This window comes from Wolffia australiana, chromosome 18 (assembly GCF_029677425.1).
Source record: "Wolffia australiana isolate 7733 chromosome 18, ASM2967742v1".
NCBI lineage: Eukaryota > Viridiplantae > Streptophyta > Magnoliopsida > Alismatales > Araceae > Wolffia > Wolffia australiana.
In genome coordinates this window covers 10655248-10716195 of record NC_135852.1, presented here as the reverse complement: position 1 = coordinate 10716195, position 60948 = coordinate 10655248, and the positions used below count along the sequence as shown (strand labels likewise).

The window sequence follows — 60948 nt, the reverse complement described above, 5'->3', positions numbered from 1 at the left end:
GATTGAATAACACTATCTAGCCTCACTCATATGATGAGTATGGCCGTTCCCGTAGCCATTAGTGTGGAGACACTAAGGATAGATAGTGGGTGCTCTTTAGTGGAAAGAGTTCAATGAATTGATCCGTACGAGTCCCTGAATGGTATTATACCAAACTGTCAATCAAGTTGATTCACGTCACGATTGTGTAAGTGGTTCTTAGACCTGAGACACCAAAGACGTCTTGTGGACGGACGGTTGTACTTTGGCTATGGCCAATGAGTCTCTAATCATGGGATTCTAAACAGTCTTAGTTCGGGTACATCAACAAGTTCACGAAGACAATTGAGTGGTCAAGATGGGATTGTCCACCATTGGTATAAGAGGTGACAGCTCAAGGAAGATGATGTGATGAAGTCCTTGGCCAAGGCAGTGAAATATTGGAGAAGAGTTCTCCGATGATTTCCAAATGTATTAGTACTAACTCGGATGACCGATTAGGGTTTGACAGTTGACCATACCCTAAGTCATCCAAGTAGAGTCAAGTGGATGAGGGATTATACATATAAAGTAACCGATGGCGAACAAGTTCCATGAGTGAGTCGATACACACTCCTTTGTATCTTCTAGAACACGAGGTGTAGCTTGGCACCCCACGTGTTGGAGTCTCGACCTATCAATTGGATTAAATCGATCCGACGTTAATTAATCTATACGATGATATAGTTAATTAATTTGCATGGCCAATAATGGTTTTTGGGACGCTGGAGTCATTAACTAGGCTGATACATGAGCCTAAGGTCACACGCAAATGGTCTTTTGGACGTCGGAAGATATACTTAAGTTTCGAGGGTTTTTATGAAAAATACCCACTTAGTGTAAATAGGGGAAGGCCCTGAAAGAAATTCACCCAGGCCAGAATTGTTCAGGGCCGTTCCCCTTCTTCTCCACTCTCCCCACACCCCCTCGCCATACCCGATGCGATCGGAACGGCGTAACGACGACGGTGGAGGTAGAATGGGGCTCGTCAAGGAGAAGGAGGAGATTCAATGTGCTGAGGATCACTTGGATAGATCTAGAGGCTGCACATGTGAGCAGCTCGACTCATCTCACTCTGGGATCCAAGAAATCACGGATGCGATCCGTGGAAAGGTACTTCGTTTAATGTTGTCGTTGATGCCGTTCGATTCATTCAAGTCTTCCGCTGCGAATCATTTTTATTTATTCATCCATGCCAAGGCCTCTAGAACCCACCACAACAAGAAAAATGAATCAAAATGGAAAACTTAAAAAGGGAACAAAATTGTATGACGAGATCTTCTTGCATGGATCAAGACTCTTTTAATTAGGCTCCTTGATCGAGATGTGTCAAGCATGAAAGATATGAAATAAAGATATCATTTCATAGAGAAATGATATGAAGTGCAAATTATCATATCATTTCATTAGCTTACAAATTACTTTTATGCGTTAAATGAGTATGGAGTGCGAAAAGGTCAGTTTCATGTGTAGGATTATAAACTGATAAATTTATGGTAAATGAGTGCACATTTGTCTGCAGTCATCTAAAACACAAAAGATAAAATGGTACTCTGTTACATAGAATGAATCATAAAATGAAATAGAGAGAGAGTAACGAAGAAGCACAACTTACATTAAATGTTAGAGTGTATCAGGAAATGAAAACCGTCCACTGCGATCATGTTGTTCCCCCTTAATCTATTACATGGAATAGAGAGAGTCAGCAAAAAGAAACATGCTTATGCACAGGTTGGAAAGCGATAGAGCATAATGCACCAGCACCCGAGCTGTCATCATCGTCAGAGTCATCATCGTAGTCGGAGGAGTCCCGGTTTCCACGTTATCAGAGACAACACACGAGCTAGATTCCCTTTTATGATAAATAAACTCATAACCATTACTATTCCTAAAGTAGAATAATACATGAAACTCAAAATTTCAAAATACCCCAATCATTAACAAAACTAATAGTATCAAAATTAAAATTAGTTGAACAATTACATTTATGTGCAAACAACCCGCTACCTTACACATATTCTTCTTGCACCAAAGGGAAAACATAAGTAAATCCAAAACTTAACTTCATTAAAAACATATACGTACATTATTCAAGTACCGAAATCATCAGATTTTAATACTTGAATAATAACCCATCAGTAGTAAAACAGAACTGGCCACTGATTTTAATACGAAAAGTAAATAATCATCCAACATTTTTGCATTAAAATTATTTGAAAACTTTCATTTTTATGTCGTAAGAACCGGCTCCCTAACAAGTATTCGTCTCTCAATAAAGAACTTATTTAAAAAAAAAACACAAATGTGAAGAACATACAAACCATCAAACAGCTTATGCATTAAAATTAGTTGAAAAATTACATTAATGTGGAAACAACCCGCTACCTAACAAGTATTCTTCTTGCACCAAAGAACTAATTAGTAAAAAAATACAAATCCGAAGGAAAAAAACAATCCATCAGTAGAAAAATATAGAAAATTAGTCCGAGATTTTAATTAAAGAAAACTACTCCCATCACCAGCAACCACCCAAAAAATGAACCCATTATAACAGCAGCCGAATGAGAATGCGAAGAAGAATGCACATACCTGATTACAAAACAATTTCCATCCCAAAGAGGCCACAAGAATGGAGAGCGAAGGCCAGTTAGCTAGGTGAAGAGCGTGACCATGACCCGGTGGTACCCGCAGAAGGGGAAGACTTCATAAGTCAGAATGAATTAATAAGTTGAATTAGCACAACATCATTACATTAAATTACATGGAAGAAGTTCATTTTTAAATCGTTGATTTTAAAAATGAAAGATTGGAGTCCTTAAGATCAGTTCATCCACAACGAAAATTAAACTAAGAGAAAGAAAAAAAGATTGGAGTCCCCGGAGTTGAAATGATCGGACCAACAAGCATAATTCCCAAACCAAATGCAGAAGCAGAATGGGAGCGAATTAGGATAGAGAGGTATATGGGAGAGATATAGAGATAAATGAGGTTTTGGTCACAGAGGCCTAGGTCGCAGAGTAATAATCAGGGGGCTGAGGGTATTACTCGTGTTCAATTTCTTCATCTCTTCTCATGTTTACGCGCCACAAATTATCTGCCATGGAAGACTAGCCGATCATACATTGGCCCCTCGAATCTAGACAAACTCAGGAAATCGGGTAAAAAGCATCAGATGACATAGAGGGCTACCAAATTTCGAATTCTGGCTAGATAAATCGAAGGGATTAAAACTACGACTCGTGATCATTGGGAGTGGGTTCAATTTTGATGCGACAACTTCATCGTCAATCCATTTCTTGAACAACAAACTCACAAATTGCCTGATCGCGCAGAGGGACAGAATCAATCGCATTATGGAACATCGGGATCCAATCCATAGACAGAATAATTGAGCCGTTGAAAGAGATAGAGACGAAGGAAAATATTCAGAGATCGACTAAAGCTGCAAACATACCTCGACGTCAGGGAAATGAACTCCAACGATGTGAACAGACGCAGAGGGCATCAGGAAAAAGAATGCCACCCGCCATTGAGCTCATTGCTCCGAGGAGGCGGTGGATGATTTCCCTGCGCCGAAGGGGGTGGTCTTCTTCTTCCTTCAGAGTTCCAGAACTAGACCTAATTATTTCAGGCGTGGGAGACTATATGTTTCAAAGAAGGAACTATTGAAATATAATTATTAATAAATTAGATTTTGTTGTCTTGGACGAAGGATGGGATAGGGAAAGCCTGGACGGGATGAAAAACTGTCCCGAGATTATTGGACGGGACAGTTTTTTTGTAGGTGGATGAAAAACCGTTTTGCCTTCGTCCCTGAGCTAATGTCGGATGTAGGATGGGAAGAAATTCGTCTTGTCCTTCATCCACGTCCGGGATGATACGGAACTATACATGGATCGCACATGAAGGGGTCAGTCAGCTTTGCATTCTCTAAATACATGAATGTAGTTAAAATCCCTGGTGAGAAACCAAGGGAGATTGAGAAGTTGAGGGAAATCCTACATATGGTGTGAGAGTTCACACACTAGGTGTTGATATGCGACATAAATGACTAGGATCAGGTAATAATGTCTAGAATCTAGCACATAGAATATGATGTATCGGGTTCATTAATGAATAGTTATTATCTTAGAGGATCATAATTTCAAAAAGTCCATTTATTCCTAGTTTGTGCTTATTGATGAGGGATTTGAAGTGTGACTAAGTACGACATTTTCCAATCTCTCCATAGTTCTAAACAACACTTGTAATCATGGAAATCACCAGCTTGATGAACACAGCTGTGGTTAGTGTTGCAGATATGACAGATCGGTGGGGTGTCTTAGTGGTACCTTACAGGAGGAGCTATGCTAGTGTTTTAATCCTCAGACAGGGATTCAGAATCATTATCCTATCTCATGGATGCCAATCCACCAGTATCCAAGGAAATATCCTCATTGATGGAGGAAGAAAGAGTACTTCTCTACATGTTGACACGTCGACATGTTGTCTATTTTGGTCTATTGTCTCTTACTTTCTCTTTCCTCCAAGGTTGCTAGAACACTTGGTGAATTTTATCTTAAGAATTGAAATTTCGTCTTCTTGAGAGATTTTTCCTAACTTCATTCCCTTCTGAGTCGCCGCCGCTGCTGCTTGCTGTTGCCGCCACCATCAAGGGAAGATCTCCTTCATGTCCACCTGCTTGCTGCACATGGGACCCTCCATTTGCCCTTCAGTGGCCAGTGCCCTCGCATGGCCGCCGCACAAGGTCGCCCCCCCACCTGCACCGCAAGGTCGCCCTCCCTTGCGTCGTTGCGCACATTACCGTCTGCCCACACCACGCGCGCACACGGTCACCCGCCGCGCCACCGCACGCTCGAGCGCCCTCCTGTCGTGCGGCCGCGCACACGGTCACTCGCCAGCACCGCCGCGTGCGCACAGAAGCCTTCTCGTGCGGCCGGGCACACGAATGCCACGCACGCGCACGACCTCACGATGCGCCACCGCGCGCACAGACACCATCATGTGCGGTCGCGCGCACGGGATCCCTCCCGTGCGGCCGCGCACGCGGATGCCGCGCGTGCGCATGACCGTACACTATGCCACCGTGTGCACAGACACTATCCCGTGCGGCAACGTGCATGGTCGCCCTCCCCTGCGGCCGCATGCACAGTTGCCCACTACGCTGCCACGCACGCGCACGAAAGCCTTCCCGTGTGGTCGTGCACACGGTCGCCTGCCCACACCACCGCGTGCACGACCGTCTGTCCATCCAACCGTCTATGCAGTCACTCGCCGCCATTTGCCACTGTGCACTCCAGTCGAAGAGCATGATCCAGCCCGTTCTCGACACATCAAGAATTCGCCGCAACACCGTCACACACTAATCTAGTGCTGAGGTACTTCTCTACTCTTTGTGTCCAGTGTTCTTCATCCAGTATTCTTCGAGTGTTTATCCAGCTGTTGGATTAATTTTGGATTTTGAATCTTCAAGTGATTAGACTGAATAGGCCTTTGAATCTTCTAGCAATCGTCCGTTCGGATTTATTGACAATAGTGCTTTGTTTCACTGCAGTGGTTGTAAGACAGTACTCCCGCCCTTGACGAGAAAAGGGGCTGCACCATTATTATTTTCACCAGATTTAAATCATCGAATTCGATCGTGTGATTCGTGGTCTGTCTCATCCTATCCCAACATTAGATCGTCCTTATACCCTAGTCATCCTGCATTCGTCTCCCCTAGTCATCCTGCATCAAAGAGAATGCTTGACAATTTGTTAAAATTCAGATTTTAATTTGTCTTTGTTATTTTGAGTTTGATCAGTAGAAATATAAACCTGAAATCACTTAAGTAAAGCTAGCTAGTGATGGTTATGGAGCATGCCCACAATGAAGGGTGATTAAGGTCTTAATATTCTATAAATACTGATTAATTAGATGGGATGAGATAGACATAATATATGAGGTCGAGAGATGAGAACAATATGAGGTGAGAGGGTGACATTGTTGGTAAAATTAAGATGATTATAGTGTATAGTGTTAATGATGATATTGGAAGAAAGAGTGAGAGTGAGAATGGAGGGACAAAAAATGAGATAAGAGACTAAATAGATAGTTAAAAATTTGATGAAAAATAAATTACATAAGTGGAATGATGGTTAAATGATGAAGATACTGTGATGTGAAAGGGTTAAGACATACTCCAAATGTATAAAGACCTAATGTGATAGTAAATAGGGATGATGAAATGGATCTTAGCTAACGTTGATACCTAATGAAAAAATGTAAGGCAAGGATGCTTACCATAGATCCTTACGTTTAGCCAAGATCATGGTGTTTAAGATCAAGCCTTTTCTTAAACACCTAGGGCACCATGAACCAACATAATGGATTTTAGAAACTCACTCTTCAGTCAGCCCACAAATGTTTCAGGTATGGAACGACATGCCCGAGACGTGACAGTTAGACATAACAGGACAGATGACTACTAGTGACAGGCGTAAGCATAATGGGAAGTTTGTGATATATCCCATTCCATCACGCATCCTGAATTTTACAAAAATATGCCACATCTTCATCACTGGTCTCCAGATCCATTGTCTCATCACCAGACCATCACTAGATGGCATCTCTGTAACTGGAAAGAAAGGTCATCTCCTCTCTCAATCTTCCTCTCTCTCTCACACACTCATTCTCCAATTCTCCCTCCCTCACTTGATCTTCTTCTCTCTCTCTCTCTTGTTCGCCCATTCTCCCTCCCTCTCTTGATCTTCCCCTCTTTTTCTCTTTTTCTCTCTCTATCTCTCTTGTTCTCCCATTCTCCCTCCCTCTCTTGATCTTCCTCTCTCTCTCTCTCTCTCTCTCTCTTGTTCTCCCATTCTCCCTCCCTCTCCTGATCTCCCTCTCTCTCTCTCTCTCTCTCTCTCTCTCTTGTTCTCCCATTCTCCCTCCCTCTCTTGATCTTCCTCTCTCTTTCTCTCTCTCTCTCTCTCTCTCTCTTGTTCTCCCATTCTCCCTCCCTCTCTTGATCTTCCTCTCTCTTTCTATTTCTCTCTCTCTCTCTCTCTTGCTCTCCCATTCTCCCTCCCTCTCTTGATCTTCCTCTCTCTTTCTATTTCTCTCTCTCTCTCTCTCTCTCTCTCTTGTTCTCCCATTCTCCCTCCCTCTCTTGATTTTCCTCTCTTTCTCTCTCTCTCTCTCTCCCTCTCTCTCTTTCTCCAACTTTACCTCCCTCTCCCAATTTGTTCTCTCTTTCCTCATTCTCCTAGTCTCCCTCCCTCTCTTGATCTTCCTCTCTCTTCTCTCATTCTCCCATTTTCCCTCCCTCGCTTGATCTTCCTCTATATTATCTCATTCTCCCACTCTCCCTCCCTCTCTCGTTTTTGCTCTCTCTTCCTCTCGTTCTCCTGCTCTCCTTCCCTCTCTCGATCTTTCTCTCTCTTCTCTGGTTCATCCATTCTCCCACTCTCCCTCTCCCTGATGACACACGCCATCCGTACCCATCAAAGCCATCATCCGAGCCGCCATCACCGTCGTCGATGGCCTGCCATCGCGTCGAGCCGACCGGCACACCAAGGCACCAACGAAAACACCCGGTGCCGACAGCCCAGGTGAATTATGCTCATTTATCGTGTTTTGATTTCTTTCACCCCTTCGTCTAGTCGCCGTCATCAAATTTGTGTCCGTCGTTGTCCGTGTTTTGCGTCTTCCTCATCATGTGGGAGGGGTCCTTAGTCATTTTGGATTCCCCTCCCTTTTCCCCCCTTGTTTTATGTTTTATTTTTCCCTTTATTTTTGTAATGGGGGCCCATTATATAAGGGCTCCCTCAATGGACCAAATCCCCCCCTTTGTGGGTCCTCCTATGGCCCATTAACCTCCCCTTATAAAGGAAGAGGGGGTGCCCTAGGAGGGACTTAGACCAGGATTTCATCGAAGTTGTTGTTTAATCATGTTCTTGGTCTCACCCCTTGAGAGAATGAAGAAAGTGGAGAAGGAGAAGAGGAAGAACGAGAGGGATAGGGGGAAGGATCCTACCTGCTCATAGGTCATCCTGCCTCCTAGTTTCAGGGTGTGTGTGTTGATCTCTCTCTGGCTGAGCACGAGCTCTGAGTAAATGACGGGCCTGTCAACGAGTGCAAGAGGAGTTCATCCGATGTGCCGCTCGATTCCCCGTTGCACCCGTACGATATGACACCGATCGGATCTGGTTGAACCAGCTCCTCGACCATCATCGCGGCGGACGCCCATGATAACTTGCAAATTAACAGGATTAATTGATGAATTTTACATTATGTTTATGTGCTTTAATGACCATATTTGCATGCTATCATATAAAAATGAAGATAGATGACTTACACTTTGATTTTACTATTATTTCTAATTTTTATCATTTTTTACATGGTATTTAACCTCATTTCATTGAGAAATATTTTTTCAGGGCTTTAAATACTTGGCTAAAGGTGGGTAAGGGCTTTCTTAATTTTTCTGGAATTTTCTATATTATTTTTATAATTTTATGACCATATTTAGTCAAGAAATGAATTTAGAATTAAAAGAATTGATATTTATTAATTTATTTAATATTTAAATACGATTTTTATATTAAACAGGTGGCGTCCACATCATTTGCCCGAAAATTTGGGCAAATGAGTGGAAGCACCGTGATTAGTTAATGATAGACTCATTATGGCATCGCGCATCGCGAATGCCATATGAGCGACTCATGTACACATAGTAATGATTGATTTGCATGTTTAGTTAAAAAAAAAGAATCCTCGTACAGTCAAGTATCTGCGTGCAATGATTGCACGCGACTACCGACGCAGGGGATTTAATAAAGTGCGGTATTAAATATTCGCCCGCAATCGATTTCCGCATGCATTCAATGCAAGCAGAAATCGACAGCGTATTATTAGTTATAACAAAAAATAAAAAGTTTTCTTTTGTCTTTTTGTGTTTTTTTTATTTAAACAGAATGACATGGCATTTTCTTGCCCATTCAAACGAGAGTATCATTTCACGATGATTGCAACTCGTTCAAGCGCAAAAAATGTGACAGCGCACGATCCGAGGACGGGGAAAACGAGAAAAAGAAAATGCCAGCCAATAGAAAAATCCTATTTTTAAATAAAGATAAAAGAGATCCAACGGTGGAGATTAAGCGCCAGTAAAATGACGATATCTTGAGATCTAGACGTCCGATTGAGCTGAAATTTTGAGGGCATGTTTGTCTTTTCCCCCTCTATATTCCCTATGGTTGGATCTTTAAGTAGAGGTCTGGAAAAGAGAGAAATTCACTTTTTGAAGCTCTCCCCAAGGATTTGGCCACGAAGGACACAGGAGTTGCTTTGGAAGTCAACAGTTCTTGATTCTGCACTCAAATTCGTAAGTTTCTGATTTGTATTTTAGACCTCTTCTTGAGATATTTTAAAACGCCTTGGCATGGACAAAATGTACATGCCCTAGAAGTTGTTTTTAATGAAATTAGCATTGCATTTTGAGTCTGATTCAAGATCTGATTCTTAACCTTTAGTTTTAAATAGATTTGGAACAATTCTGGATTTTTAGAATTTTAATTTAGGGTCGAATTTCACATTTTCCCCAAATTCTTCACTTTCTCTCTCTAGGTTGATTCGTCTAGTTTGTGTCTCTAGATTTCAAAATTTATTGTTTAGAAATTTAATTCAATATAGAAAAACCCTAAAAATAAAATTTCAGCGATAAATTGTCCATGTTGAAATCCAATTTCAAAATTCTTTTCTTGATTAGTAAATTCCCAATTTTAATTCATAAAAATTGTCTTCAAATTTTATAATAATTGGGAAATTAATAATCCAAATTAATCTGATCTTATAATTGAAATAATTATAGCTTGAGCTTTTTGACCAAAATATTTAAAATCAAAATTAAATTTTTACTTGTTTTTGATTAATTAAAAATATTATTAAGTATAATTAAGGTTTATTAATTACAAAATTAATTCATCCTTGAATTAATTCATTAAAATTTGGATAAAATTCTTGCTTGTTGCCTCCCTGTGGTTCGACCCCTTGCTTGCTCTATATTCTATATTTAGCGATTAAGGGTAGTTATAAATTTTATTGTATAAGTCTAAACGTCAAATCAACGACATATTTACATGCATTTTTAGGCTTATCAGCCCGCCCGATCCTGAATCCGCTGGTCGTTCGAGTGGTGCATCATTTCATGATCGTTTCAATCTTTGTCCCATGTCATGGCGTGATCACCCCAATCCGTCGGTCAACGAATCGCCGTGATTCGAATGTTTGCTCTACACTAGGCGGCCATACAAGTTGACCATGACCGCCGGTGGTGGAGAATCGCTCAAAGGAATTCAGACACATGGTTACGGCAGCTGCTGCCATCCTCCTGGCATGGCGTGAGTGCACTTCTCTGATGGTGATCGGCCGCCAACCTACTCGCGCTAAGTTGAGACACACCCCAGCCTACTCGCACTACGCCCGTTTAGCCACTACTAACGTGGCTGTTGTCCCTAAGCGCTATGTGAGATCGATCGGCCGTCCCCCTAGACAACCATCATGCTATTGGCCTCGTATTCTACCACGAGGGTGAATTATCCCGTTGCCGCCCTGCTCGCCATCGCTGCCAGTCATTGTCTGCGTTGCGCTACCACCAGAGCCGCGCCTACTAAGACCGGCTGTTGGCTTGCGCCGCGATCGCTTCCGCTCTTGTCTCCTCGACTCCGCTCCCTCTACCACTCCTGCGTCTAGTTGCCAGTCGAGCATGCCGAGCTTCTCCGGCCCCTCTCCACCGCAACCCGCACCGGCTGTCACCAGTAATGATGAATCTGCACATCAGCCGCATGCCAATGAGGTATGCCGTCCTCTGCCCCCCTCATTAAATTATCCTTTGCAATATTATTTTATATTGGCTCCTCCGCGTTCGGGCTAGATAGGTGAGAGAGGAAAAGTTGAGCGTAACTATGATAAGTGAGCGTCTTTACCAGTACAGACGAGCCCATCTGTTACGTGTAGGCCCCAACGAATTGATTCCGTTCGGCAGTGTAGTCGCCTTCGTTCCCTCCGACGAGGCTCAAGAGGCCAGTGTCGTCGTCACCTGGCGACCCCTTCGGAGCTCGGAGTTCGGCATCTCCCTCAAGTCAGGGCCTGCAAGTACGCCACGTAGGACGCATTCATTTGCATCATAGTTACATATACCCGTTAGGGTTTATCTATCTGTCGGACGACGACACCGTTGACGTCCGACATCATTGTCTAGGTACCGAGCCATCGTCCTTGGTACCGACCAGACAACGTCCGGCATCACTCTCTCTCTCTCTCTCCTCTCGTTCTCCCTCCCTCTCTCGATCTTTCTATCTCTTCTTTAGTTCTCTTACTCTCCCTCCCTCTCTGATCTTTCTCTCTCTTCTCTTATTTTCCCACTCTCCCTCCCTCTCTCAATCTTCCTCTTGTTAAGGATAAATAAGAGGAAGATGAAGACGAGAGTGAACAACTAGGCAAGCCACATTAGCAAAGGGCTCCATGTCAAGAGCAGATCCTCAAATAAGACTTTTAATAAGAGTAGACTAGTAAAATTCAAACACATACCCTATACTCATTATGAGAAATAGATGGATAGGATTAAATGTAAGTTCAAATATAGATGTGTAGGATTCAATCTAGAATATGATTACACGTAGACGGCTAGGATTTCATCCAGATAAGAGAACTAACTGACGGCTACAATATAAATCATTCAAGCCATTATAACAATTAGAACGACCATGATTTAAATGTTCGTAACAAACAAATACTTATAACTACTATATGGTAATACTTATAACCAAATACTTCGCGGATTTTCAATGATCTAATCATAACTTCATCTCTCTTTTGTTTCTCTCTCTCATCCCTCTCTTCTATCTCTATTCTTGTTCTTGCTCTAGTTCTTGAGACGCCTCTTGAGAGTTCAAGGAAGATTTACACCTCTCTCTTCTCTAGTTCTCCTACTCTCCCTCCCTCTCTTGATCTTCCCCTCTCTTCTCTCGTTCTTCCACTATCCCTCCCTCCCTCCATCCCTTGATCTTCCTCTCTATTCTCTTGTTCACCCACTCTCCCATCCTGTCTCGATCTTCCTCTCTCTTCTATCGTTCTCTCACTCTCCCTCCCTCTCTCGTTCTTCCTCTCTCTTCTCTAGTTCTCCCACTCTCCCTCCATCTCTTGATCTTCCTCTCTCTTCTCTCGTTCTCCCATCCTGTCTCGATCTTCCTCTCACTTCTATCGTTCTCCCATTCTACCTACCTCACTGGATCTTCCTCTCTCTTCTCTCGTTCTTCCACTCTTCCTCTCTATCTTCCTCTCCCTCTCTAGTTCAGCCACTCTTCCTTCCTCTCTCGATCTTCCTCTGCCTCTTTAATTCACTCACTCTTCCTCCCTCTCTCAATCTTCCTATCTCTCTCAAGACTCCCTATCTCAGTCTTTCTATGATCTTATCTCTCTCTCATTCTTGCACTATCTTTTCCTTGGTATTCATATACATTATAATGTATTCACTAATATTTTTAATAATGTTGAAAGTTTTATTTTCTACTATTATATCACTCCATTCGTTGTAAATGTAGATATAAATTATTTTTTCTTTAATTTTGTTTTTCCATAATTTCAAATTTTAATTTCTCGTAGGCTCTTGTATGAAAATAGTTTGTATATATATTTATCATCATCTTATACCTAATATGACAAATAGTATTATTTTTAAATATGGAATAAAATAGTTGTGCATTAATTTTATTTTTTCCTCTATTCATAATATTATGTATTTTAAAACATTTTTTAAAATTAAAATTAAAATTTTAATATTTTAATTTTATTATAAACATAAAAACATTATCGCCCCTTTTCCCTTTTTTCATGCTTTAAAATATATGTCACCATTGGCATCCGTGATGGTTGTCCCATCACATCACATGTCGGAGACCCTCCTTCACCGCCACATCACTCGCCATGGGTTTTTTGTCTTATTGTCCGTCATCATCAATGGCGAAAAATTATCATATGTCACATTGGCATCATCTGTCACCGTGGCGAATGATGTGACATATGTAATTTTTTGTTCCCTAGTAGCAAGAGAGTTTAAGGATATCTTTTTAAAAATTTAGAACAGAGCGGATGGATGGAAATAGGGCATCTGATATTAAACTATGAAGCTGGATAAATCCTAACCATTCATCTTTTCTCTCATTTTACCATTAGCGTTGCCTCCTTCCAACTAACAATTGCCCATCTGATATCAGACAACTGATATCAGATATCCGGTACAAATCTGGGTAGTTTCTGATATTAGATATCTGATATCAGACCGATATTGAATATCCATCCAACATCCTATATCGGTACAAATATTGCGAGGCTCCAAATGCACTGGATGCCAGTACCAGATACCAAATATTAAAATCCGTACAAAAAATGGTAACCATATGACAATATCTAATATCAAGATAACATTTAAAAATAGAGGAATAGTGTCCCATATGAAAAAATATAAAGTTTACTGTATTATAAAAACCTGTGGTCAATAAATTGTTAAAATGATTCATGTGCTATACCAAATACCAAACCTATTATTTAGATGGGCTAATAATGTACTCCACGGTGACATCAGTCTGGCCCATTTTGTACTGTTCCATACTAAGTGCAAACTTAAAAGTGAAATACAAATTCAAACAAGCAAGAAAATCATAAAATACTCAAAGAAATAGTATGTATAAATTACAATAGCTTAGTTACCTATAAACAATTAATCAAATATATTTCTTCTATAAAAATTACCTATAAAAATAGCTTAGTTACCTATAAAAATTAAAATATATTTCAAATTTATAAATCAAATTTATAAATAAAATATCTGAAGTCGATGTCTGATATAGTCATCCAACCTTTGTGACGAGGACAAATGCTGATATCCATGTGAGGGTGGACTTGTTCAACTGTTATGTTCTTGAAGCTTTTGTAATGACTTGTTATGCTTCTAGAACCTTCAAGATTCTTCTAGAGCCTTCTAGATTCTTTTGGAATCTTATCGAGTCCTCTGGACTATTCCAAAAGCGAATGGATCCTTCTAGAAGCTTGTGGGCCTTTCTAGGTTTTCCAGAAAGTATGAATCGACCCTGAATTTATTGCAGTGGTCAACTTTTTGTTGGCCACTGCAATAAATTTCAAGATGCGTATGCATCTCTTACAAACATATTTAGAACGTATGAATCAACCCTGAATTTATTGCAGTGGTCAACTTTTTATTGACTTGGCTGGTCTCTAGGTTAAAATTGTAAACATTTCTAAAATATAAAGCCCTACATTTTATACATAGAATTAACAAATTAATTTTTGTCCTTTTAAAATTTATATTTTATGAAACAAAGTTTCTGATAGTTTTCTAATTCAGCCCATATTAAGAGTTGAATCCACAGAGAGCATATATTAAAAAAGTAAATTTACTATTTTTTAAAAGTGAATTTTCCCTTTTTAGAAGTTCTAGAAACTTTAAGAACTAAAGTGAATCAAATTAAATAAATATATTAAAAATAATATATATTAGGGAAAATCCGTTATTTTAATTTTAGAGAATTTATATGAATTGGAAAAAATTGATATTTTTTCTAGAGTAAAAATACTAAAAACTCGATAAAAATGTATTTGATATAGCTAATTTCAATTTGATTTGATTTGGAGTAATTTTTTTATTTTATAAAGTTTGGGTCATAAAGGGGGGAAATTTTAGCATGATCTGAAGCATTGGACAATCCAAAACTTTGGCCATCTTTGAGCATGAAAATTGGGCTAATGTTGTTGTTACTCGCAATAAAGGCTTATTTGGTCTGCCTTCTCCAACTTTTGGATTGTACCTTACAATAATATATCTTACACAATAATTCTTGTTCACTTGGGAAACCACAGCTGGGGCACTTGGCCAATCAAGATGAGATAAAAGAGGAATTTGCATTCAGCCTTGATCCACATTTTTCATTCATCCTGTTTTAAGAAAGCAGCTCCCAACTTCTAATTTTGGAGCTAGTTCCAAAAATCATGCATCTTTAGATGGCCTCTGTAGATACAAATTTGCGCTATTTTTCTTCCATATTTAATATTTTTCCATCTAAACTGATCCAGGCCATGGCTTGGACTCTCCCTCTTATCCAATTTTCAAACAAAAACTCAAAATGAATTTGTCTAATTCTTGTATGTAAATTAAATTCAGGAAAGTATAAGAACTTATTGTCTTCACTCTAAGCAATCAAGTGGGGTTTAGTCTTAAAATTCATCAATAAGTTCATAAACGAAACTAAATAAGGTAGATAAAAATGATTTATCTAATCCATGGATAGATGAAGAGGATAACCATTATAATGAAGAGAATAAAATCGAATAAATATGGTAGAGAGGCATTAAGGAGATGATAGTACCGTTAGTTTTGTATGATATTGCCGTGAGTGGTAAATGTAGATCTAACAAGGGATTCCAATAGATGTAGTAATATATGTGAGAAATAGTTGAGAGACATAGAGAGTGTGTTTCAGTATATTATAAAAATCTTCAAGTGTCCCGACTTTAAATCATATGAACGTGGAAAAAGTACATAATACCTAAAACATAGATCGTTTTATCTATGGATAATGTACAACTAACATTACTGTCTTTGGTAAATTACCACAAATATCGTATCTGGATACAAGTTGGCCACCAGATGTTTTAGACTCCTAAAGTCAAGATAATATTTCTCCTTCGATATGCCTCTAGTGAACGTAATATTTTTGTCAATTAGAAAATTTATATATTAGCTTTCCCAAAAACCAAATATCACACTTCAACGTGATGTAATTTTTTCAAAAGAGCCAGGTTAGAGAGTGTATCACTGGCAAATAAAAAATAACTAGACATAGCTTTAGTTACTGATGATTGGACAATCACGGTTATCTCAGTTTTTGAACAACTGAAATCATATTTTTATGGCTGTTGTGTGCCATCTACCCCTGTGGATTTATAAACCTTAAACATGGCCCAATATGACCCTTCATTTGGCAGACACATTAACCTTTTACAATGCCCAAATTGGACGAAGAAAGAAATTTTCCAGTGTCCAAATTCATAAATATTATTTTAGGTGACTTCTTGTTAATATTTTCTTGACATTAAAAGCGTGTTCTTCCTGGAGGAAACATTTTGGTCTTGCTACAATATACAGAATAATTTTAGAACATCTGGATTTCAAAGTTCCTTGATTTTAATATATGATATTGAAAAAGTATAAAAAGTAATTTCACTCTCATTTTATTTATCCTTTTATATAAATCAAAACTCCAATCTAGAATACCCTTTGAGATCTTGTAGTGATTCATTTAATCAATTAAAGAAAGACACCATTCATTAATACAGCTTTCAAAACATATATTATTATCAGATCATTTGACTAAAGTCTAATTTTGAAATTTCAGAAAAATGAAAGAAATACATATTTCATGAACCATCTACGCTGCATTCTAACAGTAACATTATTTCATTCCACTCACCCCATTTGTCACATTTCCTAACACCCAGCATTACCAAAGCTCCTATGAAGGAATTTTAATTAGAATAAATTATTATTTAGTAATATTTAATTACATTAAATTTCCCACCATTATTCTATAAATTTTGGATACATTAGATTAAAGAGGGCAATTATTTTTACATCCTCTTAGAATTATTTTTAATTAACTTTGACTAGTTTGATTTTATTTAGTTGTATTTGAAACCTAACTATATAGCCTTAAAATAAAAATTAATTTGAAACTCACTTTTTCAATACTTTCACCTTTTGGATTTGAACAGTAATTTCTTTGTGCCCATAAGGAAATTATAAAGATTGTTGCATAATTCCAAAGGCGTAGATCACGTAAAAGAACCCTAATTTCTAGTATATTACACACTCCTTTTTAGACCTATCTATGTGTGGATTTGGAGAACGGTTCTAAGTTCTTTGGAAAGCTATGAACTATTTCTTTATTATAAATGTAGTTTTACATTAATTGATGCTTTAAGCAGAGAGAAGTTTGACCTTAAATCAATTACTCTATTTCTAGGATGAATCATGGGAGGTTTAGATCTACTTTTGATGCATTGGTTATTCACAGGAATCAATGTGTGCATATAATTTCTAAGTCACATGCCATTAATTTTGTATCATTATCTAGACTAGAAACACATTGATATTAGATTAATATTTTATATCCATATTTGTATCATTCTAATGATTAGACTATTAATCCCCGAGGATTATGTGATTAATGAGTTCATATCCATTTCCTTTTTTCTGCTTGTCCTTCTGAAAACGCCTATAAAATGGGTCAATCAGTCAAATATCTCTTTGGACGACATAGTTTCACCATTTTAAAGTATCCATATTTTTCTATGTCAAATAGAGTTCACAAATTTCAGTGCATGGATTTAAATACAAATCTAAAATGAAGCTGATATTTGATTCATAAAATGTATATATTTCACATCAGATAATGAATGTCATACTTATGTAATCCGTTCATGAAAATCCTCATCTGTATATAGCCTTAATATCTCTCTATCTACCTATGAAATATATGGTCCATAAAATCCATCTATGAATAAGATAAATACACTAACAAATTAACCAAAATGTGGTACCTGCTAAATAATATTTTAAAGAACACTTATGAGTTTTCTTGTTAAAACAAGGCATTATTTCCAGTTAAAAATTTATAATATATCATTCATCTTAATCTTATAAAGATAATTTCATCTCCTAATATCGATTCTCACTTCTTGATAAGGTTTCAATTTTGAGTTTCCTCCAAGTCAACGTATTCAGTTGACAAGTTAAGTGAACTTTCAATTTAAAATGTGAAATTTCTCAGTTTTAAGTTCATCAAAACACTAACTAAAGTCTTTTGCACCAAATCCACTGGTGTTCAATCTTAATTTACCATCACTAGGTTACTGTCTACGGATCCATAGATTGCAATAAGTTGAACATACTGAAATATAAACACAAAACAAGAATACTAGAGTATTTGGATCATCTCCATAAAGAGGGAATGTAGTCCAACTATTAGTCCTGCGCAGTACAGTAAAGAGGTGAACTGAGAAATAAAAACAGATGAAAACAAACCCCAAACGATTAAATTCTGAAACAAGAAAAGAGTAAAAACATAGTTTTGGAGGCCAAAACAGATATTCCTGGTGATGCTGTCGCAACTATTGTCCCATGAGACACAATAGGCGTCGAGGAACATTGGAAAAATCATGCAAAATGTAAACGTAGTTTTAGTGACCTGGTACAAGAGAGAATGTCTTGTTACAAGAAATAATGCAAATGCTCAAAATTGTGATCCGAATTTCAGATTAGTAGATGACAACATAATTTCTGGATAAAGTTTAAGTATATGAACCCCTGAACATTAATAAATGCGATGCGCTTGTGAAGGTAGGTCCCAAAAAACGCGGCGAGTGTCTCAGTCGACTAGGGTATTAAACCTATATCAGACCTGTCAAATCATTTTCTCCCAACCTGTGATTTTATAAAGGGAGAAGAATGCGAGCGTGGAACTTAACCAAACGCGTAGTTACATCATCTATGATAGAGGCTTGAGTGAAAGGGAGCGTAGGATAGAAAGATGTGGACAGAGCCAGAAAAGAGGAGAGAAAGAGATAACAAGGACATACAAAGTCCGAAGGATACAGAAAGGGTAATTGATCGTAATCTGATTGATTTTTCAGGAAATGCAACGAGAAGAATTAAATCAACTTCCATATCTGACGCAGAGGACTATAGAAAACGATGAAGAGACAAAGAAAGAGAGAGAGACACGTCATAAATACCGCGTCGAATGGGCCTCCGATTCCTCCCTTACGCGTTGTTATGAAGAAACTCTCGGCCATACATTAATCAGGACCACCGATTTGTCCACTAGAAATTTAGAAACAGCTCTCTCGTGTAGTTGCTTGTCCAACCGCTGCAGAATATTGCACTATAGTCGTTATCTGGACCCGCCTCGCGTTTGAATGAGAGCGAAACGACTGTTCGACGCGTATTATCATGACATCCCCGCGTTTGCAAGATTTGGACGCAGAGAGAGAAAGAGAGTGATCGTACGCGGCAGGACTATGTACGAGCCGTATGACTTTCACAACATGATTAGGAAACTAGCGGTCCGTAGAACTCAGGACAAAGCGCAAGCTTCAAGTCGCATGGGAAGAGAGAAACAATCTGTTTTGACAAAATAATTGATAATATGATATTAACAAGGGTAGAGAGAGAAAAGAGGGGCAGTTTTAGGCGCAAGTAGATACTTGAGACGTTATCTACTCAAGGCATCCCGTGTTGATATTATCATTACAATGGAAAACTTCCGAGATGCTTCCGTACACCTTCCTTGAAGCTTCATCTCTCCTATATTACCCATCGCCAGCTGTCTTCCTACATCCAACACAGCACTTCCCTATCTCTTTCTCTCTCTATCTGTCCCTTGTAGTGAACTCGGATAAGCAGAAATGCCGGCGAAGAGGCTGCGGAGCGATACAGAAGAGGGGGACTATCTTAGAGGCCTTCAATTCTACTCCAAGTCGGTGACTCGAGTATTTTTAGTTATCCTTTCCTACGTAAAAATTTCACTTTCTTGTGGGGAAGGTGGAGAACCTCCTATCGATTTGCGAATCTAATAGGTTCTGGCCAATTTGGCAGTGCCGAAAACGGGATTTTGGAGCGAATCGACATCAAGCAGTTCGCCTCTGTCCTGGAGCCAATTCTGCGCAAAGTGGTAAAACTTGACTGCAGAAAGCCTCAGATTAGTTCTTAAACTTTGCTAGATGAATGAACCGGGGATGCCTCCCCATTCTTGTACACGATAGGTTCATGAAGAAGTGAACCGTGGGTTATTTCATAGACCGAAGCCCTCCCAAAGGTGACTGAAAGAGGAAACCCATGCCTCTCTTGCTCTCTCTCTCTCTCTCTCTCATTTTCTCTCTCACTCTTTCTCCTCTTCTCTCTTACTCTCACTGTTCCTTTCACTCTCCCTCTCTTTTACTGTCTCTTTGTTACTCACTCTCTCCCTATCCCTCTGTATTACTCTTTCTCTCTTTCACTCACTCTCTCTCTCTCTCTTTTACTCTAACTCTCCTCCTCTTTTACTATCTTTGTCTCTCTTTCACTGTCTGTTTGTCTCTTCTCTCTCTCTCTCGTACTCTCTCTCTCCCTCTCTCTCTCTCTCTCTCTCTCTCTCTCTCTCTCTCGTTCTCTCTCTCTCCAGCTTCTCTATCACGGGTGAGAAGAGACCACTCGGGCTCACAATCCACTTTCCGAATCTTCAGAATTGCGGCACAGGCGCAAGCTCCAGTGCTGGACGCAAAACCTTGCAGCTCTTCTCGTGCCATGATTCTCGCCTTCGAGAAGCCGCTCTCCCTCCCCATCTTCACCGCATCCAAGATAGAAGACGGGGACGGAAACCCTCTTCGCGTTGTTCTCGTAAACCCCAGCACAGGAGAAAACTTTCCAGTCGATTTTCCGTCCCCGATAAGGTTAGAAATAGTTGTAGTGGACGGAGATTTCCCCGGGACGAAGGAGGAATGGACAAGCGAGGAATTCGACAAGAACATAGTCAAAGAGAGACCGGGGAAGAGGCCGTTAATTACTGGAGCCCTTCATCACACGCTCAGAGGAGGAAGCTCTGTTGTTGGAGATATCAGTATCACTGATAATTCGAGCTGGATCCGAAGCCGCCACTTTCGGATTGGTGTCAAGGTTCCTGGAGGAATCCATGGGGGCATTAGGATCCAGGAAGCCATCTCTGAGCCCTTTATGGTGAAAGATCACAGAGGAGAATGTAAGTTCTCCCCTTATCTCTATACCCAAATATATATGTGTATCATCGTTATGCAGATATATATGCCTACCTGCCTCTCAATATCTATCTATCGATCTTCTTAGTATCTATCGATCTCTATTTTTTTTCTTTGAGGCAGGTCCAATTGTGTAAAGGCCCACCTCAAAGGACATGTGATGTTTATCTTTCTACCTATATATCTTCTATAGATCTATCTATCTATCTATCTATTTTTCTCTCTCTCTTTCTCTTTCTTTCTTTCTTTATTTCTATCTTTCTGTTAATCTAATTATCTATGTATCTACCTATCTCTCTCTCTCTCTCTCTCTCTCTCTCTCTCTCTATATATATATATATATATTACTATCCAACTATCTATTGATATATCAATCAATATTTCCATCTACCTATCTATGAATTTATGCATCTAACTATCTATCAACATACATATCTGAATACCCAACTTTCTATATTCTTTGTTCATCAATCTTTCCCCCTTTCATGAGCTTCTTCTCTGGTTGTAGAGCTGACCGAAAATCACCGTTTTTGTATCCGACGATAGCCTACAAGAAGCACCACCCGCCTGCCCCAACGGACGAAGTCTGGCGGCTGGAGAAGATCGGCAAGGACGGGGCCTACCACAAGCGGCTGCACGCAGAGCGCATAAACACCGTCTACGACTTCCTGGAATACGCCCTTCACGCCCCGAACAGGCTTCGATCTGTAAGACCCTCTCTTCTCCTTCGTTCTCTGATCTTAGAACAAGATCGCCGCCTGTTCCAGAAGATAATTCAACATTCCAATTGTCAGATTCTGGGCCCAAACATGTCTGATAGGACTTGGGAAGTGGCAGTGGCCCACGCGAGGACCTGCGATCTTCAAGCTCAACCTCTGCCAGTTGACCGCCGCTTTCCACCGCCGCTCAAGCTTAATGGCGTCCAAGAACTTCTCGTCAACGCCCAAACCCAGCCGTCCTTTTACACTCTTTGCAGCCCCACCACGGTAAGATCTCAACATTAGCTGCTTTTATAAGACCAAGATCTCTTCATTCTGATTGATCACGGAATATGTGATTGAGATATAATCGATCAGGGAGTCGACGATGTTGGGATTGATTGTTTGTGTTCAAAATTTGATAAGTTTTCCTCTATAATGCAGCCTTTAGAGACGCACCTGATTGAGAGGGACAGCCTCGAGATCCGTGGACAGGAGACTCGTCCTCACCAAGGTAAACCCAAGTTCCAAACAACCTAATCAAGTGCGTATAAAATATAAAGAGAGAGAAAGACGGAGAGAGAGAGAGAGAGAGAGAGAGAGAGAGAGAGAGAGAGAGAGAGAGATGGTCACAACTATTCTTGGATTGTGATATGATAGGGCCGTTTGACGAATGAAAAAAGGAGTTTATAGAGCCCCTTCCCTCACTAAAACTCGAGAGAAGCTGACAATAAGCAGCATAGAAGAGACAAATAGTGTTGTTTCAAATCTAGCTACGCCAAAATCCAATTTGACTCGCGTTATAAACAAATGAAGGAATTCTATTGCGACGATTAGCAATGACGTCGTCTTTACAGGTACATTTGGGCAGCCCATCGGATTCGGCGAGTCGGCCTTGCCTTCCATCTCCTTCTTCCCAGCTGCCCAGGAAACTCTATTGACTGTCCTCAACCAAGATGCCGAATTCGCCAACGATACGTTCAACGGCAAGGTTGAGCTAGAGGTCGATACAACCTGGACCAGGCTCCTCCAACCTGACAACAACAGTCAAGTCTTCTTCAATGGCTTCTGATCTCTGGCGAACACATAACCTGTACAGTATGAATGCCGCCGCCGCTAGGAGACGGACAAATGCTGAGGTTTCCCGGGTAATAGCCGAGGACAAACAGCAGAACAGAGGACGTCCAGGCGCGTGGTAATGTTGCTGAATGTGACAGAAGTGTAAATGTCGGCGTAGGGTAGTCTTCTTCTTTTGTTGGCTTTTGGAACGAAATGTTCGCTTCTGTGTATTCATTTTCTATTTGTAAATGTGTTCATCTCTCCATGACCCTCTCCAGCTAATATGATGTAAAATAACAGTGGGCTAGTAAGAGGAGGACACATACCCTATAATCCGCTATGAGATTAGTGGATAGGATTCAATATTGGATTACAGCTAGATAGGATATAAAATAGGGAAAATACTACGAGGAAGCACGAACTTCCCGTTTTGTAAAGATAGTAGCACAACCTTTTGCTTTTGTAAAAAAAATAGCATAAGCGAATCAAAGGGCGCCACGTGGCACATTTTTTGTTTTTTCCACCGCCGGTCAAACGGTGACGTGGATGCCACCGTGGCGCCCAGGTGGACTCCACGGTGGAATCCACGTCATCGGGTGGGCGCCGACGACGGCGGGCTCCGTCCGCCCATGCCGCCGCCCGTCTCCGTCCTCCGCCGCCCGACTCCGTCCCCCGCCGCCGCCCCCCTCCAGCCGCCAACGCCGCGCGTTTCCGGCCGCCGCCGACGTCGCCCCTCTGCCTTCGCCCCCGACGCCGCCCCTCTTCCGGCGCAGCCGACGCCCCCCGCTCCGTGCGCTGTCGACGCCGCCCCTCTCCGTCCGGTGTCGACCGTGGCGGAAGAAGCGGCGTCGGCAGCAACGAGCGGCGGCGGCGGCGCCAGAGCGGCGGCGTCGCGGCAACAACAGCGGCGTCGGCGCGCAGCGGCGATATCGGCGCGGCGGCAACGCGGCGTCGGCGGCCGGAGGGCGGCGGCGGGAGTCGGGCGGGGAGGCGGAGGCGGCGCGGCGTGGGCGGGCCAGCCCGCGTCGTCGGCGCCCACCCGATGACGTGGATTCCACCGTGGAGTCCACCTGGGCGCCACGGTGGCATCCACGTCACCGTTTGACCGGCGGTGGAAAAAACAAAAAATGTGCCACGCGGCACCCTCTAATTCGCTTATGCTATTTTTTTTACAAAAGCAAAAGGTTGTACTACTTTCTTTACAAAACGGGAAGTTCGTGCTTCCTCCTAGTATTTTCCTTATAAAATAGAGGGCCAGGATAAAAGATAGATACGGTACATTATTAAATATAGAAATATAATTTTAACTGCTATGATTGGAACATAGAAGGTAGCTTTTACAATATGGCATTATTAATAGGGAAGGTTGGAGTCTGGTCTCGGTCCGGTTTTAGCAAAAACCTAAACCTAGACCTGCAGTTTGGTCCAATCTAGGTCCGGCCAATGACCGGTCAGGTCCAGTCTTGGTCCAGTTATGTAAACTAGTCATCGTCAAAGTCAAAGTTAAAAAATCAATGCCACGGTTTTGAACAAAATTTAAAATATCAGAATAAAAAATAAACATGCAATTTTCTCATGGAACCAATACAATGACTAAACTAAATCTTAACATTAAACCCAAACATCTCCTTTCAACAGATTCCACAAAACTTGCTCTCCCTTTCAATTTAATTATATTTCTCAAGCTGTATATAAACATATATACAATCATGGAATGTAAGAGCATCAGAAACATGGGTTCTAACAAGACAAGGCGAGGTAGATAGTTGATGGCGCACACCATCAAAATTCGTCAATGACATCATCTGCGCCGCGCGCCCTCGACGTTGAAGATTGGGTGAAGCAGCTCGAGTTATCATTTCTGTTTTTTTTTTCTCTCTCTCACGTGTTTTTGCATTTCCCTCTCTTCCATTATCGTGTTTTGTCGCATTCGTTATGAGTTTCGTGCGTCCACCATTTTACCGTCAAGGGGAGGGGCCTTCCTTTGACCCTTTCCCCTTGTCCCTCTCTCCCTTCTATTTTCCCCATTTCCTTCATTTTCCCCTTTATTGCCTTATGTTCTTTCTTTCTTTATAATGGGGGGAGCCCATTTATAAGGGCTCCCCTAATGGACTCCCCTCTTACTGGCCCATGTAAGGGCCCATCTCTTCCCCCTTTATAAGGGAAGAGAGCGCGCCCTAGAAAATTCAGACCACGAAGAAGAAAAAAATTGTTTGTTAGTCTCTTGGTCTCACCATTTAGAAAATAAAAAAAGAAAGAAAGGAAGAAAAAAAAAAATAGAAGGGAGGAGAGAGAATGGGCCGAACGGAACGGGATTGGGTTTGCGCCCGTTTTGACCCGCCCGTGTGCCAGTTCTAGGGCTCCGTTCGGCAGAGTTGCCGTCGAAACCCTAGGCGGCGGCCACCGGGCTGCCAAGACCAGCGGGCACCGCCAAAAGCAGGTGCCTACGCCGCTAGGAGCGGGCGCCGCCAGAAGCAGGCAATGCCGCCGCCTGAAGCGGGCGCCGCCAAAAGTGGGCGCCTATGCCGCCAGAAGCAGGCGCCTACGCCGCCAGAAGCGGGCGCTGCCAGAAGCAGGCAGCGGGTGCCTCCGCCAGCAGTGGGCACCACTGCCAGCAGCGGGCGCTGCCACGACCAACGAGCACCACCTTGACTAGCAAGCGCCGTCGCGACCAGCAGGTGCCATCGTGACCAGTGGGCACCGACGCGACCAGCAGGCGCCGGACCCCAAGTCGCCGACCCCTTTGTCTGCGGCCTCGAGCCGCCGCCAGGGCATCACCATTGCCCCCTACGCCGCCACCTCACTGGGCGCCGCCACTGGACACCTCCACTGTGCCCTGCACCCTTGCCGATCGTCGCCGACCCACGACGCCTCGACGGACGACGCCTTGGAGCGCCATTCCTCTCCGACCCGAAGAGGTCGTCGCCCCGAGCGCAGGACGTCCTCAACAAATCTTTCACCGATCTTTACGAATAGCTCCAGCGCTACTTCGCATGTCGAGCCGCCGTGATCTCTCTGGCGACACTCCACCCCACCCGCTCCGAATCGCCACTGACCGTCGACGACACTGCACTATGAGCCACCGCCAACGAGGTACACCATCCTCTCATGTCGCTCGTTTATTTACCGTTTGCAGTATATCTCATCTTGACTCCACCGCGCTCGGTCTATGTAGGTGAGAGAGGGCGAATTGAGAGAACTATGGTCAACTGAGTGTCTTACCGGTACGGACGAGTACGTCCATTACGTGCGAGCCCTACGGATAGATTCCGTTCGGCCGTAGATGCCTTCGTCGCTCCACCCCCACAACCCATCCAATCTTGGAGCTCAGTGCCTCCCTCGAGTGGGAGCCTACACGTACGACACGTAGGGCATTCAACGCATCGTAGCTACATCAACCCATTAGGGTTTAGCACCGTCGGACGACGACACTGTCGACGTTCGATATCATCACCCCGGCCCACCCTGTTCATTAATACTATATCTTGTTCCCAGTTCATATAGTTTGAGTGAAAGAGAGCGTGATAAATGGGTGTGTGAAAAAAATGATCAAAATCACACATTCCATATCTTGTTCCCACTTCATTAATACTATATACTCATGACAGTACACATGTAACACTTATAATGAAGTCCATGAATACATATTCAGACTTAGTGAACCATGATGAGATCGTAATACGAAGGCCACTTGTCATTTAACATGTTTTCAAAAGATTCCTATTTGAAGGATACTCGATAAGGACATAAAAGTATCCATATAGAATAACATTATCTAGTCTCACTCATATGATGAGTATGGGTAGTTCCTTATCCATTAGTGTGGAGAAACTAAGGATAGATCCTAGGTACTTTTCACTACAAGAGTTCAGTGAATTGATTCCTTCGAATCCCTGAATAGTATTATACTAAACTATCAATACGGTCAATTCATGTCACACTAGTCTAAGAGGTTCTTTGACCTGAGACACAAAATATGTCTTGTTAGGGAGGAATTGTACTTTGATTATGATACATGAGTTCCTAATCATAGAATTCTAAATACTCTTAGTTTGAGTGCATTAAAGAGTTTATGAAGACTATTAAGTGATCACGATAGGATCATTTGCCCTTTGTATAAGAGGAGACAATGCAAGGAACATGATGTCATTATGTCCTTAGCCAAGGTACTGAAATATCATAAAGAGTACTCTGATGATTTCCAAATGCATCAATATTTGCTCGGATGACCATTTGGGGTTTTAGAGTTGACAATACCCCAAGTCATCCTATGGGTGGCAAGTGGGTGAGGGACTACATGTACATAGTAATCGATTCTAGATAGGTTCAATGAGTGAGTTGATACACACACCTGTATATCTTCATAAGAATAAGGTGAAACTTGACACCCCACCGGCTAGAGGCTCAACCTATCGATTGCGTTAAATTTATCTAACATTAATTAATCTACATGCTGATAAAGTTAAGTAATTTGGAAGGTCAACAAAGGTTATTGGGCTATTTGAGTAATTTATTATACTAATTCCTAGGCCTAGAGGATCTCACACAAATGGTATTTTGGAGTATCAAGATATACTTAAAGTTTATTGGTTTTTAATGAAACCCATTCAGTAGAAAGAAGGGAAGGCCTTGCATGAAATTCAGTATGGCCAGAATTGTTCTGGTCTTTACCCCTTCTTCCCCATTCTCCCCTTAGTTCTTTTCCATTCTTGATCTAATTGGGACATCATAACAATGACGACACAGCGTCAATAGAGCTCATCAAGGTAAATGATGATATTTGATGTGATATGGACCATATGGATACAACTAGAGGTTGCACACTTGAGCAGCATGACACGTCTTACTCAAGGATTCAAGAAATCGCAGATGTGATCCGTGCCTAGTGATGGATATTATGTTTCCATCAAGCCAAATCATACCACAATGTTTTATTTAATAATTTTAGTTTTTTATTATTATTCTAGTGTGATGTTTATAATTCAAGTCCATCAATGCGTGCAATGATGTTGTGAATTGTATTGAGATCATAATACAATGATCGTGAATGGATAACTACATTTTGACTACGACTTACGGCTTGTTGAATCTGGTCAACAAACAAGTCATAGCTCACATGTAGGAAGAAGCCCAAAGAGGTGCTTGAGTGATTAAGACAAGATCATCCGCCTTCGATATAGAAGGAGATTAACTCATCAAAGATGATGCAGCTAAATCCGAGGAAACGGTAATGATGATATTGAAGAAGGCATTCTGTAATGATGCCCGTAATGCATCAGTACCAATAAAATGATGGTTAGGGCCTGACGATCATCAACCATACCCTAAGTCATTCAAGAGTCTCGCGCAAATGAAGGATTATGCATATATGATAACCCAACACCACTTTGGTTATTTGATTCATTGTTTTATTGATGTGATTTTTATTATGTTCCAAGTTATTCTCAATAGGAATCACTTTTGTTTCATCCAGATCAAGGTCATGGAACCCAACAAGAAAGAGGTGGATATATGGAGAAAAGAAGGGAAAAGATATAATGGTAGAGAAGGGACGAGAAAAAATGAGGGCGGGGTGTAAAGTGTGCGTAAGAGAGTGAAATAAATTGAGAGATGAAGAGATGGAGTGAAAGAGAGATATGTGGGAGAGAGTGAGGGGGAAGACAGAGAGGTTGAAATCGGGACAATGAAAGAGAGATTGGTGGGTAGAGTGAGAGAGTGAGAGGGAAAGAGAGAGAGGTAAGAAGAGAGAGAAGTGAGAAGGAGATAGAGAGTTAGAAAATGGGAGAGAGCTAGAAAAAATGAGAGAGATTGAGGCGGGAAAAAGAGACGAAAATGCAGAGATAGACAAATACAAAGGCAAGGAGGGTCAGAGAGTGCAAGAGGAAGAGAGAGGGGAAGGGAGAGAGTGAGTGAGCGACATAGAGGGAACGAGATATTGAATAAGGGAGAGAAAGAGGGAGGGAAAGTGAGAACAAGTAAGAGGGAGGGAGGGAGGAGGACAGCAATTGAGAGAAAAAAAGGGGGCTGAAGGGGGATGGCAAATGAGAGAGAGAAAGAGTAAGGGAGGGATAAAATAAGACAAAGATAGAGAGGGAGAGAACAAGCAAGATCGAGCGGAAGGAAGATAGTGAATGAGTGAAAGAGAGATAAGGCGGAAGATAGTAAATGAGAGAGAAAGGAGGAAGAATACATCAAATGAGCGAAAGAGAGAGAGGATGGGAGAGAAAGAGCTGGATATTGAGGAAGAGAGAGACTAATTAAAAGAGCCATAGTGAGAGGGAGACAAAGAGGCAAAGAGAGCATGAATGGGAGAAGAAAGAGAAGAGAGAGAATAGTTATCCATCCAATTTTATGAATGCAATTAGACAACTTTTAAGGTTATTTTGGGATCATCATGTCCATATTATTTTTCGTTTTAATGCAAAATTATGTTTGACAGATTATTTTGTGTATTGTGCTAATTGCACACTTTAGTTATGAATTTTACATGATATACAGACCCAACGTTTTAACATTGTGATTTAAAAGGTAGAATAGGGTTTTCAGTTTAGTGTTCTATGTATTGTATGCTTTATATTATAGGTGTGAATTAAAATCATAAAAAATAGGAAGACAATAAATTTGGGCAGCTTCCAGCAGCCAGCCAGCTAGTGCAGTAGGTGTCAAAGCTACTCGTCAAGTAGAGAGCACATTAATGCTCAAGCCAGAGCCAATCAATGAGTGTCACCACACACAAACGAGTATGGTGTGGCAACACCAGTAGCAAAAGGACCCAATGGGGCATGGTAGTGGATCAAAGTGGATCTTGTATGCCCCTGATAAAGCCTAGTAGCAAAGCTTGACCCCCACCGAGGGGGAATAAGGTGTTTCAAAGTTAGAATATACCTCGATGCAAACATGATTTAGGCCTTTTAACTTTTAAAACTTCTGATACGGGATTGACATTTTTCTCACTTCATCACAGGCCCGGCTGATTGAGATCAAGAGTAAGGATTACTGCCTATTGGGCCATGATCTTAAAGAAACATGAGATTACAAAGTGACCGGGCTTCAAGCTGACCTGGCCCAAAGCCCTCATCTTGATATGCCATCTTTAAAGAGAAATGATATAATCACAACCACTTGATCTTCATAAGGAAGTTCAAAGGGAGTAATTAGTTAACTAGCCTTTTCCCTTTTATCTCCTTTTATTACTTTACAGACTCCAAATTCATTGAACACCATTCATTTGGAACAAAAAAATTAGAAATCCATCTGCTAACAAGGATAATTGGTAATGAGGTGGGGGGGGGGGGGGGGGAATAAAATTACAAGGGCCCACGGCTTCCCAGCCATGGGCAGCTTCATTAGCAAGATCGGATGGCTGGGGTTAAATACATTTCATAGTCGGAGTCAATAAAAAAATTTCATAACATAAACAAAGAGGATTTTCTCTATGGATGAAGACATATTGCATTTCATAACTATAATCCATTGGGTTGGCAGGACAAAAAGGCGAGAAGCATACATGATTTTTATATTTATGTAGGGTCTTGGAATAGAATATAATTTTTTTAGTAAACATCAATGCTAACATTAGTCATTGATAACATGATAAATGCATGAATATTTAGATACATTTTAGATGATTATGCTATTATTAATTCATAATTTATCATGTTATTTTTTAAGTTAGAAAATATTTATGCATAAGCTATACATTCTAATTTTTGCACATTATGATTATTTTTTACTAAACTCATCGACTTATTTGATGTCAAGCAGTTTTATTACTGATGAGTATTCTATAGTTTCAAATGTTCAAAAATTTATAGGAATGAGAAGATGGCAATTCTTAAAGAGTTGGAGAATTTTTTAGAGTTAAGTGATTCTCAAAAGGGTCTTGAAAAGAGCAAAGGGTGTTGTCGGCCTTCAAAAGAGAGTTCTGAGGGAGATGGGCCATGACCTGGCATGTCCATTGGGCTCTCAAAATCCTTACAAAGAAAAAAACTAAAGATTGCAAGGGGAAGCTCTCAACCAATGGAGAAAAAGAGGCAAAATGGCAAGAAAAGAGAATAGAGAATGCCCAAAGGGTCATTTTAGTAATTCTTTAAATGTATAAAACCTTTTTCTCTATCATTCCCCCTCATTCTGGACATTCTCCAACAAGTGGCTGGCCAGCAGGACAAGGCATATTTCAGAATCCAGGTTGCTCAACCTGCTTGGTGTAAGTTTATTGAAGTTTTCACTCAATCTCAACTCCTATTTGCATTGAAAAACACCTGATCCTGGAAAAATACAAGGATACAAACTTGGTAGGCAGCATTTAGGGTCCATTAATTTTGCATTGAGGTTATAGGAACTTAAATTTCCATTTTCCTATCATTATCCCTCCATTTACCCTTAAATCCATCAATTTATCACTCTAAATACTCATTTTCCCTACTTTCTCTCCTTAGAATTGACACTTTCACTCACTATCCTTATCCTTATCCATATCCTTCATCCATATCCTTATTTTATCCCCTCAAAATTTCATAAAAAATCTCGTTCATTTACACCTTCAAATTCCATCTCAAAGTCCTTTTACACTCTTTGTTCACTTTCTTGCGTGTGTGCGCGACCGAAGGGCACAAGAGTGCCCTGCGCAGGACTTCACCAAATTGATGAATCCTGACCCAATTGGGTTAAGCCCAATCTCAAAGTCCCACCGGCTAAGTCTTGATTTAGTCAATTTGGGTTGATACTTATTGGGCTGACCCACTATGGCCAGACCTATACGGGCCACACCAGGTCAGTCAGCCCATCTAGTCTGCCACCGGCAGTGATCGCTGCCAGCGATTGCTAGAGCAGGTAATTTCTCTATTTTTTAGCATTTAAAAATTATAAATAAATTTGAAAAATCATAAAAAATTAATAAAATTACTTTCTGCATTTAAAAATTCCAACAAATAAGGAAAAATCCCTAAAATTAATATATTCAATTTCTAGTTATTTTAGCATCTAAAAAATCTATAAACCTTGTTTTTAATATTTCTAGTGGTTCTGGTATAAATTAAATTCCAGAAAATTCTAAACTATTTATCTTTAATTTGTGGTGTCAATTAAAATTAGGAAAATTAGTGTTAAATATTTTCATGTTTTTTCTTTGTATTTCTTCTTCAATTTAAATAATAAGAAATTATATAAATTAACTAAAAATCTACAAAAAATCCCAAATTATATTTCTCACTTTTAAGCTCATTTCGTTCATTTCAAGCTTGAGAAAAATTTTGAAACTAAATGTCTCTCTTTGGATTGATCCCGTATTGGCCCTATATTAGTTATAGAGTATTTAAGTGGAAATTTTCATAAATATTGTTGGTTAAGTGTGAATTAAAACAATGACATTTAAATCGTAAATTTGGAGTTATCAGTCATCTGAAATTTGAAGATATTCAGTCTAATATCTAGGGTTACGATCCACATTTGACCTACCAACAAAGAGTAATTGGGACCATTTTTTTATTCCTATAACATTATGTTCAAGCTCAAGGATATCAGACAAAAAGCCAAGATTGAGATGGATACCACATTAGTGATCATTAAAAAATTTCTTCCAAGTTCCAAAATTATGGACAAAGAGGCATAGGATACAACATATATCAACTAAGGTGTCAAATATGCTCTCAGTTTGATCACGAGCTTGGACTGGCAAAAACCAGGGTCAAGTCCATATCAAAGTAGAGATCAATCTTAACCTCAGGTATTTACTGTTAATTTGACTGATCTTTCTTGGTATCTTGGTAGTGGGGTGACTTATCATTTCACCTCAAACAAAGGTATGAGTAACCATCAACCAGCTATATATAATGAATAAGGGATCAGATTTATGTCTCTAGTATCATTAAATATCTGATGTATGTTCACAAGTTAATTGCCTACAATAATGTATTAGCTGAATTTCATTCTTCCCATCTTCGAAGGAAAAGATGATGTAGGATGAATAGCACTAACATTGGTGAAGATGACTAAAGGTCACCGAAACATGGCTAAAACAAACCACAAATCCACACTCAGTTCAAACATTTAAATCTGATGAAGATGATGACACAACATCTTTCCTCGGTCTAGGGTGAGAGTACTGTTTTAAAACTATCGTGGTGAATGCATAACTCCAAATCCAAAATCTTGAAAGGTTGACCACCAGAATATGCAAAGCTATTTTGCTAACATATTCTACTATGTCAAATGGTAGTGGGAAAATACACAGGTAAACATATGATGAAATAATTCTGATTACTGAAGAGGAAAGAGTGAACCATTACCTTTGGCGAAGTGTGATAGGACGATGTGGAGAATTAAAGAATCACTGGATGGCAGGAGCAAATTATGTGTGCTTCGACGTGGCTGGGTGGTAATCCAACTGCACAGTCCATTGATGGGGGATCAAGGAGGGAAGCCACCCGTTATGGGGTTCAGGACAGGTGGTGGCACGCAATGGGCAGAAATGTGTTGTGTGTGGGGGTGATGCAGTATGACATGGCACTCTGGGATGTCAAATGGCGGTGGGATATAGCACACTAAGATAGTGGATGGCAGTTCAACGTGTTGCGTAAGGACAATGGACAGTGATGTGCAAGGTAGGGATGATGAGTAGTGGCGCAACGATTTCGAACGACAAGCAACAGCATGGTGCACAAGGAACCGAAAAGCTGTCTTGCGCTGGCAGAGTGTGGCATGTTAAAAAAGTGGACAGGGTTATGGTGGTGCAAAGGGACAAGATGACAAGACACACAAGAAGGACAACCTCATCTAAATGGCAGTGGCATGGCACACAAGAAGCGAGCGAAATTCTTGAGAAGAAACCTTAATTCCAAAAATCACCAAATGATACATTACAGAAGTTGCCTATTTATAGGACTTGGATGATACAGAAATTAATTATAAATTCAACAAACAGAAATAAAATGCTAATAATAAATGACACTCAGATCCCAGATCCGAGGTTGACGATAATGGTGAGTCATGACATGGCTTGTCTCCTCTTACAGTTGTGGCATCATACTTGATGGTGATGAATGGTTGTGTGCTCTATGATTGAGGACCATCTCAAGGATGACGCCACGATGACGAAGAACCATCTCGAGGATGACGCGATGGGACATCGTCAGCCACGCCGAGCAGCTCGCGCCGATGCTTGCCACCCGGGGTTTAAGAACCCCGCGTAAGAACTTTTATCTTTTTACTCATGCTCATTTTCATGTGTGTTTGTATTTTCGGATTCGTGGACTGGGCCAATGTTGTTGGGCCCCGTCCTCGTCATTTTTACTTTTTATGTTTGTATTTTGAATTTGTAAGGAGAGGCCAAACCACGTCTCGCGATGGTTCATCCTCTCCCACGTTCACTTGGCACCCATCCTCACTATATAAGGGGATGGCATGCCCAAGGAACACCCTGGAAGTCATTGTTGAAAATTGAGTTGCAATTGATCTTCCCCCTATCGTAGTTCTAGTGTAGGGGGTTTGGCTAGCCCCACCCCACGTTGAGATCACTCCGTGGGTAGAGCCCACGTTTCTTCCGTCGAGACCACTCCGGGAGGATCGTGCTAAAGCGAGCCATCGAGATCACTCCGGCACGGGTTAAAGATTTTCAAGAAGTCGCTGTCCTTCAGGGCTGAGAAGAGTCTCCGTCGATATCACTCCGGGAATTCTTGGAGGTTCCTGAACATCATCGACGCCGCGACCAAGCTGGGAATCCACTCCGTCGAGGGAGCATTGCCCCGACCATCAAGAACCCGACGCCAGCCAGGTTCTTGATCCCCCACCCCCCCCTGTCCACCTTCCACCACATCCACCCCCGCCCCCTTCTCCTTCATCCAGCCCATCTCGCCCACATTTCCTTGGACGCCACCCCTTCTCACCCTCGCTTCTTGATCATCTAACCCCATTTCTTGATCTTTCTCGCCGATTCTTGAACGCCACTCTTTCTCATCCTCCATTTTCTTGAAATTCTTGATCGCCCAACTGCTTCCCCTACCCTTTCTTGAACGCCCTTTCCCCTACCCCTGCCTTTCTTGATCGCCCACCCTCCTTTCCCCATCGTTTCTTGATTCCCAACTACCTCCTCTTGCCTTTCTTGATCGCCCACCCCCCTTTCCCCATCGTTTCTTCATTCCCAACCACCTCCTCTTGCCTTTCTTGATCGCCCACCTTTCTTTCCTCTTGAATTCTTGAATTCTTGATTTCATGATTTCTTGATTTCTTGATTTCTTGATCTCACCATATCACCTTGATTCCCCTTTGTCCTCCCCTTCGCCCTCCCATCGCCCTCATCTTTCTTGATTTCTTGACTCCCCCCCTCTACGCCATAACCGATTACTTGGTTTTCTGCCTCACCCACACGACCATTCCCACGATACTTAGTTTGCTGTCTTGCCCGCCCACACGGCTGCGCCGTGCGCCAGCCAAACGCGCGCCTTGTGTGCCCTCTGCTCCGACTCTTGCTACACGCCACCCGTGGACTCAGCTCTCTGCTGGTAGTCTGGTCTTCCCCTATCGCGTCCGCTACCGCGATATTCTCGAACATCATCAGATAGGACTAGCCACCTTGTCGAGCGTAGGGATTCTTGTGGTAGATGGACTGTCATCCGACTTGGACGCCGAACGCTCCAGGGCTGTTAGACGCCCCTCACTTAGTAGACGTCTAGTAGGCCCAACGGGTCATTGGGAGTTTGATCTTAGGATCACTCCTCTCTCGTTGATTGGTACGGCTGACGTCGCTATCCGTCAAGTCCTTATCTGCTCATTTGTATTTTCTCATCATTCGGCTTACATCCCATACATTCACATCATAATCCTGTGACGTGAAACGCGCCAATCGATCTCGGCCGTCGTCGTTTCACATCACTCCACCACATGAGGGCCAACAAAATCCCACTCCAGTGATCAATTAAAGATGGTATTCACTAGCTGGATCCTTGATCATGGAAACCAACTGTGTGCTTCACATAAAAGCATTTCTGAGATTGAGCAGTCTATCTCGTACATCACTGGTTTCAGAATGTAAGCCATTGATAACTAATAACAAGATCAATATTTCTATATTTAGATGCATTTATATGAATTTAGTAATTTCAATATTAAATTTATTATGTTATTGACTAGACTATCTTAATATTTGTGAATTTCACTATAACTACAACATTGTGCACATTTTTGGGATTTTAATTGCTCTTGCTTGACTTTTTTGTCAAGAATATTTTTATTAATGACGAAAATTTTCATGTTCCATGTGTGCTGAAATTTATAGAAAGGAAATTGGATGAGGATCAATGGGCTAGAGCATCCCATGTGATTTTTAAAGGAATTTATTTGGGCTATTTGGCCAAAGTTGAGCAAGTTCATTTTTAGGAGTCAAAAGAGCAGTTAGGGAGGTCTTGGCCACACCCTGAATCCCTCAACAATTGACTATAACTTACCTTTTAATGAGAATATGAATTTCAAATAAAGGAATTCCAGAATTCAAACTCAGCCCAAGGGAAAAGAGGGAAGAATGATAAGGAAAGAAATTATTCATTCAAAATTTCATTAGAATCTTTGTCCATTTACCTTTCCAAAATAACATTTTACTACTTTTGTACATGTTAAAATCTTGTTCTATTTTTAGTCTATTTTAGGGGGTTCACATCCTGTTCCATTTTCGTATTTAGCCCAAATTTGGCTCATCTGCTTCTCTCTAGGTCAACCCTTCGACACTGAGACCACCTTTACAGGTCTGCCTGAAATTATATATATATCATATTTATTTTTTGTAGGTTATTTACCTTGAAATGAATTCTTTAAAAATATTCAAAATCATTATTTATGGTTTTTATTCAATTTAGTCTTTAAATTCAAGTCTATAAACTATAAATTCCAAAAAATATATATTTGTCTTTTCTAAAATCAAATAAATTGATGATAAATCACATTTAAGTATTTTTAATTATTTTGGTAACTTTATGCTAGACATTTTATTCTATACAATCAAAAAAATTCTAAGCATATCCTTTTGAATTGTGAGCTTATTTCTTTCATTTCCAAGCCTAAAAAATCTGAAATTTGATTAATGCTTCCCAGAGAATCAACCCCTTAGTTATCCCATATTATCAATAGAGTATTAAATGGAATATTAAATCAAACAATAGAATATTAAATTCAAGTCTATAAAACTATAAATTCCAAAAAATATATATTTGTCTTTTCTAAAATCAAATAAATTGATGATAAATCACATTTATGTATTTTTAATTATTTTGGTAACTTTCTGCTAGAAATTTTATTCTATACAATCAAAAAAATTCTAAACATATCCTTTTGAATTGTGAGATTATTTCTTTCATTTCCGAGCCTAAAAAATCTGAAATTTGATTAATGCTTCCCTGAGAATCAACCCCCTAGTTACTCCATATTATCAATAGAATATTAAATTGAAATTAAAACAACGGTGTAAAACCCTAAATTTGAACATACCACTAAAGTAAATTTTTTACATGTTAATTCATGATTTAGAGTTTGAAGGAATAATGTAGATCATTTTAACGCACGTTATCGTATTTTTGTGAATTTGTTTCATTGACCTTGTCATTTCACTCATATATCCATTTTCAACTCTATCCAAGATAAATTGATGCAATCAAGGTAAATTATGACTTGAGAAGAATGAATACTCAATCACAATCACACACCACCATATGGGTAGAAATCACTCTTGACTCAGTTTGAAGCCAACAGATGGCCAGATATCAATCTTGTCTCATTTTGTGCCACATGGAGTTTAGATTAAAGGTTAAGAAAGTTTGAATTTAAGGGATTTTATCAGAACTTTTTAGAACTATTTCCGGCCTAAAGCATTAAAATGGACCCATGTAATGTGGCATGAGTAATATGCATATATGGCCCACATGGACATGTGGTGCATAAGGGCTGGCGACGCGACACACCATGTGCCGATGTGGCCATGTAGGACATGTGGCACAATCTGATGGGTTCACACACACGATATCGCCAGAAATCGATATTGATTCATTTTTAAGCAAAAAGACAGCCAGAAGAGCTCCAAATTTCAAGGCGCATTACCATCCAATCCGGAAGTAGTTTTGACCTGAAAGTCTATAGGCAGAAGCAGGGTACTCATGCTTCATTGTGTACTCTTAGCACTGCCAATCTGAAGGAAAGGAACAGTGGGGGATTTTTGTTTTGTATTAAAACTTCATTCTCAGTTATTTTTCTTCATTTTGCTTTCAATCTTCAATTTTGATGCAACACACCAAGCCGGGGAAAATGCACGAGCTCACGAATGCTTGATTATAACATGAGCATCCCTAGAGTAAGGTTTTGATTGCATTTAGTTTAGTAATGTTTCAAAGCCATTTAATCTCATTTAGAATCTTAATTGTATCATCTCAAATCTTTTAAAAATCAGTTCCATATTACTCTTGAATATTTTGATCTTTGAAAGGATATTTTGATATTCACACTCGTCATTCCCTTTACTTCATCATGTTACTCTTGTTCATCTGACACAAAAAATCTAATCCATTTTATCCATATTTTTCACAATTTTCATTAAAATCATTTAGATATTAAGAACTTCATCTCCGTGGTTTGACCCTTTATCAATCTATACATGGTTTTTTTAATGATTAAGTTGAAAATATTACTAACACACTTTTTAATGAATGCTTGGTTTATAATTCTTGTAGTATTTTTGAATCCCATGACTTGTCTATTTCAGGTACTAATAATAATCCCCAACAACCACTGGGCATAATTCATTCTCATTTATGGGAGCCATATCCTTTCTTTACCACTCAAGATTTTCATATTATACAGTTTTTTCCAATGACTTGTATCCGGATAGAATAGCATTATCTCGCCTCACTCATATGATGAGTACGACCGGTCCTGTAGCCATTAGTGTGGAGACACTACAGATAGATAGTGGGTGCTCTTAATTGGAAAGAGTTCACTGAATTGATCCATTTGAGCCACGTGTCCAACTCTTTGCCTCTGCCGGGTCCCTCTGCATCGGCCTCTGCGGGCCCACTTGGCGACGTGTCGCACGGTAACAAGGACCACACGTAGGCAATGGTTGCCTCTCGAACGCCTGGCTGGAGCATTGACCCTTTGTGGAATGGATCCATCAATGCCGCAGTAGTGATTGCTTCATTTGCTCACAAGATCTCGGCGTACTGCGCAAGCTTCCGATGCAGCGCTTTACAGACTTCTGCCATGGTGGCATGATCCGTCTCTTGCAATTGTCATACGCCTACGAAGAACTGGCCATCTTCAATTTGCTGGATCACTTCCTCCATGTGCGCATTGAGGCCGTCGATGAGGAACAACACGTCACATATCGCTGGCGTCACTGTCTTGCACACATGGTCTGTGGATATGGCAAAGCGGCCAAGGATACGACAGAACTCCTTCACCAACTCCCACTCGTCCTTGGACATCTTTGACGCCAACCCCTTCTGTCGAAAAGACTGCGACACTTCGTCAATTACATCCCACTTCTTCATGGCGGCCGCTAGCATGACGTAGGTGCTATTCCACAGGGTCGGGTAGTCCAAGACGACCATGTTGCAGTCCTCTACTTCGGGGTCGTCTTCACATGTAAATTTCTCTTCTTTGTGTAGAGCTCCGAATATTGCACACCAATGTGCGCACCTTCGCAACTACGTTAGCCAAGCACAACGGCCGGTGTCCTCTGTCACAGTCGTCTGACGCTGAGCAGATGTTTCCAAGGTCATTGTTTTGGTCACTGTCATAGTGTTCTGCTATCCTCGTCAGGTCACCTTGGTCGGGCTCCACGGCTTGAGGAAAAGGAACGCCGAAGTTTTTTATCGCCGCTTGAACAACGATGTTCAGTATGTGCGCGACACAGGGGACGTGCCTTCTAGCGGTGAAATTTGGGTTACCGATCTTTATCTTCCTCGCCATCAGCGCCATCATCCTCTTGTTCGCCGCGACATTGTCAGTAGTAACGGCGTAGACCTGTGTAAATAACGATCGCTTGTGAATTGAAGGGGTTAGTTAAAGAAAAAAGTCCCCATTGAACGCTAACCTTCGACGGCACGCCAAATTCATCTAGCGCTTGGATAACAATGGCTGCCATGTTTCCCCCATCGTGCTTCCCGACGATCTCTCGAATGGCAAGTACCCATTCCCGGTACGCCCATTTGTCGTCCACCTAGTGGACAGTGATGCCCAAGAGGCCGGTACCGTTCTCCGCAGGCCATGCATCCACGGTGAGAGAGATGCGGTCCACGCTCTCCCAAAGCTTCCTCACGTCATCTTTCATGCGACCGTGCATTTGGATGGTCCAGCGCTTGATGACCTTCGTGCTCGGCGGATCCAAGTCAAGGAGTCTCGCATATCGCCACATCTCCTTGAAAGCAACATTATTGACGTTGTTCCATGGTGGGTCGGTCATGCAAACGAAGTGTGCAATGAAATTCTTTGTTTCCTCCGACGTATGCGGCCTAATCGGCCCGCGTCATCCTGGCTCGCCCTGCTGTCTGCTCTGAAACCTGTCTGATATTTGTGCCTAAGCGGGGTCCTCCGACACCTCCCCTTTAAGCTTCGTGTGACGCGCTGGATGGCAGGCTTTGAAATGGCGCAAAAATACATTCATGCTCTTGTTGGCCTAGCGCTTTATCGCTTTCCTCTTACTGTGCGGGTTTATCTCCCGGCACAGTAAGCATGCGTAGTATCCATCCTCCATGCGTTCGAAGTAGTCGATGATGACTGAATGATTCGAACGAGGGTGACTCTGAACGATGCCAGAAGTTCCCCTGTCCATACGTTGAAGGCCTACAGCTCCTGACCCGGATCTGTCTTGGGTTGGGTCATTGCCTCCGGGTGGGTTCATGTTTCTGAAGTCGTAATTTGGTAAGCTAAAATTAAATACAACGGCATCACATGATGCCAAACTATGGTTTAAACTCTGGTTTAAGTAACGGATGCAATGAATAAGACATATAAATATACAGTGAATTATAAGAGAGTGGGAGAGACTAAAAAGGGAGAGAGAATAAAAAAACTAAGCAGAAAGACAAGACAAATAAGAAACCACTAATCAATAATATTATAAAGATATGAGGGAATCATGAGAGGGAGTAGATGAAGACAAAACATAAAGAAGATAATAGATGACGAAACAGTAGGAGGAGGAGAGAAGATGAAAAAAGAGGGGATGAGAAAAAGGAAAAAAAGGAGTAGAGGAGAAGTGAAAAAGGAGGAGGAGAAAAGAAGAAGAAAAAGGAGGAGAAGAGAAGAAGAAAATGCAGGAGAAGAACAGAAGAGGAAAAAGGGAGGACAAGAGAACAAATAAAAGAGGAGGAGAGAAGAAGATAAAAGAGGAGAAGAGAACAAAATAAAAGAGGACAACAGAAGAGGAAAAAGGAGGAGAAGAGAACAAAATAAAAGAGGAGAACAGAAGAGGAGAAAGGAGGAGAAGAGAAGAAAATAAAAGAGGAGAAGAGATGAGGAAAAAGATAGGAGAAGACAAGAAAATAAAAGAGGAGAAGAGATGAGGAAAAATATAGGAGAAGAGAAGTAGAAAAAGGAGGAGAAGACATGAAGAGAAAATTGGAGAAGAGATTAAGAAAAAAGAGAAGAAGAGACGAGGAAAAAGGAGGAGGCAAAGAGAAGAAGATAAAAGATAAGAGAATAGGAAAATGAAAGAGGAGAAGCGCAGAAGAAAAAACAGGAGAAGACAAGAAGAAAAAGAAGGATAGGAGAAGAATAAAAAGAAGGAGAATAGAATAGGAAAATGAAGGCAGAACAGAAGAGGGAAAAAGGAGGAGAAGAGGACGAGGAAAAGGAGAACAGAAGGAGAAAATCAAGGAAAAAAGACAAGATAAGAGTAAAAATTGAGGAGAATAGGAGAAGAAAAAGGAGGAGGAGAAGAGAATCGGAAAATGGAGGAGAACATAAGAGGAAAAAGGGAGGAGAAGAGAATAGGAAAAATGGAGGATAAGACAATTAGACAAGAACAAAAGGAGAAGGAGAAGAGAAGAAGAAAAAGGAAGGGGAGAATAGAAGAAGAAAAACGAGAAGAAGAGAAAAGGAAAATGGAGGAGAAGAGAAGAAGAAGAAAGGAGGAGAAGAGAAGAGGAAAATAAAGGAGGAGAAGAGGAGAAGAAAATGAAGATGGAGAAGAGAAGAGGAAAAAGGGAGGAGAAGAGATGAAGAAAAAGGAGAGAAGACAAGAGGAAAATGGAGGAGGAGAAGAGATGAAGAAAAAGGAGGATAAGAGAAGAAGAAAATGAAGAAGGAGAAGAGAATAAGAAAAAGGAGGATAGGAGAAGAAGAAAATGAAGAAGGAGAAGAGAAGTGGAAAAAGGGAGGAGAAGAGAGGAGAATTATATAATCAGAATGTATGAGAGGGAGAGAAGAGAGGGGAGAGGGAGAGGTAGAGGGGTTTAGAGTTAGGGAAAGAAAGAGGGGGGGAGATAGAAGGATAGTAGAAAAAAAAAAGCAGAGGGTGAGAGAGAATCAGAGAGGGAGATAGAAACAAAAATTCAGAATGTAGAATTTGAGGGAGAGAAGAGAGAATTATGGAATCTGAAGGTATGAGAGGGAGAGAAGAGAGGGGAGAGGTAGAGGTAGAGGATTTTAGAGCGTGGCAGAGAAAGAAGGGGGGAGATAGAAGGAGAGTAGAAAAAAACCAGCAGAGGGTGAGATAGAATCAGAGACGGAGATAGAATCAGACATTCAGAATGTACAATGAGAGGGAGAGAAGAGAGAATTATAGCATCAGAATGTACGAGAGGGAGTGAAGAGAGGGGAGAGGGAGAGGTAGAGGGTTTTAGAGCGTGGCAGAGAAAGCGGGGGGAGATAGAATGAGAGAATCAGAGAGGGAGATAGAATCAGAAATTCAGAATGTAGAATTTGAGGGAGAGAATAGAGAATTTTAGAATCAGAAGGTACGAGAGAGGAGAGAAGAATAGAGAGGGAGAGGTGGAGAAGTAGACTGAAAAATTTTTAATCCGCAGATAGAGTGATAGAAAAGAGAGCATGATAAATTTTTTTGGAAAAGAAGATAGAGAGACTGATAGAGATATATGCGAGAGAGAAATGAAGAGAATGGAAGAGAGGTTGAAATGAGGAGAATTGATCGATTTTCTTCTCGTCCCGACTCAAATGACAGGATTTAGATATTTTGAAATGGACAGGGTTTAGATTTCTTTCTTCAAACGAAATTAACGAGGGCACATAAAACTCTACATCATAAGGATAAACTTCCCGTCGAATTCATTTTTCCGATTTAGAACATGACCAAGCTTGATGGGGGAATGATAGAGGAGAGGTTAAGGCTTACCGTGCAACCTCCGCTGCCGACCACCATGCACCCTCAGCCGCCGCCGTCCGCTGCCGGCCTTCGCCTCTGCAGTCCACTGTCCGCTGCCGCCCTTCGCCTCCTCCGTCTAACTCAGCCTTGGCGCCAGTATTGAATCGAAAATGTATTGAATCTACTCCTCGACCGTCCCTGACCGTGTAATTTTGATTCAAAATATAGAATCAAAAATTACACGGCTGACCTGTTAAAAGATAGGTCAAAATCAGATGTGAATATTGGTTTTCGATATCCACATCCGTTATCTGGTACCGTCATCTGTCCCCCTTAGACGGAGACGGATGCCGATATCGGGACGGATACCAGTATCAGATAACGGCACTGTAGCAACAGATATCCGATACCGATATCAGGTATCCGGATATCAAAAAAAAAAGGATACTGGAAAATCCGTTTCCGGTATTCGGTGCAGCATCCATCCCGATACCAGCATCCGATACCGGCATCCGATATCGGTATCGGGACGGGCAAAGCCTACTGAATGGTATTATACCTGATAAGCTCAAAAAAAATGTATTTAATGTTATTATTTAAGGATTTCTGAACTTAATCAATAAAATTTATTTATCCCTTAGTGCTCAAGTAAGGGGTCGAGCCCTAGGGAGGTGATGGTAAAATTCAGTTTTTATTGAATTACGGTTTAGAACTCTAAATTTAACTGATATGATTTTTTTACTCAAGTAATAGAAAATTCTTGTAACTTGTATCTAACCTTCCAACTTATTGAATTCAAGTTATCACAAGTAACAGAAACTTACTTTCTATCTTTTTGCCAATCAATGAGAATAAAAATAATGTACTTAGCAATTCTTGATGAGAGTTGCTAAATAATCCCCTAACTTAGATTGACTATCTGCCAATTTGATATTAGATTTCTGTAATTTTAGTACTGCTCTTCACTAACTTGTTTTAAAAATAAAGTTTAGATTAGAAGTTGACAGTGGACATTCATGGTTTATTTGACCTAGAAGCTTAATTCGATTGAATTATGTTTTTAGGTTATTTAATGAATTGGAAATATATTTAGAAAATTTATTAAATTCTAGTTGATTTATTATTATTTTTTATCAAAACATGTTCACTGGTTTTTCACGGATCAGAAACTATTTTCATATGTTGTTATTGAATTTTTATCCAAATTTAATTCCAAAATTGTGGAAACACCTTAAACTAGCAAATCATGATTAAGATAAGCTAATTAAGGAAATTGGGAACCAAGGTGAGTTGATTAAAGTTTCAATTTGATTCTGCATGATTTAGTGTGAACAAATGAATATTAAATGATTCAAAAACAAAGGAAATTTGAGAATCTAAAAGAATTGAAATCGGAATTTAAGACGAAACTTTGAACGTAAACGAAATTATGAAGTTGCTAAAATTGAACATGAAATCAAGTGTAAAATAAATTCCGATTGAGTCTAGAAATACCAGGAATGATATGTGAATCAATTTGAAAGGATTCCGCGCACAAACAACCATATTTTCCACGAATTGATGCTTGAATTTTGGGGAAGAATACGGCGTCAGATCGTCAGAATTGCTGTCCAATTCGAGCTCCAAATGCACTCCAGGTTGTTCTTGAGTCATCAAGGAAGCTAGGCGACCTCTCCTCAAGCTTAAAAATCAAGAACCCCTTTCAATTTCCTCTTTTCCCCCAATTTATCGCTGGCCCTTATTAGGCGATCTCTCCTCAGGCTGAATGAGGCACTTAAACTGGGCCACGTGGTACTGTGTATGCTTCAGCCTTTGTACGCATGGCACTGCGTACGTGCGATTTGCACGGACAAGGCTTGCGTGGACTGTGAGGATCTGCACTCCCATTGGTCCACACAAGCTTCGCATGACTTAACTCGCTGCATCGCATACAGCGAGTTAAGTCACACCTTATTGGTCCATGACTGCTATGCGTGGTGTGGGACACGCACGATGCTGTGTATGTGTGTGTCGTGCACCGAAGATGCTAATCGCCAACCTGATTGGCCAAGTGCGCTTCCGCGTACACCGTGCACAACTTAACACTTGGTTAGCGCTTAAACTGGCCCAATAAAGGCCAGTTTCATAAAAAAATGATTCTTATTTAAAAGAAACTGAAATAATTGTAAAAAACATTTATTAATGCATAAAAATGCTTTATAAATTTCTAACACAATTTCTATTGTTAATGCTTTTTGTTTATAGAAATAGATCAATTAAAATCATTTAATTTCTTACAAATTTCAATTTTAAAATGTTGAAAATGTGTTAAATTAACCTAATTATTTATCAAAAGTATTATTTCTCTTGAAAATTAAGAAACGTGTTGTTTTAACAGAAAATCATGAAAACATGCACTAGAATTTGATGTTTTTAATGGTTAAAATCCCACAAATATGACGAAATTAGCGTTTATTAGCTCTTATTTGCATATTATCAATAACAAACTGTCAATCATGTTGATTCACGTCATAGTTGTGTAAATGGTCCTTAGACTTGAGACACCAAATATGTCTTGTAGATGGACGGTTGTACTTTTGACTATGGCCAACGAGTCTCTTATCATGGGATCCTAAATTGTTTTAGTTTGGGTGCATTAAGAAGTACATAAAGATGATTGAGTGGTCAAGATGAGATCATCCACCCTCGGTATAAGAGGTGACAGCTCAAGGAAGACGATGTGATGAAGTCCTTGGCGAGGGCGGTAAAATATCGGAGAATAGTTCTTCGATGATTTCCAAATGCATTAGTACTAACTCGGATAACCTATTAGTGTTTTGACAGTTGACCATACCCTAAGTCGTCCAAGGAGTGTCAAGTGGATGAGGGATTATACGTACACGATAATCGATGAAGAACAGGTTCCATGAGTGAGTCGATACACAATGCTTTGTATCTTCTAGAGTATGAGGTATAGCTTGGCACCCCACGTGTTGGCGACTCGACCTATCGATTGGGTTAAATCGATCCAACATTAATTAATTTGGAAGCTCAATAAAGGTTATTGGGCCACTAGAGTTGTTAGCTAGACTGATACATGGGCCTAGAGGTTCACACGCAAATGGTCTTTTGGGCGTTAGAAGATATACTCAAGTTTTGGGGGTTTTATGAAAAATACTGACTTAGTATAAACAGGGGAAGGCCCTAAATGAAATTCACACATGCCAAAATTGTTCAGGGGCCTTTCCCATTCTTCTCCCTTGTCCCCATACCCCCTCTCCATCCCCGATGCGATCAGGATGACGTAATGACAATGACGGAGATTGTCAAGGATCACGTGGATATGTCTAGAGGCTGCCCACTTGAGCAGCTTGACTTGTCTCACTCCGGGATCCAAGAAATCACGGATGCAGTTTCTGCAAAGGTACTTCATTGCATGATTTTATTGATGTCGTACGAGTTCGCAAAAGTCTTCCGATGCATGTCGTTTTGATTTCTTCATCAACGTCACGGCCTCTAGAACCCAACAAATCCATTATGTTACTGGATCTAAAATAGGTACCTCTTTATTTTTAAAAGCTCATAACACTAACCCCATTTTTAATTAATGTTGATAATAGTTTAATTTTATGTCCTAATCTCTACAAAATTGAAAAAATATTAAGCCAGTTGTAGCATAAACGAGATATTTTTTAACAGGACTTGCTCATTACTTTCTCAGAATTCTTTTTGGGATTTTCTGGCGTCAATCAACATCATTTGAACTCGATTGCACAGCCAAAAAATTAATCAAATACATAATAGAAAACCAAGGATCATATATAGAACCAAAACATCATCTTTATACGGATTGAATCAAGAACATAATGAGCCTATTCATGTGGTTTAGTTGTACTCCTGATTGACGTATCCAAATGATATTTAGAGTGTTTAAACTCGTCGTCTTTCTTGAACCTTTGATGCTTCAAATCAGATCTCATATCCATTTAGTCTCGTTGGAAGAAACATTTGGGAAGGAGGAAGTAAAGAAAGGGGATGTCATTCAAATGACTCACATGGTTATGAAATGAGGGTGCCCATCAGTTTAAAATCTCTAAGAATTTTTGATAAAATATCCTTGTCTTTGTCCTTGAGAACATTTCATAAAATACCCAACCTTATGTTATATCTACCAATGTATAAAAATCATATGTATGTGACTCTCTAGGCCAATGTATCAATCTATTGAATATATTCAATGTCTTATTAACCTTATTGGCCAAAACTGTTAATTATATATTTCAACATTTAAGCAAGGATCAACTTGACCCCATGAATTTCTCAAGTCATCAGCCCATGAAGTACCAATTACACCTAATGCTGTGAAAGATGATAAGAAATATGCCAACCCTTTGATGTAACCTTTAGCACCATATGCTATCGTGTACATATAATCTTTCATCTGAATGTGACCATTGAATGAATTTGGTTTTGGTAACCACCAAACCATAACATGACATTCTAGTTATGATTGATGCAAGACATAGATAATTGGAGAAGACATTATCCTATATGGTGAGAAATTTAACGCATCTTCTTTGTCGAGTCTATCTTTTCCAATACCGAGGTTGGACAATCCTTTATTCACCGCACAATTAGTTCCATATACTTGCTGTTGTATCTAAGCTATGAAGGTTTGGAATATCATAAATAATTATTCAAATATCGTAGTCAAAAAACAACCATCCATGAAAAGGTGTCTTTAGTGTCTCAGGTCAAAGGATCACTTAACCATGACATGAACGAAACAATTTTCTTAGATATGGATAAATCTGAGAATGATTCGCAGCAGAAGACTTTGAACATAATCATAATGACATTGACAAAAATATGAAATTAACCACTTCGATACGGATCACATTCATGATTTCTTTGATCCCAAAGTGAGATGTGTTGAGCTACTCATGTGTGCAGCCTTTAGGCATATCCACACAATCCTTGGCACATAAAATGTCCTCCTTTGTTTTGACAAGATCAGCTTACCCTCTAGGAGCTGTGGGGAAAAGGGGGAAGAAAGGGAAGAGAACTGCATAATTCTGGCCTAGGTAAATTTAGTTCAAGGCCTCCGATTCTTTACACTAAGTGGGGATTTTTAATAAAAAACCAACAAACTTTAAGCAGGTATTTTGACGTGCAAAAGACCAAATGTGTGTGATCCTCTAGACACATGTATTAGTCTAGTTAATGATTTTAATGTCCCAATAACCTTTATTTACCTTAAAAATTACTTAACTATATCATCATATAGATTTTTTATTCTTGGATCAATTTAATCCAATCGATACATAGAGTCTCTAACCTGTAGGTTGTCAAGCTACAACATGTGCCCAAGAAGATACAAAGGAGTGTATATCGACTCACTCACTGAACCTTTTTGTAATTGAGTATTGTGAATGTATAGTCGTTCAGCCACTTGATGCCCCTAGGATGACTTACGTTATGGTCAGCTGTTAAAACCTAATCAGTCATCTGAGTTGGTATTGATGCATTCAACTATCATTAGATAACTCTTGTACGATATTTCACTACAGTGTCCAAGGACTTCATCACATCATCTTCCTTGATCTGTCTCATTTTATATCAAGGGTGGAGGATGACGTCTTGACAACTCAATCATCTTCGTGAACTTCTTGATGCACCCTAAATAAGACTATTTAGAGTTCCATGATTAGGAACTTTTAAGTTATAGTCAAAATGCAACTATCCATCCACAAGACGTATTTAGTGTTTGAGGTCAAAGGACCACTTACACAACGGTGACGTGAATCAACCTGAATCATAGGTTGGTATAATATCATTCAAGGATTCATAGGGATCTATTCAGCCAACTATTTCGATTAAAGAGCAGCCACTATCTATCATTAGTGTCTCCATTGTCATGGATACGAGACTAGTCATACTCATCATATGAGTGCGCTAGATGGTGTTATTCTATCCAGACATTTGAATGTCCTTCTTGAATATCTTAAAATTGGTATATTTAGAACACAAGTTTAAATATTAGTGATATCTGCAGTACAGTCTAATCATAATTCATTATGTCTGATAATGTATTCATGGATTTCATTATAAGCGTCACACATGCACTATAATGAATAAATTCTATTAACTAATATGGAACGAGATATGGAATGTATGATCGGCTTGACGGCTACATATTTCCATTAATCTTCCACTAGGACAAAAGCCAATTACTCTTAGCGAGCAAACCCTTTGTTTTCATGTGATGCTCAAAGGACATTTAGCTAATGGCTTCATCTATGGATCTGCTATATTGTTGGTCAATGGAACACTTTCGATGTGTAATTGCCTTTTAAAGATGATCTTCATGATCCACAGAAGTGGCTTAGCAAGTTCGTTAACCTCTAATGAAACCTATGCTATTTCACTTTATAATGAAGAGAAGTATCTTACCATAAGTTTCACACAACAATGAAATAGGGTTTATGATCCAAAGAAGTGGCTTAGCAAGTTCACTAACCTCTAATGAAACCTCTAATGAAACAAAGACACGACTCCAAGGTTAGTAATGTAAATTTATATTATTGTTTATTCTATGGAGGCTTCAGCTACAGTGATGTACTCTGCTCTCCTCATCAAGTTGGAAGTTCAGATACTTGGGAAATATTTATGATTTATAAGCATAACTCTAATTCGACCAGTTGGATATCATTGGAAACTCAATTTATGTACCTTTGAGTTTCAATCCATCCTCTCTATGATTTAAAATATTTATTTTTCCTTCTCCAGACACCAAGTAAATATCTTATATTATTTTAGTGTGCATAACAGAGCTTAGGTCATTTTAGGGCTTACACATAGAATGGTGTAAATGAACAGTCTTACTATCATAGTGTCATGGACCTATCATAGAGTTATCCATTAGAAACCCCATTTTAGTGATGATTTCTATATTCATTTATGTGGATAATAATAATAACCTTTTTGACATATCTCTATAGATCCGTATTCTCAATATGTCGGTTGCTTCTCCTAAATCCCTTCATGGAGAAGATATATTCGATAGCCATACCTTTTTCAATGACATCATTCTCAATGAGTAGAAAATCCTGTAGATAAAGAATCTGATAATTTTGATTGTATTTGTTCTCCCACTAGTCTTCATGTATACTCACATGGTTTGTTCTTTATTCTCAATGAAGACATGAGATTTGATTACTCTATTAAAGCTCATATTCTAACTCAGGACTGTCTGCTTCAATCTGTAATTGGATTCTCGCAGCTAGGATGCTTAGATGTGTAATTTTAGGTTATATCATATTCAGTTCATCCATTTTCCAGATTCCATAATCATAATATGATTTGATTATGGATCCTTATTCTCAATAATGTGATTTAATTTTAGATTATTTGTTCTCAGTAAAGACATAAGATTTGATTACTCTATCAAAACTCACATTCCAATTTAGATGTGTAATTTTAGGCTATATCATATACACTTCATCCATTTTTTATTATGGATCTTTATTCTCAATAATGTGATTTAATTTTAGGTTCTTTATTCTCAATGAAGACATAAGATTTGATTACTCTATCAAAACTCATATTCTAACTTAGGAATGTCTTATTCAATCTGTAATTGGATTATTGCAGGTAGCTTGTTCAGATGTGTAATTTTATGTTATATTATACACTTCATCCATTTTCCAGATTCCATCATAATGTGGTTCTATGGCAAGAATGATTCTGGTGGACTTTATCATGGCAGCTAAAGTGAAACCTTACTCCATGGACTTTCCCTTTGAACTATTTCAATTTTCCACCAGAATTGAAATAAGCTGTTTTATTTTAATTTGTATTAAAATTAATTATCAGACAATCTATATTATTTGTTTAATACACCTTATCTCATATTTTATATACCTTATCTAATATTTGAAAATGATATTATAATAGTAGGGAAAAGTGGAATTAAATAGCAGTATAATAATGCATGTAAAGAATAATAATAAATTCATAATAAGGTGACAAGCATTAAATCGGAGTAGATTAAAGAGAAATAGTAAGAAGGTTAAAAAATAATTAAAATAATTTTAGAAACTAGTTATAATATGTTTTAGGAGACACTAAAGATATAAGGAATATACAATAACAGAATAAAAAACATATGATAATTTAGATATTACGAGATTACTAACATAATTATGATGTAGTAGAAGGGGTTGCTAACAATACCACGTATAGTACTAAAGTAGGGTGATGAAAATAACGAAATGACTATTAGATAATGAGTAAGTGATTAGGAATGTAATGAATTTATCAAGAAGATATTGATAAGATATGAAGTGGATTATAGTGAGATAGAAACATTAGGGATTAACGAGCTGATGCTAATAATTGAGAGCTACATGGATAAAAAATAATAAAATATTAAGTATGAATATCTTAGGCAGAGGACATGTATTACGAAAGTTAGGAAAATAATAATCAAGTACCATTACATATATGAATAGGAGGGACTAGAATGAACTTATAAAAATATGCTACTAAATAGAGGAAAGATAATGCAAGATGAGTATTAACATACAGATAAATTCAAACATGAAGAATGAAGGGATGTGTGTGTGTATACAACTAGAAGATTAAGAAGATAGTTGAGAATTCGTTTTGTAGAAGCCATATAACAAGATGAGGCTAGAAAATGGTAGGTCAATTGGAGGAAGTATGATCAAATGAAGATAGTATCAATAAAATAAATTTGGTAAAATGATAGAGCAAAAAGGGGTTGTTAAATTGTCGTTGTTATTATTTTGGAGTCAATCAAATAAAATCTTTAATTTCTAAACTCAGAATTTTATTGTGTTGAGTAAGGTCGTATCCACAGGGACTGGCTCTTAGAGGTTGAATTAATTAATGAGTTGGGAGAATGGAGAAAAAGAATCTAACAGGATAATACTAATAGGTAACTATATGAATGATGAAGATTATTAAGTTTATCTATTTTTTTTAAAGAGAATTACCCCGATATATTTTATCTAGACTTCAAATTTTATATAGAGATAGTAGAGGTTGATTGGAAACTTTAGAATTTTTTGGGGAATTTTTAGAATTCAATTAGTAGGAGAAATGTGTGTGTCAAGCCTTGAAAACAAGGTGTTTGATAAAATGCATAGAAGAAGAAAATAGATTTCAATGTGTTTTCATAAAGATTAAAATAAATTTTAATGTATTTTTTATCTAGGAGGTCTGTAAAATAGGAAGTATAACTTCCTAAATTTTATTGTTTATTTTTATATAATTCTAATTGATTTAAAACTAAAGACTGTTAAAAATTCATGCTGAAGACAAGCACATCGCATGTTTGAAGAAATGCTCAAATGAACAAAAATGCATTCTATAAGATTTTAGGTTGATTATATTTAAATTTCTTGCAATCAAGATAAGGTTTAGGTGAACGAAATTCATGACTTACTAGACTATGCTGTCGAGTGGATGATTGCCGTGGGCTTCAAATCTCCACGCTCGGCGACGTGGTCTTCCAGGTTTCGCTCACGAATTCTTCTCGCTCTTCCACTCTTTGCCCTTACTAATCTCCCATCAGGTGAAGGCTCTGTCACTGCTGTTGACTGAGAGACCCAAGAGAAATGAGAAGAAGGAGGATCTTCTCCTCTGTTGTATTTTTGTTTCATAAAATAGATTCAAATGCAGCGGCGAAAGACTTTTTCTTGGTGTTCTACAGCTCCTTTTATAGGTCAGGAATGGTCTAAAGACCTTCCTGACCGGTATGGGACCTTCCCCCACTATGGCTGAAGATAAATCGGCAGAAATCCATCTTCTCATCATCGGTATGACATCTCTGGTGACGAAGATGGCGGCGAGAGGAAGAAGAAGTCAAGAATGCCCCTAGATTGTTAGCTCCACACCTTGAGGGTTCAACGGCTAAAATTTATCATAACCGTGGACCCTCTTCAGTTCCGGTGGACCGTGTCAAGTCAGCAGTGACATATCAGCGTTAATTGTCCATGTGTTCACGTTTGATTCATCTAAGTTGGCACCCCTCGCTGAGTTGGCGCCTGAAAATAAAACAAAAACAATAAATTAAATCGACAGTGATCTTGACCATTCGATCTTCTTAATGAAGATCAACGATCAATATTAAAACCTAGATTTTAAGAAAAGTCCATCCAGACTGGGCCTTGGTGATTTGTCCAAACTAGGGGTTCAAAATTGATAATGAAAAGATCACTAACTAGTTTGTTTGTAAGGTCAGTATGGACTTAATCAACAAATTTGTTATCTTACTACTAGTAATTAGTAAGGGTCGATCCCACAGGGAGCTAGGTAGCTAATTAGGATGAATTTCAATCTGAATTTTAAGTTTCAGGATTTTACAAGTCTCTTTGATGAGGTTTTATTTGTTAAGAGATTTTATTTTCAGAGAAAAAACATGCATACTATTTTTACTAGGTATGGAAAAATTTACATAAAGAGTCTAGAAAGAGAATAATTTTTGAGATTTTATTTTAAATTTTTTATTGTCTCTAGATAGAGATAAAAAATTCTGAAGTTAATAAGATTGTAATTCACTTATCCGGTTCAAAGTTGTTGAACCAGATTAGGGAGAGTTGTCCGAATCGTTACTGAACTGAGTTAACTCAGTTCGTGAATGATTCCCGACAAGTTGAGTGATGAGAGAGAGGTGCGCGCAGTCTTTGGGTGCTCCGCTGCTGATTGCGCGGGCAGAAGTGCCCATCTGTGTGCTGGGCTTCGTCGCTCTGCCGCTAGTTGCGCCGACGGAGATGCTCTCACGTCTAGCAGACCAAAATGACAATATCTGGAGTTCCCGAAGTCATTTTGACATGTGTGAGTAGGCATTGGAAAGCTTAGGACGTTGGCTATCTTCCTAAGTTTATAGCAAAGAAGCTTAGGGAAAAACTGGGAGGAGGTATAATGGGAAGTAGAGAGGAACCTTTTTTGTCACACCTAAGGGGCCCAAGGTGATCTCTTCAGCTCCCTACCAACTGGCTTCAAGATCCAGGACGCTCTCAGAAAACTCCTTGTACCTTCAAGAGGAAGGTGGACCTAGGAATAAGCTCAACAGATGGAGAAAGTGGAACAAAACAATACTCAATTCTTGGATACCCTCAAGGAGGGTGAGGGGGCCCTTTTATAAGGTTACATGTGTTTTTTTCAGTCATTCCTGGTTGTTGGATCATGGATGAACATCCAGGAGTGAGTTCTTGAGGCCTTAATCCATGTGATCAGGTTCCAACCAATCAGAATCTTTCCCTTCCGGTCAAATTTGGAGGGAAAAGACCAAGTTGGTTAGAGTTAGTTAAAAATCATCCCTAGCCCTTGGATTTGAGCTGGAATGGATGGATGGATGGGTTCCACCTCATGAATCCTAGATTGGATCCTGACCCTGGGCTCTCCTCCAAACAACAACTGACAGCTGGAGTCCTCCTCAGGTGTCTTGACCATCCTCAAAACCTCCAAGCACCTTCTAGAAGGTTTTCTTCAAGCTCCTTCACACAGGCCTATTGGTTGAGTCAGCTCCACTGATTAGCCTGCATCTTTTTATTCATAGCTCCTTTTGATCTGAAACTTTGTCCCAAGCCTCAAGAATCATGTCTTGACCTCCTCATGAAGGTTTGTAATTTTATAACCACCAAAAGTCAACCTTTGACCTGAAAAGTCAACATACTAGGGAAATTGTTAGATTCATATCCCATTGTTTAGAAATATCCCTCAAATCCTCTAAACACAAATACAAACTATGTAACGGGTAAAATATATGTCAGAGCATTGATGGAAACCTCAATTGATTGGAAAATTTTAGCTTTTTAATCATTGGAAAAAGTTTAAGGCCTGAACTTATTATTATGTAAAATGAGAGTTTTTGGTCGTGTTGAACTAATGATGTAACACGACGTGCCAGGATCGAGCGGCTCGTGTTTACACGACAAGGAGTGGAGGGCAGGGCAGTGGAGTGGCAGCACGGGGCGGACGCTTCGACAGCGGTGACTGGGTGGGCCCAGCTTCATTCTGCTATCTGGCGACAAAGATAGGCGTCGGCGGTGCGGAGCGGCGGCTGTATATCCTACTACGGGATGCACTTCGCAGCGGTAAACTAGCAGTGGCGTGTCATCCAACGATCATCTCCCCTGAAGCTTCGCTAGGAGACCATAGCGGCGGGTATGTGACGGCAGAATGGCGCAGCGGCATAAGCGGCTGCATCTAGATTCTATCGAACTTCAGCGATGGAGATATCGGACGTCGCTTCCATGACGAAGAAGATTGTGACTAACTAGTAGCAGACGGACGTGAGAATCAGCGGCAACGGCGCGACGATTCATCCTGGGGCGGCATGTACTTCGCGGTAGTGAAGTGGCGGCGACGGGTCGTCTGGAGACTGTTCTTCTCGTAACTACTCTAATAGACACTAGGCGCGCATATGGCGTGTGTGGACACGGTGGCGCTGACACGCCCAGATACATGCTCGGGAGTGAGCGTGATAGTGAGGACGGCGGCAGGGCCATCGAGCGAGGAGGCATAGGGCAGCCGAGGTGGGGCCGAGGGCAGCTGAGGTCGTCGAGCTGAAGATGGGCGGGTCAGTTGGGAATGCCCGGGACGACCGAGGATGGCTGGGGTGGCGGAGGAGGCTGATGCGGCCGTATGTGGCCGGAGAAGGCCAGAGGCGTCCGTAGACGGCTGGCGGTGGATGACGCAGCCGTAGGTGGTTGTCACGGTTGGGGCAGTCCGTGACCATCGAAAGGCGGCCAGAGGTTGGGCCAGATCGGGCCGAGGTTGATAAGGCGGCCTGGACGGTCGTAGGCAACCGCTGAGATCAGCGGGCGACGGCTATCGAGACTGAGGCAACCAGAGGCTATCGGAGTGGCCAGGCAGTCGAGGGAGGCCAGGTGACCGAGGGTGGCTGAGCGGTCGAGGGTGGCCGGGGGGCCGACGACAGTTGGTTGGCCGACGGTGGTTAGACGCCTGAGGGCGATCAGGCGGTAGGGCATCTTTGGCTGCCTGGCGGCGGTGGCGGCAGTGGCGGCTGTGGCCCCCGTGGCAGCCATTGCGGCCATGGAGGTCGTGGTCGCTGCAGCGGCCGTGACCAGCCAAAGTGATCAAGGCCGTCGTGGAGGCCGTAGATGGCTTAGGCAGCCGTGGTGGCCTTGGCGGCTACAGATGGCCGGGGAGGCCAAGGGGAGACCGAGGGGGGGTCGAGTGGTCGAGGGCAGTCGGGCGCCCAAGGGCGAATGGGCGGCAAGGCAGCTATGGGCGATCGGGCGACTGGGCGGCCGAGGGGCAACCGGGTCGCTTTGATAGGGCAGCCTAGGTGGACGGAGGCCACCGTAGACAGTCGGAGGCGGTTGTAGGCAGCCGGAGACAGCCGTATGTGGCCAGAGGAAGACGTGGAGGTCGAGGAGACAGCCATTGCGTCCGTGGAGCTCGTGGCCGCCATGGCAGCTGTGATCGGCCAAAGCATCCGAGGCCACCGTGGAGGCCACGGCGGCTTAGTCGCCCGAGGCGGCCTTGAGGGCTGTAAATGGCCAAGGAAGCCGAGGGGCGATCGGGCCACCCCGATTGAGCAGCCCAAGACATCAAGAGGCTTTGGGCGGTTGCTGCTGTAGAGGATGGCGGCAGCGCTCCGGCGATGAGAAAGGGGAAGAAACCCTAACTGCCTATCTTGATAGCATTTTCGTAAATCTCTCCAACTTCTGAAAAACACTAAAAAAAACTCTCAAAATACTTTTAAAATACCTAAAAACACAAAGGGGCTACATTTTTTAAATCATTTTAACTTTGGCTCTCTTCTCTTACAAGGGGCAACCTCCTTATAGGGAAGAAGGGGGCCCAAGTTAGTTAAGGGAAACGAAACAAACAAACAGAAAACAAAAATAGAAAAATATATCCTTGAGGCAGGACGGCCCCCATCAACTAAAATTCAGGAGTTTTAAGATGATTAATGCATGCAAATGACTACCCTCATTTGACCTTATCACTTGGGCTCGGGCGTACGAAGCCCATGAGTTTTTTTATTCATAATTATGTGTATACGGTGGCCTGCGCGTTCATTTGCGCCTTTTTCACTGCCCGGCCTGGCCCATAGTTTTATGAAATATCTGTTCTTAGTAGTCCCATATTGATTTATTTAGAAATCGTAAGCTGTATATAAATGTTGAAATGAATACCATTTGAATCAAAAGAAACAGATGACTTACCTTGAGCATTTATATTTGGGGCTTACTTGTACCTCTTTGGCCTCTTTAGTAGGGTTCTGTGCTTTGGTTCGTCCATGGAAAACATGATTCCATGGACGCGGAAGCGTGTTTATTGATTCATAATCGATCTTTAAAATCAAAAATTGATTGTACATTTTGGGGAACTTTTTCCACCCTTGACTTTGCCGCTCTGAGATCGTTCTGAAGCCGTTCACGTGTCTGGCCTCTTGAAGTATCCACACGATCACTCGGTGCTTGGATCTTCACGTCTTCTTCTTTAACTTTTCTTGAAAATCTAGAAAATCTTCTCACCATGAAGACACTCTCCTTGGATGAGTGAAGTAGAGAATGAAGAAAGGGAGGGGTTCTCAAATCTGCCTGGCCTAGGTGCTTGAAATGAGAGCCCTTCCCTCTTTATAGTTTACTTAATGTTTTTTTCAAAAACCCTAAAAGTAAAATATATCCACCAATGCCCTTATGACCTTATGCGTGTGACCCTCTAAGCCCATATATCGTTCTAGTTAATAACTTTAGTGGCCCAATATACACAACATGTGCATGATGTTGTGCTGGTGTGACATGCACAGTGTAGGATGTTTGGTCCTGCACGTATAGTTATCATGCACTTAATGAGGGTGCACAACCCACACTAAACACCATAGCAAGAAGAGTAAAAGTATAACTTAGTCCATTGAAAATCACAACTTGTAACTTTTGGGGTTCTTGCACTGATTTAGTATCCTCCTTTCTGTTCTCCCTTGCTCCATCATGTTATCATTCTATCATGGCTTTTCATTTAGTATCTAGCCTCTGAAATGTAAAAGGCATTCTCTCTTCTAAGGAAGCCCAAAATATATTATCGAACTCGTGAGTTGAAACATATGTGTGACATAAATTCCAAAGTGTTTAAGTTTTGAAATGAAAATATTTTAGACATTATCAGATAACATATGAATCTTCACAAAAGGCTGTTCAGTAACTTGAAATCTCATATGTTTTTTTAACGGTATGAATAAATCTTTTAATATTTTTAAGCATAATAAAATACAGTTACAACCCCATATTAGTTCTTGGCAATCTGTGTGTGGTATTATCGAGTAACCTCCATCAGAAAACAAATTCCTGAAATAGTTTCACTAAAATCTACAATGGTAGATTCAATGAGAGAGGATTTGCTTTTCTTCAGAAATCTGGGTAAATAAGGTGAAGCTGAAAGAAGAGCACCATTGACAAGCAACATACTTTTTCCCAATTTAAATATATGTCCAGGATTGTAAATTTTTTGAATTTTCCAATGAATATCCACCTCATTAAATAGATACCAAATGTATAAAATATGAGGATTTCTCTTGGAATGTTCGTCCACATCAATTTCCTTGTATTTCTAAAAGCATGATAGAGTTAAATTAGAAACATGCACTTGTATGCTATGCCAGTAAGAAAACATTCTTTACATTACGAATAATGAATAACTCAAAAAAATTCAGTTCCATTTTATCAGAAAACCATTTACAAATCAAAGAAAAAAAATATATAATGTGCCTTTAATATAATTTTATGTTCTCTTGTCTGATAATTCATCATATTTTTAGCATGCATATCCGTCCCATTTTTTATTGATTTTTAATTTTTATTTTTAATTATTTATTTAATTCTAAATTTTATTATTATCAGGGACACCTGTACCATTACTTTTTGTTTCATTCATTTATGCATCTGCTCCTTTGATTCTGAAATTTATTATTAGCATCTGGATCTGCCCATTACTAGTTGTATTTTAATTGATGTTTATCCATCTTTATTTCATTCTGCATTTTATGAATAGTAAGTGTATTTGTTCCATAACATTTAGTGGTTTTGATTCCCATTTCTCTTTTCCCATGATTTGTTGGTTATTGGTATCATCCTTATGTGGATAAATTCCTATCTCATCCACACTCTTGGTGAGACTCCGCATCCTCATTTTTGTTCACATTCTTCTTGTGTATTCTGTTCATTTGTCTATCATTGAGAGTGAGCTATTTTAAGTAACATATACCCATCTGTCATACATCATTTTCCCTTAACCTAAAACTCATTATTTTGATTCTGCCCACCTTTCTCTTTTCTTCCCTATCTATAGGTACCCAAATTTGAATTTAACCTCACCACACATTGATTTCTTTGGTACACTCTTGATATTATGTGCTAGAACTAGGATAAGAAGAATGGATGACTTCAAATTTCATGTGGAAGAGAGGTATTGTGAGGGTGAGATAAGGGCCACTTTTCTTGAGAGGGTGAGATCTTTTCATAGTGATATTACCATACCTAGAGAGAAGTGAGCTTCCCTCATGACTTCTGAAGAATTATATCTTCTCATTCCTGTAAATTGCTGCTCATTTAAAACTATAAAATACTCAAAAGGGGCTTGAAAGGAGCAAAGGTTGTTGTCAGCCTTCAAAAGAGAGTTGTGAGGGATATGGGCCATGCCCTGGCATGTCCATTGGGCACTCAAAAGTCTTAAAAAGAAAGAAGCTAAAGATTACAAGGCGAAGCTCTCAACCAATGGAGAAAAAGAGGCAAAATGGCAAGAAAAGAGAGTACAAAATGATGAAAGGGGTATTTTAGTAATTCTTACTATGCATAAATACTCTTTCTTCCTCATTTTGCTCATTGTTTATGTGCTCTAACAAGTGTCTGGCAAAGAAGACAATGTATCTTCATAATCCAGGTTGTTTGACATACTTAATGTAAGTTTGTTAAAGTTTTCATTCAATCTCTCTCTTGTTTGCAGTAAAAAATGCTTAATCCTGGCAAAATATAAGGATCCAGACTTGAGAGGAAGCATTGAGGGCTCACCAGACTTGCTTTGAGGTTTTAGAAACCTAGATTTACACTTTCCCATCATTATCTCCCCATTTTCCCTTTAAAATCATCACTTTCCCACTCTAAGCACTTGTTTTTCTGATTTTCTCTCTATACTATCAACTCTTTATCTCTCTAGACCTTCATCCATATCCCTGGTTTATTCCCTAAAACTTTCATAACAAATATTTTTCATTTTCACCTACAAATTTCATCTCAAACTTCTTCTACACCCTCTCTTCATTTCTCTCTCTATGTGTTCATTTCAGTGATTTTCTCTCTCCAATCCCATTTCTGGTCTCTCTCTGAAGTCTATTCTATCTCTTTCTAAATTCTCCATCATCTCTCCACCTCGTCTGGAAAATTTTGCATTGAAAATTCATTTATAACCTTTAGAATTTCAACTTTCTTCCATTTACGTCGCCCCTCTATTGTGGCGTCCGCAGCATGGCGGCGAGCGTGAACCATCGAACGTATTTGCCTGCCAGTCACAAGTGCACGCAGTGGCTGCACCTGACGGGCACAGCGACGCCCCTCTTGTGGACTTCACAATTTTGGATTAAGTCTTGAAGAGGTCGAACCAAGTTGAACAAGGTCTGACTCGCTTATAAGACAAAATCAGTGTTTTAAATATCGTAAAAACTCCAGATCTACCACTGCAGCCGACGATTGCTGGAACAGGTATTTTTTTCATCTTATGCATTTAAAAGTTATAAAATAAGGAAAATCTGAAAAAATTAGGAAAAAATTATTTTCTGTAATTAAAACTTCCAAACAAATCAAGAAAAATCTTCAAAATTCATATAATAAATTTTTAGTGATTTTAACATTTAAACAAATTCTAAAAATCTCTAACTCTCATTTTTATTAATTCTAGTAGTTTTTAGATTAAAATAAATTCCATAAAATTATAAAGTATTAATTTTAATTTATGGTGTTATTTAAAATTAGGAAAATT

General features: G+C 40.1%; 1 protein-coding gene across 1 annotated transcript; it reads left to right on the top strand.

The window, feature by feature from the left end:
* Window positions 1–19451: 19451 nt before the first annotated feature.
* Window positions 19452–22900, top strand: LOC144714915 (protein SAR DEFICIENT 1-like). Its single transcript, XM_078589720.1, has 8 exons — window positions 19452–19607; window positions 19727–19802; window positions 19894–19946; window positions 20353–20864; window positions 21427–21587; window positions 21675–21866; window positions 22023–22092; window positions 22436–22900. The coding sequence occupies exons 1-8, from the start codon at window positions 19537–19539 to the stop codon at window positions 22648–22650; spliced, it is 1350 nt and encodes a 449-aa protein (XP_078445846.1). The 5' UTR covers window positions 19452–19536; the 3' UTR covers window positions 22651–22900.
* The last annotated feature ends 38048 nt before the right edge of the window (window positions 22901–60948 follow it).

Coding starts and splice junctions, on each gene's coding strand:
- LOC144714915 (XM_078589720.1), top strand. CDS start 19,537: ATGCCGGCGAAGAGGCTGCGGAGCGATACAGAAGAGGGGGACTATCTT. Junction 19,608..19,726: donor GGCCTTCAATTCTACTCCAA/GTCGGTGACTCG, acceptor CCAATTTGGCAG/TGCCGAAAACGGGATTTTGG. Junction 21,867..22,022: donor CTCTTTGCAGCCCCACCACG/GTAAGATCTCAA, acceptor TCTATAATGCAG/CCTTTAGAGACGCACCTGAT.